The sequence below is a fragment of the Tamandua tetradactyla genome, chromosome 22 (assembly GCF_023851605.1).
Source record: "Tamandua tetradactyla isolate mTamTet1 chromosome 22, mTamTet1.pri, whole genome shotgun sequence".
Lineage (NCBI taxonomy): Eukaryota > Metazoa > Chordata > Mammalia > Pilosa > Myrmecophagidae > Tamandua > Tamandua tetradactyla.
In genome coordinates this window covers 47296270-47368358 of record NC_135348.1, presented here as the reverse complement: position 1 = coordinate 47368358, position 72089 = coordinate 47296270, and the positions used below count along the sequence as shown (strand labels likewise).

Sequence of the window (72089 nt, the reverse complement as noted above, 5' to 3'; positions counted from 1 at the left end):
AAATTCCAACAACCTACTTTGAAGATTTGGAAAAACTACCAAATTCATCTGGAAGAGAAAGAGACCCTGAGTAGCTAAAAGCATCATAAAAAGGAACAAAATGGGAGAATTCACACTCCCTAACTTTAATATCTATTATAAAACCACAGCGGTCAAAATAGCACAGTACTGACACAAAGACAGAAGCATTGACCAGTGGATTGAATCAAGAGTGCACAAATAGACCACCAAATCTATGGTCAACTGATTTTTGACAAGGCCCCCAAATCCTTTGAACTGGGACAAAATAGTCTTTTCAATAATTGGGAAAGGAAGAACTGGATATCACTAGTCAAGAGAATGAAAGAAGACCCCTATCCTACACCCTACACAAAAATTAACTCAAAGTGAATCAAACACCTAAATATAAGAATTAGCATCATAAAGCTTCTAGAAGAAAATGTAGGGAAACATCTTCAAGACCTAGTAATAGGATGTAGCTTCCTAAACTTTACACCCAAAGCACAAGCAACAAAAGAAAAAATAGATAAATGGGAACGCCTCAAAATCAAATGCTTCTGCACTTCAAAAGACTTCGTGAAAAGGTGAAGAGGCAGCCAACTCAATGGGAGAAAATACTTGGAAATCACATATTGGACCAAGATCTGGTTTCCTGTATATACAAAAAAATCATACAACTCAACAACAAAAGAACAAACAATCCAATTATACAATGGGCTAAAGATATGAATAGGCATTTTTTCTGAAGAGCAAATACAGATGGCTCAAAGCACATGAAGAGATGCTCATTTTCACTGGCTATAAGGGAAATGCAGATCAAGACTACAATGAGATACCTCCTCACACCTATTAGAATGGGTGCTATTAAACAAATAGGAAACTATGAAGTTGGAGAGGATATGGAGAAACTGGACACTATGCACTGCTGGTGGGAATGTATAATGGTGCAGCCACTATGGAAGACTGTTTGGCGGTTCCTTAGGAAATTAAATACCGAGTTGCCCTATGACCCAGCAATAGCACTGCTTGATATATACCCAGAAAAGCTGAAAGCAAGGACACAAACAGACATTTTCACATGGATGTTCATAGCAGCATTATTCACAATTGCCAAAAGATGAAAACAATCCAAATGCCCATCAACAGATGTGGATCAACAAAATGTGGTCTATACATACGATGGAATATTATGCAGCAGTAAGACAAAATGACGTCCTGAAGCACATGGCAAGATGGGTGAGCCTTGAGGACAAAATGCTGAGTGAAATTAGCCAGACACAAAAGGACAGGTACTGTGTGATTCCACTTTTAAGACCAGCATAAAGGTATAATCAGAGGCTTATAATACAGAATATAGAGGACTTAGAGATACATAGAAGGTAGAGATGGGTGAACCGTTAGTTAATGAGGTTGAACTCCAATGCAAGGGAATAGATAGGAGTGAAGGTGATTCTTTACTGGGTCTAGAAGTAAAATTACCACATTGAAGGTGAACAAGATTGATAGGGGTTGTATAGACCTACATGTCTCACTGATTCACACTAGAAATATGACTGAGTTCTTGTAAGCATTACTTCGATTCCTGTATAAAGAGTGTTTAAGTCCAGGGTACAGGATGAAAACTGCTGTGGCATGCTCTGAGCTGTGTTCAAAAGGAAACCATTAACACTACCCACAGCAACAGCAGAGGTAAATCATGGGGGGAGGGACAAGAGTTAAGAGGTTTAGATTTCCTATTTGATGAGGGTGTGTTTATTGGTTTTCCGTCTCTTCGGAACAATGAAATTATCTAAAATTGAGGATGTTGATGGACTGTGGACTTTGGGCCCTCTACATGATGCCTGATGAATGCAGGTGGCTGAAGGATGCACTGATGGGGAAGTAGATTGGGAATGATGGCATGTACTTATGAGCTAAATTGTGCTGCTAGGAAAAGGAACAATGTCGTGAGGAAGCTTGAACATGTGGGACATTTAGTGCGACAAAATAAGCCAGGAGCAAAAAAATGACAACGGTATGGTCACTTTTAGAAAATGCTTATAAGGGGCCTAGATTATAAGCTTTTAGGACAGACATATTAAGTCTGGAGTGGTGATTTTTATTTCTGGGTTTTGAGAGGCTGTTTTATATATATAACCTGATATTTAGAGATAAGAATGAAGCTGAACAGGTTGCAGTTAAAGTAATTCAGAACACAGGGGTAAGGAAGGCAGTGTCTATATTTTACAACCACACATACTCTTTGAGACCAATGGAAGAAAGGCTTATTTGATCTAGAACTGAAATTTTCTGTAGTGCATAATCTAATTCAACCTATCTGTATAGCTCATTTGAACAACTGAAACACAGAGAGCACAGAATGAGAAAGGGGTCCTTTAATCCTGAATAGATTATTGTAATGTCTGGAAACATCCTAGAGTATTTTAAGCAGACAATCAAAAAGTATTGGCAATATCCCCTGAGGATGGGAGAAAGAATATGGAACTATTCAACCTTACCATCAGGGAATCCCCTGATACTGTGTCAAATATTAGGGACACCCACATCAATAGGCTATGCCCTCGATCATGAGGCTTAATCTTGCGAAGCTTATGTAGATAGCAGAGAAGCTTAGACTACCTATAGGCATGCCTAAGAGTTACTTCTGGAGGACCTCTGTTGTTGCTCAGATGTGGCCTCAGTCTTTCTAAGCCCAACTCTGCAAGTGAAATCATTGCCCTCCCCCCTACTTGGGACATGACATCCAGGGGTGAAAGTCTCCCTGGTGACGTGGAAGAGGACTCCCAGGGATGAATCCAGACCTGGCACCATGGGATCAACAACTCCATCCTGACCAAAAGGGGGGAAAGAAGCATAATTAATAAAGTATCAGTGGCAGAGAGAGTTCAAACAGAATTGAGAGGCTACTCTGGAGGTTGCTCTTACTAAAGCTTCAGGTAGACCTTGCTACCTATCATAACCTGCCAACCCCCAACCAGCACCGTTCCAGCCAATCCTAAAGAACACCTAGGACAATTTATAAGATTCCACAAGGGTTCCAGGCACTAGAGTAACTTGCCAAAAACCTACAACCTCCAGATGGGTCTCTGGTCCAGATAAGTCCTGAAACCTAAAGGGCCCAGCCTCTCCAGAACATCAGATAGTTCCATCTCCCTACCCCATATCAGTTACAGACCCTTTCAATTGCAAAAAGTTAGAATTATCATAGCCCAAACAACCCCAAAGAGAGGTATGGAAAGATCAAAGGTGATGGTGGAATTATACATAGAAGGTAGGACTTAACAAATGAATATGAATGCTGAGTCATTAAATTGACATCTCTTTAAGTCTCCAGTATTTTAGAGCAGCTAGAAGTAGAAACCTAAAATTATAAAATTGTAACCCAAGTCAAAGTCTGAAATATGTTCTGCAACTAATTATGGTGCTGTGCTTTGAAATTTATAGCTTTTTTGTACATATGCTATTGTTCACAAAGTAGGACAAAAAAGTCAACTGTGATGATAAAAAGTATTTAAGCCCTCTAACCTCCTATATTCTGGAACAGAAGGAAAAATATGAGAGAATCATATGGTAGCCCATGACAAACTCTGGGATCTGTCCTGTAACCACTTTTTTTGAAGAGTGCTTTGAAAACTGTTGCTTTTTTATTTCTTTGCTTTGTATATATGTTGTACTATACAATAAAAAAGTTAAAAAAAATCATGTAAATTTTTCTCTTTTCTTGCTTCTCAGCAGATCCAATTAGAGTTTTGTTTTACATTTTTTTAATCACAGTAATAATCACAGCAGTATTAGACATTAGCAATTATAGTTTCAAAGTATTGCAGCTTAAGATGGAAAAAATACCCACACTAGTAAAAGTTAAAAAAAAAAAAAACAGTTGGCTTCACATTTCCATGCTACAGTATTACAAGACAGATTTTCCTATTTTTTTTGGTGCACGGTGCGGGAATGGAACCCGGGTCTCCCACATGGAAGGTGGACGTTCTACCACTGAACCACCCGCGCACCCCAAGACAGATTTTAAAAGAGGATAATAAAATAATGACCCCCAAACAGCTATAAAATGAATATTCGTCAAAGATTTTATTTATTATTAACATATGCGAGAACCAGACCAATACCATAGACTTTTTTTGGTCATAGCCTTTTAAAGTAAGCAAAGTATCATTAATTTATATGGAGTAAGAGGATATCGAAATGAATTAACAAACGGACTCAAAAGTGGTGGCTTTCTCCACCAGACAGAATTTGTTTGCTGGCCTGTATACAAGGATTATCTGCATTTCTCCCCCATGCACGATCGGCGGAGTTGTGCAATAACACAAAGATGATGGAAGGGGAGAGGCCCCTGTCGAACCAGAATCTCCCTGGAGGCTGGGTGGGCCACTGAAGGGTCACCCAGTCATCTCTGCTGCTTATTCCAGAGTCTTATTCTTTCTATACAATAGATACCTGGTAATAGACACAAAATCTGTTTTCTAAAACAGCAATTATAAAAAAGGACAGTTATTCTGAAAGGAGCATCCTATTTCTGCCAAATCATACTGTTTTGTTGTTTGGCTTCCTCTATGAAAACTATGCTAAACAAATTAGAAAGTACTTATCAGGAGCCCCTGTCTGATGCCTGTTCAGACAGCACTGTGTCAGCACCCCTGCACCCGAGTCTGTCCTGCGCTGCGGAGGCGCGTGCGGGCGCCCGGCGGTCAAGGGAGCGGCCAGGGCGGTCCAGGCCTGGGGACCCCGGGGACGGAAGACAACGGGTGTTCAAAGTCCGTATTTGTGACACTCCGGGAAGGGCGCACCGAGCAGATACGTGAGCAAGAGAAGAGTGGCGATGCCCAGAGCATTCCGGAGAACCTCCGCTTCTTAGGGCAGACGCGCTGGGGCCCGGGAAGGTGGAGGGAAGAGTGCGGCGTCACTCAGTAATTCAGCGCGTGTCCTTCTCGATCCTCTCTCCATCCATCTAGTATTCTCCCAGAGAAGGTCCCGTTCAAGGCCAGCATGTGTCCATTCTCCCCGACAGTTCTAACCTTTCTTTTCTGACCGCCACGAAGAGGGTGTCGTAGTCTTGGGCTGACAATACACAGGCATGTTATTGAGCTAAAATTTCATAATCTTGTTTTGTTTTTATGTATTTATAATCATTTACCTTCGATGTGGAACACTGTACCAGCTTTCCATTTGCGATACTGATATAAAGTAGCTATTAAATCACTTCATTTGGGTGAAAAGTGAGTGGAGGCCCCATGGCCGGGCTCGGGGATGGCCGACGGCACGCCCAGGCACTCGGTTCCCGGACGGTGGTAGCCAGCTCACCCAGCCTGGGGTCATCTCAGGGGCCCTCGCCCTGGGCCACCGCCGTCGCTCTCACAGGGGGCAGGGCTGCCCTCGCGTTACCGGGCCCTGGAGAAGCAGCGCAGCCTCGGGAGAAGCGGGAGCCTCTGCACCGGGTCCCACACCAGGGCATGCGTTAAAATCGGTGACAGCTGTGCGGCCCAGCGCCGGCATCTGGATCCTCAGAAAAGGGGACTGAAACCTCCGCCTTGCCTCTTTCCCTGTGCCCTGCGGGTGAAGTGAGAAAACACCCCAGAAGGCATTTGGAGACTTCCCATCCTAACATAAAGTTTTAATGTTGCCCTCTAGAGAGCCCCCCCCCCACCGCCCCCAGGGAAGAGTGCACAGATAGAAGGGAATCTTCTGTTTGCAGGTGAGGAGTCATCACCAGGTTCCGACTATTTGAGGTTATCCGTGGAGACCAGGGCACAGCTGAGCTGTCAAGGGCAGCACCTGCAAAAGCAGCCCCTGGCCGACCACCACCGAGTAGCAGCAGCTCACCTTGGACTCGCTGCGTTAGTGTCGGCAGGTAAGAGCGGGTAGGAGTGAGCATAAGTCCAGACACCAGGACACTCCTAGCTGGCCACTGCCGCATGTGCAAAGGGCCTGAGTCTGCAGGTAACTCCCACAATGCCTCACCAAGATGATCAACATTCAGCTTCAGAATCAGCAGCTCACAATGACAAGCTCCTACAGCTGAGAACATTGACAGAGAAGAAATTATGGTCCTGAAGTCTTCAGCCCAAGAAATTCCCAGAACCAGTGGAGGAAATACAAGGAAGCCTCTTAGAAATGACCCAACATTAGAGTTTCTAATGGAAAAAATGCCAAGTTACAGGACAGCACAGAGGGTTCAATAGGGTTGACTGGACGGGTTTGGGGATGAGGTGAAAGAGTGGTAAGAGGAGAGGGGATGGTGTGCGTGTGTGTGTGTGTGTGCGCGTGTGTGTGTGTGAGTGAGAGAGAGCACACCGTAACAGCGAGTGCTTATTAGTCTCTAGTGTCTTAGAGCAGCTAGAAGGAAATACCTGAGATTGTGGCTCTGAAAGCCATAATATACTTTGAAATTTGTTCTATAATGACATGTTAAAATGCACTTTGTAAATTATTGCTTTTTTTATATATGTTACATTTTACAATGTAACTGACTGATTATCCATGACAGGAAAAAAAAATTCCTGCTCTTTCTAGTTGCCTCACCTGGCCCTAAGTACAAAGGACACATCCATAAACCTACCCCAGAACAGGAAGGCTGTGCAAGACAGTCAAGAGCTCAGGCCTATTTTTTTAGGAGTTTCAAAAATCAAAACACATAGCTGTTCAAAATAGCACAGTGATTATATTTTATCACTTGGCTTTTTCTTTTAACAATATCTTTATTTTTATGTATTTTTCTGCCTTTGAGTAATTTTTTTTACTCAGTCTTTGTAAAATGGCAGAATTGTGGATTCATTTTTTGAAGAATAATCAACAGCACCAGCACCGTATTTGGCTGTTACAGACTCAAATGCAGCACCTGCTTCACTGTCCCTCTATTCCGAAGTGTTACTCTAAGAACCATGTTTAGCAGACATCACGGTGGCATTGCAGTAACAACCCAGTGAAGATGGAAGTTTTCTACGAGGGATTCATCTGTGTACTGGTGATAGGAAGAAAAAACATGTGGCCAAGTGAATCTGGACCATGTAATGTAGTTAGACTTTGAAAGATTTGATAAGTTTTTAGTAATTGAGGTCTTCTTTAAAAATCAACACTGGTGTATTTAATCATGAATTCTTGTTGTCTAAGAAATAAACAAAATGAACAAGTGAGTACTTCTCTAAATGCAGTTATGTAAGCAGCAGAAACAGCCAGGTCCGTCTGGGGCCAGTTCCATGTATAAATGGTCTAGAAGAGGAAAAATACAATAACTAATGTCACTTGTAGGCTTGAAGAAGACACTGAGTAAATAAGAAACTATTAAGTACCAAATAGATTACGGAGCTAAATGAATCCATGTGAGGAGGCATCTGGAGCTCAAATAAATAACAAGTACCTTTTCGATTTAGCCATTGTTCTAAATTCTAGAAAGAAGAGACAGTAGAAAATACACCATTTAATGATCTATAATTTTCACAGTTTCTGACAGTTCCAGATATAACCTCATCTTGACAAATGGTAACTATAATAGCACACTTTTAAAACATTTTTTATTGTAAAATGTAACATATATAAAAAAGCAATAATTTACAAAGTGCATTTTAACACATCATTATAGAACAAATTTCAAAGTATATTATGCCTTTCAGAGCCACAATCTCAGGTATTTCCTTCTAGCTTCTCTAAGACACTAGAGCCTAAAAAGAAATATCTATCAATTTAATGATCAATTAGGATTTGTTAAATCCTAACTTTTCTGTTACAACTCCTCCTTCTCCTTTGATCCTTCTCCCAATCTTTAGGGAAATTTGGGCAATGACCATTTTAACTTCTTCACGTTAAACGATGTGCCAATGTTTTGCAGCTGGTTGATGCTCTTGGAGAGACCAGTAACTACAGGTTTCAGGGCTGACCTGCCCTAGGAACTATCTAGAGGTTTAAGGTTTCTGAAAAATAAACTCAGTGAGTGAAACGTCTGTGGAGTCTCAGACAGAGCCCTGGTGTTCTTCAGGGTTTACAGGAATGTAGTTGGCTGGGGCTTGGCACATTGTGGCAATAGCAGTACTCACTGAAGCTTGAATACTCAGCCACTGATACCTTATTTTGTTACATTTATTTTCCTTCTTGGTCAGATATGCATTGTCGATCCCCTTATGACAGGGCCAAGCTCATCCCTGGGAGTCCTCTCCCACATTTCCAGGGAGACTTTCACCCCTGGATGTCATGTCCCATGTAGAGGAGAGGGCAATGATTTCACTTGCAGAGTTGGCTTAGAGAGACTGAGGCCACATCTAAGCAACAAACGAGGTCCTCCAGAACTAACTCTTGGGCACAATTATAGGTAGGCTCAGCTTCTCTGCTACAGAAATAAGTTTCATAAGAGCAAGTCTCAAGATCAAGGGCATAGCCTTATAATAAACACTTTTGGTAATTCAGGTTCTATATATATATATATTATATATATGTGTGTGTATATATATATAACCTGATATTTAGAGACAAGAATGAAGCCAAACAGGGTGGGGTTAAAGTAATTCAGAACACAGGGGTAAGAAAGACAGAGTCTATATTTTAGAACCACACATACTCTTTGAGACCAATGGAAGAAAGGCTTATTTGATCTAGAACTGAAATTTTCTGTAGTGCATAATCTAATTCAACCCATCTGTGTAGCTCATTTGAACAACTGAAATACAGAGAGCACAGAATGAGAAAGAGGTCCTTTAATCCTTATAGATTATTGTAATGCCTGGAAACATCTTAGAGTATGTTAAGCAGATAATCAAAAAGTATTGGCAAAGTCCCCTGAGGGTGGAAGAAAGACTATGGAACTATTAAACCTTACCATCAGGGAATTCCCTGATATTGTGTCAAACCTTAGGGACACCCAAATCAATAGGCCATGCCCTCGATCATGAGGCTTAATCTTGTGAACCTTATGTAGGGAGCGGAGAAGCTTAGACTACCTATAGGCATACCTAAGAGTTACTTCTGGAGGACCTCTGTTGTTGCTCAGATGTGGCCTCAGTCTCTGTAAGCTCAACTCTACAAGTGAAATCATTCCCGCCCACACACACACATAGGGACATTACATCCAGGGTTGAAAGTCTCCCTGGTGATGTGGGAGATGACTCCCAGGGATGAATCTAGACTTGGCACCGTGGGATCAACAATTCCATCCTGACCAAAAGGGGGAAAAGAAGTGTAATTAATAAAAGTATCAGTGGCAGAGATAATTCAAACAGAGTTGAGAGGCTACTCTGGACGTTGCTCTCATGTAAGCTTCACGTAGACCTTGCTACCTATCATAACCTGCCAACCCCCAATCAGAACCATTCCAGCCAATCCTAAAGAACACCTAGGGCAATTTATAAGATTCCACAAGGGTTCCAGGCACTAGAGTAACTTGCCAAAAACCTACAACCTCCAGATGGGTCTCTGGTCCAGATAAGTCCTAAAACCTAGCCCAGCCTCTCCAGAACATCAGATAGTTCCATCTCCCTACCCCATATCAGTTACAGACCTTTCAATTGCAAAAGTTTAGAATTACCATAGCCCAAACAACCCAAATGAGAGCTATGGAAAGATCAAAGGTGATGGTGGAATTATACACAGAAGACAGGACTTAACAAATGGATATGAATGCTGAGTCATTAAATTGGTGTCTCTTTTAGTCTCCAGTATTTTAGAATAGCTAGAAATAAAAACCTAAAATTGTGAAATTGTAACCCATGTCAAAGTCTGAAATATGTTCTGCAACTAATTGTGGTGCTGTGCTTTGAAATTTATAGGTTTTTTGTATATATGTTATTGTTCACACACAAAAAAGAAGAAGTGTATCATGATGATAAAAAGTATTTAAGCCCTCCAGTGTCCTATATTCTGGAGCAGCTAGAAGGAAAAATCTGAGAGAATTACATGGCAGTTCATGACAAACTCTGGAATCTGTCCTGTAACCACTTTTTGAAGAGTGCTTTGAAAATTTTGCTTTTTTATTTCTTTGCTTTGTACTATACAATTAAAAGTTTTTTAAAATGTAGCAGCAAAATCTAGATACCAGCATAATAGGCAATTTTCACTTGACTATCAAAACAGATGCTCAATAAATATTTGTGGAATGAAAAAAAAAGGAGGCTTTTAATTGAAATATAGACAAAGCTCGAGCACTAAGCGGTGTGATGGCATCCTGAAGTAAACAAATGCTGAAGAAGAAAGAGCTGTGAGAAGGGAAATGACAGAAGAGTATGGAGAAAATGCACAATTTACCAACTTCTACAGAACTATGAGTTGTTTCTCTCATGTTAAAGCAGGAAACATATGTGGTTACTTCTTATTTATTCTAGGCTTATGCTCTAGTTTGCTAGCCGCCAGAATGCAATATACCAGAACTGAAATGGCTTTTAAAGAGGGGAATAAGTTGCTAGTTTATAGTTCTAAAGCCAAAAAAAATCTCAATTAAAACAAGTATAAGAAATGTCCAATCAAAGGCATCCAGGGAAAGATACCTTGGTTCAAGAAGGCCCATGAAGTTCAGGGTTTCTCTCTCAAGTGGAAAGGCACATGGTGAACACAGTCCGGGTTCCTCTCTTGGCTGGAAGGGCACATAGCAAACACGACGTCATCTGCTACTTTTCTCTGCAGCTCCCGGGGAGGAGTTTTCCTTCTTCATCTCCAAAAGTCACTGGCCGATGGACTCTGCTTCATGGTGCTGCAGCATTCTCTGCTCTCTCAGAATCTCCCACTTTCTCCAAAATGTTTCCTCTTTTATATAGGACTCCATTAAACTAATCAGGACCCACCCGAATGAGTGGAGACACGTGTCCACCTAATCCAGTTTAACAACCACTCTTGATTGAGTCACATCTCCGGAGAGAGAAATCTAATTAAAGTTTCAAACATGCAGTACTGAATAGGGATTAGAAGAAATGGCTACCTTTACAAAATGGGATTAGGATTAAGACATGGCTTTTCTAGGGGACATACGTCTTTTCCAACCAGCACAGCTTAATTGCCTAGAATAGTGTAAAAACTAGAAGCCAGAATAACTAGTTTTGCATACTTGCCCAATACCATAGAAATCTGAGTGAGCTTTTTTTGTAGAGAGCAGTGAAAATATCAAGAACCACTGCTTCCCCAAAGCCACAGACCGTCCTGCCACTCGCTTGCTAAGTCAGTAGTGGGTCCCTTGAAGCTTCATCTTCCCTCAGTCTTTTCTGACTAGAGCAATCTCCTTTTTCTTTCCCAGAACAAGGGTTCCCTGAGATTGGTTTCCCTCTGCCTTCTGTGGTGTCCATCTGTGGGCTCACCCTGTCACACAACCACTACAAGGACTTAGGGGGTATACCAGTTTTCTAGGGTCGCTGCAGCCAAGCACCAAGCACTTGGTGGCTTAGGACAACAGGGATTGATTGTCTCAGCTTTGGGGCCCATAAATTGGAAATGAAGATGTTGGCAATGCTATGCTCCCTCTGCAGCCTGGAGAGGGGCATCCCCTGCCTCTTCCTAGTGCTGGTGATTTACAGAAATCTTTGGTTTGTAGCCACATATTCCAATCTCTGCCTCAATCTTCACATAGCTTTCTTCCCCTTCATCTTTCTGTCTCTGTCCCCAGATTCCCTCTGATTGAGACACCAGTCATGTTGGATGAGTGCCCATCCTCATCCCATTGGGCCTCATTTTAACTGATCACATCTTCAAAGACCCCATTTCCAAATAAGGCCACATTCATGAGACCAGGGGATTAGGACTTAAACATTTCTTCTGGTGGACACAGTTCAACCACCTCAGAGGGTAGGCTGGTTTGCAGCATGGCAAAATGTCGTGTTGTTTCAATCCATTCTCGTGGGTGTAGATCTTGCGGGTGGGACCTTCTGATTAGGTTGTTTCTGTGGAGATGTGACCCACCCAATTTAAGGTGGATCTTAGTCCTTTACTGGAGTCCTTTATGAGAGGACACTGAGAGCTCAGTGCTTGGAGGCATTTGTAGACAGAGGGAGAAAGGCCCCAGAGACACTAAGAAAGAACCCACAGATGCTCAAGAGAAGGCACTGGAATCCACAGCTGAGGCAACAGAACCAGGAGCAAAGGGCCAGCAGATGTGTTCCCTCCCAGGTGACAGAGGAACCACGATGCCAGCAACCTTCCTTCAGAGTCAAGGTATCTTCCTCTTGATGCCTTAATTTGGACACTTTCATGGCCTTAGAGCTATAAATTTGTAAACTAATAAAGCCCCCTAGTTAAAAGCAGCCCCTTTCAGGTGTGTTGCATTTTGACAGCTTTAGCAAAGAGAAGCAGAGGACAAGAGAAAGCCTTGGTGCCCTGGGTGTGTCCACCCGGATACTGGCTGCACAGGGCCAGTTTCTCTCACCTTCCAGGCATGACCTATTCTGAAGCTCCTCCTACTCTCTCCCTTGCCTTCCGTGGCATTGCACTATTTTTAGTTCTTACCTCTCTGTTCACTCCATTTCATTTTGAGGAAATTCTCTGCTCTTACCATTCTTTATAAATTATTGTCCTCAGCACTTGCCATAGGCACTTTTGCCAGTTAGGATTCGCTGCAGAAGACAGCATTTTCTCTAGCTAGCTAAGCAGAAAGGGATTTATTATAGGATGTTAAACTACCAGCAGAGTCAAGAAAGCTCAAGAAAGACCAAAAGTTAAATTTGCAGGAACATCATCAGGGACCCAAGAGGAAATGCTGACTCTCACAATCAGAATTCTATTTGTCAGGTGCACAGGTGGTTCAGTGGTAGAATGCTCACCTTCCATGTGGGAGACCCAGGTTTGATGCCCAGACTATGCAAGCCCCCCCCCAAAGAAAAAGAGGCTACTTGTCAAAGTGTGGAAGTTTCGCTCCCTCTACTAATCCTGAGACCAACTCACTCCTGCTGCCATCAGAAGCTAGAGCTAAAAATGACACCCAGTCTGGAAGCTGCCCAGTCAGAAAGTTGCCCTTCAGGGAGTATTCAAAACAGAAACCATATACACGGCAGGGGATTGCCCTCCCTTTCCTTCCAACTTTCAGATCTTGCATGAGGGCATTCAGAATCATAGCTGCAAGGGGGTGTCAGAAGCATAGCTTCAGCTTTCCAGCCTCTGAAATGAGGAAGGCATACTAGACTAGAGTGCATCAGACTGCCACCTCTTTGGCTACTCAATAGCCACACCTCCTGACATGCCCACACATAAACTTCTAAATAATACCAGCATGAGAACAACCTCCCAGCTAACACGACGGCAGCTCCTCCTCCCTCATAAAAGGGGACCCAAAGTGACATCACTCATGTATCCATCATGAGGCGATACACAGCTCTTTCCTGGTTCAACCATAACACCACCTTGAAATTCTGCACCTGCGGACAGAACTATGGAGCTGGCAACCACCAAAGCACCATGTGTTGGAGAGCTAGGGAAAGAGAAAGGAGAACTAGGGAAAGTAAGGCAAGCTATATGTTTTATATGTACCTTACTGTATATTAATAAAATACATAATAAAGCATATGAGTAGCTACCACAGGCCTTATTTCTAGAACTGTTTACATGCTTATCATTGACATTTATAAACTTCCCCACCGCCTGTCAGAAAACTGCCATGATCAGGGCCCACTGTGTTCTGGAAACTACACAAAACCTAGACTCCTGCCCTATTCCCGCCTGCCCCATCCCCCAGTGGTCATGCTTACCAATGCATCTGCCTGGGAAATTGCATCCCACACTGCAGCTACCAAGGAGAAAGTGCGGCTTCTAACTTTCCAGCTTCTGAAATCCAGGAAGGAGTTGGAGTGGGTGCTGAGTGGCAGTCCACTTTACCTACCACAGCACTCTCATTACGCCACATGCTTTTTCAGTGGCCTCGTCCATTCACAGGGCCTCAGGTATAGACTGACAAAAACTTGAGGCCAAATGGTTCAGAATTTAGATTTTATTTTTGTATTTTAGTGGTGTGTCTAAAACACACCACTTGCTGTATCTCTCTGCCTTAGTTTGCCACGGGTGCTGTGACAGACACTGTACATTGGCTGGCTTAACAAGGGGAATTGGCTATCTCATGGTTTGGGGGGTTGGAAGTCCAAAATCCAAGCCATCAGAAGGCCACCCTTTCTCTCAAGGTCTTCAGCATTCAGGCGATAACTTCCTGCAATCCTCGGGGTTTGTTGGCTAAATCTTTAACTTCCGTCACATGGCTCTCTTTCCTCCGTGGATCAGCCCCTCTGGTTTCCACTGACTTACCACTTCTTGTAGCTTTCTCTGACTTCCCATTTCCACTACTTCTGCTGCAGTGTCCCAATTTCTTCAGGCAGTGACAGAGCTTATGGCCACTCTGATTCAGCTCAGCAAACCTTACCCAAAGCCAAGATCTTCACAAATGGATTCAAACTCTTAGGGACATGGATTAAGATTAAGAACATGTCTTTCGTGGGTTCCATGATTCAACCCCTGAAAATCACACATAGAATTTGGTAGTGCCTCATAACTGAACACATTAAGACTTCAAAATGTGTAACGAATCACACTACCGGGATAAGCAAAGGTTAAAGCCAGCTTTAGTCAGTTCACATCAGGGTCTGTTAACAAATATACAGTTGAATCAAACTTAAAAACAAAACACATGTTTGGCTTTCAGAGTTTTTGAGATTTGGAACTGCGCTAAGGTTTTATGGATCTGTACCAATGTTGTTGATAATTCCCAAATGTTTTTCACAGTTCCAAGCTGCAGATCCACATATGTTTATGTCTACAAGCACCCACATGTACTTAAACCTCAACATTTTCCACACTGAATTCAAAATCTACTCTTCATGGTATTTCCTTGACTCAACAAAAAGCCATCAACACCCACCTATTGGCTCAAGCCACAAATCTATAAGTTATCTATGAAAACCTTTCTGCCTCATTCCCTCGCAGAATTAGTCACTAAATCCTGTCGCTTTTACTACCCAAATAGATCTCCAGTATACCCACTGCTTCCCAACCGCTGCTGCCTCTTCCGTTCAGACCATCATCATTTCTGCCTGCTGTGTTCTTGCTATTAGACTCGCCTCTCAGACCAAAACCCATTCTTGACACTCGAGCACAGTGACCCTGTCACTTTCCTAATTATAATACTTCCTGTCTCCCTATTGTCCTCAAGACAAAGCCCCAATCCTAAACATTGGTCACCAGGTCCTTTACTGTTTGACTTCTCACCACTCCATTCTCACAGTCCGTGCCCCCGGCGTGCTGTGGTCCTTTCTGAAGTTTGGGTTGACCATGCGGCCTCTTACCTCACATTTCCTTCTTTTCCGGGAGCCTCCTGCCTTTGCCCGGCCAACCCAACGCAACTTCTGGGTCTTCACTGAAGATGTCACCCCCATGTAGCGTGTGTCCCGAAGCCCAGAGCCCCGTCCTAAGCTTCTGTTCTTAAGGCAACTCACATGTCCCTTATCTTCACATTTGTTAAATGTGTCCACACTGGTCGTCCCTCCCTCTCACCTGGGGCTGGATGTTCTAGCACAGCAAGAAGCACACCTTCCTTACACGTGCTAGATGCTCACAAATATCTGAATATTGGTTATATGAACAAATTAGCCTCTCCTTTTTCTTTCTTTTTCTACCTGACTTAAAACTTCTCTGTCCTTTAAATATATATAAAAGTATGTGCTAGAGAGACATGAATTTAATCTCAAAAATAAAAGCAGAAATAGAACATCATTTCAAAATAAGAGTCAACCGGTTGCTGAGGTAACCAGTTTCTTCCTCCTCTGAATCCGAAGAGCCCAGAGACAAAGGCTGCAGGAAAGCTTTGGTGAGAGGAACACAACGGAAAATCTCCGCGAGAAGCAGCTGCAGAAGAAATGTTCCGATTCAAAAATAGCAGATAATACAGGACAACAGAGTGGAGGAAACCTCATGGGGAAGCATCACTTTCTAAAATTATAGTATTAAACCAAGAGCAGTCTTTGCAGGACAACCTGGAGGAACCAGAGCTTAGGGGCACCCAGAGGGCGAGGGGCCGGCTCACCGCAGCCTGGCAGCACCTCCAGCCTTTGCTCAGAAGCACCAACTTCTTCATGAGCCTGGCTGGGTTTAAGAAGAAAAAAAAATTACATATCCATAATAAAAAAAATTAAAGAAGAGAAAATATCAAAAGGAGTTTGGATGATTCATATCTTCGGGAAATATATGCTTGGAAAAATAAATGCTTGAAATAGAATTTGAAAGAAATAAAATAACGTTTGCAAAGAAATTGCTAATTCTATGCAAAAAAGTTCTGTAAATTAAAATCATGATCAAAACATGACTTAGTCCCAGAGCAGGTATTCCCTCCACAGCCCTTTACAGGTTTAACATGTTCTGCTGTGAAGGCTCTGAAAGGGCCTCTGCGTGGCACCCCAGGGAAATGAAAACATTGCTTTTAGTTCAGGATAGGATATCAGCTAATTTTTGTCTTGGATTTCCATTATTTTAAGTAACTATACACACACGTACATATATCCACACATACAGAGAGAGAGAAAGGAACATTAGCTAGCATTAATGAATCTTACTTTTCTTACAGGTAAAATGGAGGTTAGCAGAATAACAAGTTAAAGTTGAAATTTAACAAGTTTGGGTTTCTGTTGGAAAGGCATTTTATTCCTGTCACGTAGGAATCACTCATCCTCAAAGAAATTAGCATTTACTTGCTTCAGGATGGAAAGGTGGTTCAAGCTAAGCCTGTATACTGACAGCCCCCCTCTTACACCCCTCTCATATCTATCCATCATGTTTGTCTGTCTATCTGTCCATCTACCTACTTCCGTACCTATGTCTGTCTATATGTCCTTCTGTCCCTCTCTCTTTTGGCATTAGCTGATTAAATCCTGACTCCTAGGATGGAGAGATGGAGAAAAAGAAAGCTGATCCATAGGACAAAAAGAACCTGCTAGAGAGAGTAGAAGCTAACAGACTTCAGGTGACTTCATCATATTTGGGATAAACAAGTGCTCTTCGGGGAATAAATAACTAGATGTGACATAGGGTTCACTGTGGAGAGATGATGTCTCCACTTCTCTTATGGGTGGAATGAGGCTTGCAGGCAACCAGGAGCCATGCAGGAGGAGATGGCTCAGCCTTGGCCCTGAGCACCTCTGAGCTGCACCCTGGGAACGACCAGAGCAGGGGCTCAGGTGCAGGGCTGGAGCCTGGGAACGACCAGAGCAGGGGCTCAGGTGCAGGGCTGGAGCCTGGGAACGACCAGAACAGGGGCTGAGGTGCAGAGCTGGAACCCGGGAATGACCAGAGCAGGGGCTCAGGTGCAGGGCTGGAGCCTGGGAACGACCAGAGCAGGGGCTGAGGTGCAGAGCTGGAGCCCGGGAATGACCAGAGCAGGGGCTCAGGTGCAGGGCTGGAGTTCTGGGAACGACCAGAACAGGGGCTCAGGTGCAGTGCTGGAGCCCGGGAACGACCAGAGCAGGGGCTCAGGTGCAGGGCTGGAGCCTGGGAACGACCAGAACAGGGGCTGAGGTGCAGGGCTGGAACCCGGGAACGACCAGAGCAGGGGCTCAGGTGCAGGGCTGGAGTTCTGGGAAGGACCAGAGCAGGGGCTCAGGTGCAGGGCTGGAGTTCTGGGAAGGACCAGAGCAGGGTAGCGACTGAGGTACAGGGCTGGAGTCCTTGGCAGCAGACAGAAGTTAATGAGTTCAGGAAATTCAGGTTTTTAATGTGTCATCATCACTTGAGAAAGCCTGGGGACATTCTGGTTATATAAAGATAAAGAACTTAAAATAATCTGAGATCTCAGATAGCTGACATTTCACATTGAAGAAAACATGATTTTCCCACAGTAAACAACAGAATATTGCCAGTCATCCTTCTAAGTAGGAAAGTTGACATTTTATTTTACCTCAAAAATGGATGGAACTTTAACAAAAGAAAAATAAAAAACAAAATTTGTATAAAACAGCCATTACAGAGAACAATTATAATTTTACCAAACTGTGAAGAAGCAATCATTTTCCTTACACATTGAGATTGATTCTTACTTGCTGGACATGTGAAATATAGACTTACGTGTGAAGACATTATGTTCCTTTTTGTTAAAAAATTACTTCAGGGCAGTGCAACAGTGGCTCGGGGGCAGAGTTCTCGCCTGACATGCTGGAGACCCAGGTTTGCTGCTGTGAAGGCACTGAAAGGGCCTCTGCGTGGCACCCCAGGGAAATGAAAACATTGCGTTTAGTTCAGGATGGGATATCAGCTAATTTCTGTCTTGGATTTCCATTATTTTAAGTAACTTCCAAACCATCATAAAATGCAGCCACATGCCACCCATGAGATTTATTCTCTTTGCTTTTTGGGCACACTTGATGGTTTACCATGTGGCACTTTCTCTGCTTTAAGAAGGGACAGTTCTCACATGTATATAGTTACTTAAGAAGGGACAGTTCTCACATGTGTATAGTTACTTAAAATACACACATACATATATTCATACATACAGAGAGAGAGAAAAGAACATTAGCTAGCATTAATGACTCCTACTTTTCTTACAGATTTTGTCTAACTCTGACAACCATGTAAAAAAATGTTTTTTTAATTAAAAAATCACTTCATCATTCCAAAACAGAAGAGATAATCTGAACTTCAGAAACAAGTACTAATTCCTAAATAACTATTGAGGAGTAAAGCTGTAATACCTAAATTTAGCCACCTGCTATTTTATTTTCTTGTCCCAATGCCATCTGAAAAAAAACTCAGAAATAACATAGCATAACACTTAGGGCAATGCAGTAGGCAGCTTAATTAGCCTTTGTATGTCCATTCATTCAACTGTAAAATTCCATGATGGATTAGAAGATTTCTAAAATGCCTTCACTGCTTGAAGACTCCCTGCACAGACCTCATAGCGAGCTGAAAACATTCGATGCATTGACATGTCGCATAATCTACAGAGCAACTTGGCTGACAAGTCAAACAGCAGGGGGAAAACACCTTCTTCAAACTTAAGGAAACTTCCAAACCATCATAAAATGCAGCCACATGCCACCCATGAGATTTATTCTCTTTGCTTTTTGGGCACACTTGATGGTTTACCATGTGGCACTTTCTCTGCTTTAAGAAGGGACAGTTCTCACATGTGATCTTTGCTGACCCATAATGGTCTCTTTAGGATCTGTACTTTACATAACCATGAAACCAGGTAGTCCAATAAAAGGAGGACAATTTGGATTATGTGGTGGGCCTGGTGCAATCTCAGAGATCTCTAGAAGATGGAGCAGGAAGCAGAATGAGAGGCGCTGAAATGGAGATGTGACGATGTGACTCTGCGGGCTGTTACGGTGGAGGGGGTGCAGCTCAAGGAGTGCAGGCGCCACAAGAAGCCAGAAAGGCAAGAAGATGGCTTTTCCCCTAGAACATCCAGGAGAATGAGGTCCTGCCAACACCTTGGGTTTAAGCCCGTAGGACTCATCTTGAATTTCTGATATCCAGAAATGTAAGATAACCGATGTGTGTTGTTTAAGCCACTAGGTTGTGGTGATTTGTTACAGTAGCAATAGGAGACTGATACACTCTCTAATAATTTAGTATCTAGACAAATCATGCAATGAAATCTACTCTTCCCATTTCAGATGGAAAACAAGGAAGATCAGTGATACATCGGTCTCCTCTGCACAGTTACATGGATTTTTCCAAAGCTCAGTCTTAGGAATAAGTGAAACAATCATCTTTCAATTAAAGCCTCATAAAATCAGATAAACTCCGTGGAGGTGCTGGATGGTCATGATCTTCCATAAATTATGTCCTTTCATCTGGGTCCTGCTGAGAAATATCCCTCTCGAAATTCATGGTAGAGAGAAAAACGAGACCCACTGTTGACAGAAAAGGGCTATTTTTAAAGCACACCCTTTTATAATGTCATATAAAACAGACATTCCTCTCTTCAAGACACATAAAGACGACTACGGAGACAGAAGCGAATGTTCAGAAAGTCCCCGTTGCTGCTTTTTAAGTCGTATTTGTGGAATTGGCTCTGAAATGCCTTTCCTGGATAACTCAGCAAAGACGGCACTTACAATGATTATTTCATCCAGACGTGTTTTGAGGAATATTTTTCTGAAAATTCTTACCAGATGACTAGAATTCTCCATGGGAAAACTATTATCAGGTAAGTGTTCTAAAGGAAGGCACTCAGGTTTTGCGTTTCCGTGAAATGGGGATTATAATAGTGCCTATTCCAAAGGGTTATTGTGAGCCTTAAATAGGGTGGTTACTGCAGATAGTTTAGTAGACCTTGATTTCATATCAAGAGATTCCTATAAGAAAATAAAAAACAAAAATTCCACATGCATTCCAGAAAATAATATTTAGAGATATTCCATAAATTTGAAGGGAGAAGAAGGAAACCGATATTTATGCCAACTATATGCCAGGCAAGTTATATGCTGATCTCATTTAGTCCTCTTACATCTGATGAGGTAAACTTGTTAGCACTCTTATACATGAGAAAATGGAAAGATTAAATAAGTTGCCCAAAGTCCCAGAGCTGCTAAATGACGGGAAGGAAGCATCAACGCTTGTCTCTCTGACACTGAAGCATCCTATTTTCATTGAGCTGTCCCCAGCCTCATAGAAAAGTAGTCTGTCCTCTTCCAGTGAAGACAGCAAAGATTCTCCAACTGCATTCTTCCCCCAACCTATAGCCTCAAATGGTGTCACAGCAAGAAAGGAAATGCTCTTAAATAAAAGACCTTGGCTCAGCCCTCTCGGGAAGGGCAGGGTCTCCTCAGGAGGGGCTCGGTTAGATTCTGTAACAGACCCTGCTGACCAGCCCTGAGGAGGAGACAGGGAGAGGCCACGAGAAAAGGGACTGAAAGTGTTCTGCCTCATTGTGTGGACAAGCCTCTCTTTGTCATTTGGACAAAGAAACCTTTATATGTGATTACCCACGACTGTGGATTGCTTCCTACCCCACACCCTGTGAGAAAGTGCTTCCCCTGTCGTACTATGGTGTGAATGGCCTCTGGGAGGTTCTATTGGTGGGCGTGTGTCTGTGTGCAGGACAGAGAGAGGCGGAGGGAAGGAGAGTACAGTGCCCTAGAACCACCACAGGAGGCCAGAGCAGACGCGGGGACATGCGAGGACCTGCTGTTAGATGCCCCCAGCCGGCGGCACGGTGAGAAGTGGGGCCTGCAGGAGGCAGAGAACCTACCCGAACACCCGCACGTGCTTTCGGAAGAGAAGCAAGTCCTTTGGGGAATGTGCTGCAGCCCTCGCTGAGGCCCACCGAGGTCTGGAGTGAGATGAGAGGGGCAGGATGCTAGGAAACGGGCTCTGTTTAGGACAAGAAGGTTTGCTGCAGCCAAGTGAGGATTCATCCTGTGAAATGAAAAGAAGATTATCTTCCTGAATAGAGAAGAAGGAGGACCTTAGAAGCAAAAGCTGTATATGCCGAGGAGAGGACATCTGTGAAGGGCTCGCCTTTCCCTCCCTCGGCTTCGGGGAAGCACTCCCACTCAGCATAGCACCGAGGTAGTTTTTATCCCTTGACCAAGCTGCCAACACCGCTGCCCCTGCTGCCTTCTCCACCTATTAGCCCCTTCCCCACCCCAGATTAAACTAGTTGTGCTGCGGTGGGACACAGAGACAAACAGCTCACACTGTAGGGAACAAAAAACCAAAAACGGAAAAGAAGACAACTTTATGCACCAGATATTCCAAGTTACGGACCTCACCCCGTCGCTCCGCCCTCCACCTCCCCCAGCCCTGAGAAGACCCCAGGCGCCCTGATGATGGTAAAGGAAGACATCCCAAAGCCAGCCGTCCAAACTCAACCTCAGGGAGCCACCCGCCTTGCAGTGACCAGCACCACCCAGTAGCCCTCCCAGCCTCTGCCGCCCTTGGCAGGCGCGCTGTCCTTGCCCCATGGGGCGCGGCTCCCCTCTCGCCTCCACAGGGCCGCTGTTGAATGAAGCCATCTTGCCCGCGTCACTCCGTGTGCTGCAGGCTTTTTCTTCGACCTACCAAGTGTTACGTTGCTTTCCCCTCCGTTGTACTTTCCTCTCTTTAATGTTTAACAGTTTTGGTAAAGTCTGTTTCCTGTTACAGCCCTAGCTTGGGTGGTGGTGCTTGAGAAGTCAGTGGAGGGGCAGTGGTCACTGCCTGCTCAGCCTGAGCGGTGAAGTGCAGTGGGCTTCCCGCTGTCCGCAGCAGCCCACCTGCCGTGAGCAGGAGCTCATCAGGAGCCGGTGCCCGAGACTGGCAGGGGCAGGTGGCCCCAGAGAAGCACCTACAGCAGGGTCTTACCCAGGTAACAGGACAGGTGGCCCCGGAGAAGCCCCTTCAGCAGGGTCTCGTCCAGTGCAGGGGCAGGTGGCCCCGGAGAAGCCCTTACAACATGCTCTCACCCGGGTGCATTTTGGAAGCAAATACTCTTTTCCCAAAACCCTGGAAACCCGACTCTGGAAGGGTCATCTGGAAAGAAGTGGAGCCGCTGGAAGGAGCCGAAATATCCAAATCCGATACATGGAGAGGCGTCTGGTCCAGAACAGCACTCAGTGAAGGATATGTCACATGCATTCCCCTGAGGGCCCCCGTGGTATTTGGAGGTTCTCGGGAATGTGCAGACTTCCCACCCAGTCTACGGGCTGCTCTCTGTGCAGTTTCCTGAAGGAAATGATCATCCATTTCCCTCACCGCAAATCATGAGCAGCCCAATGATAAAAAATATGGTCTCTGGCATTAGATTCGTCACGCATCACCTTCAGTTTATCGATTTAATTGCTGCGTGGCCATGAGCGAGAGACATATAATGGTACCTACCCTCTAACATTTTGGAGGGGTTAAATAGGAAAATTAATATAATTTGTAGAGTGATTGGTATATTGCAAGTGCTCAGGAAGTATTATTTCTAATCATAATGATTATTATTCTTTCTAAAATGCCAGGAATCAGTGCTTTCCCCTATGTTTGGGAAGACGGTGAGAGAGGACAAAACGGACAGAGGTGTCCGGCCGCGGAACACCTGCAGGCTTTGGCTCGGCTGCTCTTAACGTGGGCTGCCCAGTAGGACGACCTGGGGCACCTAAAGACCGGGCCACTCTCAGCCCAGCTGCGTCAGAAGGTTTAGGGTTAGCGTCCGGCCATCATCACTGCTAAAGCTCTGCCGGTGATTCTGATATGCTGCCATGGTTGAGAACAACTAAGCCTAAGCCAGCCCCTTGCTTCCCAAACCGCCTGAGGGCCCAGCAGCCTTGGTATCCCTGGGGAGCTTGTGGGAAAGGGTGGGGCTCACCTTGCAGCCCCAGGTGTAAGGAATCAGTTTTTGTTTAACAAGATCCCCAGGCGATTCATTTGCACAGTAACCCTTGAGAAGCAATGCTTCAGCTGGAGGGCTGCAGCTATTCCAGGCAGTCATTTTAGCTCTGCTCTGGGCAAGCAATCCGCCACATGGAACCACTGGTCACCTTTCAGCATTCACCTGCCCCGCAGCTCCGTCAGTGTTTCCTGTTCAGCCTTTGTCTCCTCCTTAGCCCAGAAACAGCACCTACTCCTGCTTCTCTCTCAGCGATTCCTGTTGTGGGCAGTGCCACACAGCTCTTTGGAGGAATTATTTAAAATTCTGTTGCGTCTTATAAACAAAGCACACAATGTCATGTTGCTCGGTGTCCCCTCAATGTCATGTGCTCCGTGTTCCATAAGAGCAGCTGCTCGCTGGCTCCCCTGTGCTCAGGGGCAGTCCATGCTCCTAGTTCCTCTGCTCAGCCCAACGCCCCATCAGGCAGGCTCTGAGGTCAGTTTACTAGGAAGTGGACCTGGCAGGACTTTCCACTTGCCTTTCACTGCTGACCCTTCAGGGACAGAAATAAACGGGCAAACTGTGTCCTAGAAACAGGCCCCGACACCCCCGTGAGCCATGCAGGCTTGGCCACACGCAGACCTTCTGCCAGTGGCGGGAGGCGGCGGGACTCGGCCCGTCTGAGCCGCTCAGGTCCCCAGGCCACACCTGCTTCACCAACCACCAAGTCAGGGAAAGGGGCTCGCACGATTCACATTGAAACCGAGAGGCTTTTGGCTGGAAGTCATACATGTTTCTTACAATCTTATTCCATTCTCCTAGCAAGGAACAGGACTGACTCCATAAAATGAAGGGAAGCAAAGCTCTCCCACATCCCCGTGAGTAAAGAGCATGGAATATGAACAGACATATTCTTTCAGTTCCCTATTTCCTCTCTTTTTAAAAATCCTTTGTTACATTTAAAAATAAGTTCGTGTATCTACATTGCCACCGTAATAAGACAAGAAGCGTGGTTTATTCCACATCTCTTTGCCTCCCCCTCACCTCAATGCTCACTGTTGGAATTTTCTAGACTTTTCATCATTCTCCACCCCACAAAACAATGTTTCTGGTCATGGCTCCATGCTTTGCAGAAGGGACTCATTAAGTTGACTTTTTCCATCTCTGGACCTTTGGAGATGAAGTAACTGCACCAAGTTTGTTGGCCAATAATTGTATTTCTCAGCTCATAAAAAAGTCCAGGCTTTTTATGGTGCACTGATTTTACTCTAGAGGACCAGAGTGTGATTCACTACGGATATGGGGAAAGGTACTGTAGCCCCATGTTAAAGGCAGGGGAGAAACACAAGCAAAGCTCTAACAATCCTTCTCCTGTTTTGTGCTTCTAAAGCCCCAGCTGGTTGCCTCCCATTTCCCAACCCACTCCCAACCCCCCAGTTAAGTTCCACTCCTCCAATACCAGAAGGACTTCTCAGTTTTCTGTGTTTCCTACTTTCCCTGTTCCTGTTTTCCTTCACAGTTCCACTTCAGGGTACGAGGGAGTTAGCAGTCCTGCTGATTCAGCATCTTGGGTCAAATCAGACATTAAAAGATATTTATGTATTAGTTTTAATATCTATTTTTCTGTATAGAGTCTCCAACCTCATAATTTTCCATTCTGAATATTAATAGTGATCTGGGACTCTATCAATATAGAGATGAGGATTAAGACAATAAAATTATTTTTTCAATAGTTTTTCAAAACTATTGCTCCAAAACAACCAATATTTACATAATTGTTTCTTCCAACAACCAGACTTTACCACAATAAACTAAAATGGAAAATAATAAACCATGCAAAGAGACATAGCAGACAGAAAAATACTTTATAGAATAAATTTTTGCTATGCAAATGAAAACCAGCTTCTGTAGGAAACAAATGAAAACTTTAATTTAAAAAGTGCTTTTTAAAGAACATAGCACTTAGAATTTAGGCACTGAATAAATAACTATAGATCTGGATTACAACCTAAAGAATGAAATAATTATTCATGAGTCATGCTCATATAAACAAGTAACTGAAAAATAAATTAATGAGGAGGAAGAGGCAAATCTTCCTTGCAGAAGAATTCTAGCAAATAAATGAAGAATAAATTAAGGCAATAGAAAATCACTCTTAGATAGCACAGCAAAACTGCTATAGGCAAGATCCTCTCATGGATGCTAAAATTAGTGGGTGAAAATTTATGGAGATAGAGGATATTTTCATAGTATCAAAGTGTTTCCTTCAAAACATGTTTGAGTGATAAAGGGAAAATTAATAACTTTACTTAGAGAAAACTGGCAGATACCACCATAACCGAATGGTAAAGATCGATATCATCAGTAATAAAAGACACCAGCATCACGTAACTCTTGAGACGATCTATTGAGAAGGTTGTATCAGCTCCAAGATAGTCTTCAGTCTACGCAGAAGAAAACATCAAAGGTAAATAGAGCACATCTTCGCATTGTCTACACCATAAAAACAAAAAAAACCAAGAGAAGACTTAGGAAGTGTCAGAGACTGGAGGACACCAAGGAGACATGACCACTAAATGCAGGATAAGACCTTACATTGGATCCTGGAATGTAAAGAGGACATTAATGGAGAACTTCTGAACTTCTGATATCTGAATAGATTCCATACTTTAATTAATAATATCATACTGTTTTAGTTCATTAAACCTGATGGAATGCAATATGCCCAAACAGAACAGCTTTAAAATAGGGAATTTATTAAGTTGAAAGTTTACAGTTCTGAGGCTGTGAAAATGTTCAAATTAATGCACCAACAAGAGGCTACCTTCTCGAAGGAAAGGCCGATGTGGGAACCCCTCTGTCAGCCGGGAGGCACAGGGCCATGTCTGCTAGCTTTCTCTCCTCGGTTCAGAAGCTTCCCTGAGGGCAGTTTCCTTCTGCATCTCCAAAGGTCTTGACTGTGTGGGCTCTTCAGCACGGAAGCTCTTTCCTCAGTGGTTCCCAAAACTGGTTTCGATGTTGATGGCGACACACACATCAAAGGAGCCTGAAACATTTAGACTCGCCATAGAGTATTTTCTGGGTAGAGCAGGACCACCCGGGCTGGTCCGAAATGGCTTGAGTGAAGGGGAGCAAGTCACATGGAGGGATGGAGTGAGGATTGCCTTCTGTGGACTGGGGCTGGTGCAGGTTTAAACTTCCCGTCAGTGACAAAGAAGGGAGCACCCAGGCTTTTTTAACAGCTTTCCCAGATGTGAATCACTGAAAGGGAAAGGGGATGAGTGGGCTTGAAAACTGAGAGCTCAGACATTAAAAATGGAGTTGGGGCGGGCCACGGTGGCTCAGTGGCAGAGTTCTCATCTGCCATGCCAGAGACCCGGGTTCATTTCCTGGTGCTTGTCCATGCCAAAAAAAAAAAAAAAAAAAATGGAGTCAGACTCTTTATTACACCAAATTCATTTAACAGTGTTGATAATTGTATTATGGTTATGTAAGATGTTAACATTTAATGTGAAAAATAAACAGAAACTTTCTCACCATATTTGAAACTCTTCCATAAATCTAAAATTATCTCAAAATAAAAAATTATATAAATAGGCAGTTCAGTTCAAGGAGTTTCTATTTCTTGCAATATGGGCTAGATATATTTTTAAAAACACTTTCCACTATAAACTCTGAACACTAAGAAATGCTGAATTGACTAAAATAAACACCATCTCCAGGGGTAGAAAACAACAAAAAAAAGCAATTAGCCATTTCTTAGCATTTGCTAATCTTCATGTACTAATTCTTTGCTGTTGCTATAACAAATTGCCACAAACTTGGTAGCATAGACCAGCATAAATCTGTTATTTTGCAGCTTTAATAGGTCGAAGTCTGACATGGGTATCACTGAGCGAAAATTAAAGTTTTCTTCATGACCGTGTTCCCTCCTGGAGGCTCCAGGGAAGAATCTAACTTTGTACCTTTTCCAGTTTCTAGAAATTACCTGCATTTCTTGACTCAAGGCCCATTTCCTTCATCTTCAAAGCCAGCATCTGACTCTTTTCCTCATCACGTTTCTCCCTCTTCCACTTTTAAGAATGCTAGTAAGTGTATTGGGCCCCCTGGGTAATCTAGAATAATCTCTTTATTTTAAAGTGAGCTAATGACCACCTTAAGTCTATCCACAACCTTAATTCCCCTCTGCATATCACATAACATATTCACAAGGAATAGTGATTAGGATGTGAATATCTTTGGGGTTCCTTTGTCTGCCTGCTACACTTCATAATTAAACATAAGTTTTAATGTCTGTGAAGGAGCTATAAAGCCTTCAGCCCTGTTTTAGATTCCCTGGCAGCTCAAGCAATAGCATGCAATGGGTCACTTTCAAATAATGGGAATTTATTAGCTCACAGTTTTGAGGCTAAAAGAATTCCAAATCAATTTGTCATCAAGGCCATACTTTTTTTCCCTGAAAACTGGCATGCTGGGGCCAGCTGCCAGCAAACCTTGGTCCTTGGCCAATCCATCACATGTCAGGCACATGGCAGCCTTCCTTGGCCTCTCCTTTCTCTTCTGGGTTCTTTTGAATTTCAGCTTCTGGATGCTCCTTGTGGCTTTTTCTCTTTCCGACCAAATTTCATTCCACTTGAGACTCCGGTAATAGGATTATCACTCACTTGATTAAGATGGGTATATTAGTTTGCTAAAGCTGTCAGAATGCAAAATACCAGAAATGGAATGACTTTTAAAGGGGGGAATTTATTAAATTGCAAGTTTAGAGTTCTAAGACGATAGAAGTGTTCAAACTAAGGCATCAAGAGATAATCCAATCAGTGGCTTATAAGGGAGAAGAGAGACTTTCACAGCTTCTTCAGCAGCTCGTCTCTCCTGCAGAGTAGTCCAGGCTCCTTCATTTGGAGCCACCAGCTTCACAGCCTATCCTACAAAGTTTGGACTCTCATCCCCACAGTTGCATGATATGCCTTTGTAAATCTCATTTTATAGTCTTTCCTACTGGTTCTGTTTTCTAGAGAACCCTGATTAACACATCAGTTTCAAACTGGCACATTCCATGCTCTGAACCCCAAAAAGACATGTTCTTTCTATATAGAAAACACATTCATTACATTGCAATATCACAAGTCCTTAAACCATATCAGTGACAAAGTTAAAACCAGTACAAAACCTCATCGAGATCAATTACAGCCATGGTTTCTCCTAAGGCAATGAATTCTACTCTGGCTCTGGACCTGTGAAACTCAGAACAAGTTATCTGTTGTCAGTATACAAAGGAGGGACAATCATAGGACGCATGTTTCCATTGCAATAGGGAGAAATTGAAATGGAATCAGGGGGTCACTGGACCCAAACAGTTCCAAAAATATGCAGGGCAAACTCCATTAGATTTCAAATTCTGAGAGTCACTCATTGGCAGGGCTTTAGAATTGGCAGCCCCAGCCTTTCCAAGGCCCTACGCAGTGGCCCTGCTCTCTCCAAACGCTGGGGTGAGGGTTCCAACATTGGGGGGGTCACCTTTTTCTCAGTTCCATCCTCTCCAAACATCGAGGCAGCACCCAGATCTCTGCCATCCCTGGGGCACATGCTCAACCCCTCCAGAATATCGGGGTGGCCTCTCTGAGCCCTTCCTGAGTGATGAAGCAGAAGGCTGACCCACTGCTTCCAGGGCAGATTCACCCTCTTCACATGTACAGGTGGGTCCACTCTCCTGGCCCAGGATTGCCCAGCTCCAGACCTTGACTTCCATGGGTCTGCCTCTGAAGTCATTTCCCTTCAATTTGTCCCTTTTAGTCCAGACTAGCAGTGGCTCTGTTTATACAGATCCCACAATGCTCTTGTTGGTTTTCTATGAGGTAAGCAAGGATCATAACCATTAGATAATAGGACTTTCCACAAATCCTTTCTGGATAACTCCATCTTCAATCCTTGTTTGTCCTGTAATGGCTGACTGCTTTCCATGTTTCATTAAATTCTCACATGGGCTTCTATTCTTTAGGGTCTCCCTTTCTGGAAGCCCAGAATTTTCCAGACCATCAATTTCAGGTTTCTTTCTCAGCTTGTCTCTTTCCTGTCACATTTTACTGCAAGCTGCAAGGAGCAGCCAGGCTGCATTTTCCACATTTAGTTCAGAGATTTCCTCAATTAAGTATTCTGGGTTGGCGCCTTTAAATTCTGACTTCCATCCAACAGCAGTACACAATTTTGCCAAATTCTGTGCCACTTTAAAACAATGGTCACCTTCCTTCCAGTTTGCAATATCACATTCCTCACTTCTGTCAAAAGCCTCATCTAAGGTATCTTCAGAGTCCACATTTCTATCAACACTCTCTTCAGAACAATTCAGGCCTTCTCTATCAAAATCTTCACAACTCTTCCAGAATCTTCCCTTCATCCATTTAGAAAGCTGTTCTAACATATTTGTTATTTTCAAATCATAGTAGCACCCTACTTCTTGGTACCAAAATCTGTATTAGTTTGCTCAAGCTGTTTGAATGCAATATACCAGAAATGGAATGGCTTTTAAAGGGGGAATTTATTCAGTTGCAAGTTTAGAGTTCTAAGGCCATAGAAATGTCCAAACTAAGGCACCCAGAGAACAATACTTTAACTCCAAACAAAGGCCAGTGTCTGTCCCATGGGAAGGCACGTGACTGGCACCTGCTGGTCCTTGTTTCCAGCTCTACTGCTTCCAGCTTCTGATGCCAGTGGTTTCCTCTCTAAGTGCCTGTGAGCCTTCATTTAGCTCCTCCAGGAAACAACTTTGGGTTCTGGCTGCCTTAGCATCTCATGGGAATACATTTGGTGATGGCTGCTGGGCTCTGCCTGTGTCTAGGCATCTGCTCTCTCTGTCAGCACTCGAAGCTTCTCCAAACATCTATGACCAGTCAGCTCTGAAGCAACTGTTCTCCAATCATCTGCATCTGAAGTTTCCCCAAAATGTTTCCCCTCTTAAAGGACTCTAGTAAACTAATCAAGCCCTGCTTAGAGTGGATAGAGTCACATCTCCATCTAATTAAAAGGCCACATCCACAATTTGGCGTGCCAGGTTTCCATGGAAATAAACTTGATGGAAATAATCAATCAAAAGGGTTTCCACCCTTTGATATTGAATGAGGATTAAAGAACATGGCTTTTCTGGGGGTACACAACATTTCAAACCAGCACAGTGTGTAGCATCTGAACTGAAGTAACCTCATCAAAAGGTCCCCCTTACAGTGGTTTCATGCCCACAGGATTGAATTAAGCTTAGGAATATGTTTTTCTGGGGTACATACAGCACCATACCACCATAAACCACACAAGTGGGAGTTGGAACTGACCCTTTACATAAGGCAGGACCTTGAAGCACTAGTAGCAAATTTGAAGTAGTAAATGTGTGGATTAGAACAATGTCTGATGCCTGACCCTGGTATTTAGACAATTTTTCTACTAATTGTTTATATTTTGACATAAATTCAGACTTACAAAAAAGTTGGAAGATAAATACAAAAATTCTAATATTCTGCTATTTTTCACAAAAAAAAAGAAAGAAAAAAGTCAATTGTGATGATAAAAAAGTATTTAAGCCCTCTAGCCTCCTATATTCTGAAGCAGCTAGAAGGAAAAATCTGAGATGATGGTATAGTAGCTCATGACAAACTCTGGAATCTGTCCTGTAACCACTTGTTCAAGAGTGCTTTGAAACTATTGCTTTTTTTATTTCTTTGCTTTGTATATATGTTATATTATACAATTAAAAAGTTAAAAACATTCTCATATTCTCTTTACCCAGATTCCCCAATGTTTAACATTTGACCACATCTACATTTGCATTATCTCTTTATCTATGTGTACAAATTATTTTTTTCAGAAATGTATGAAAGTGTGTTACAGACACAATGCTCCTTTTATAGTAAAGTACTTTTAGTGCATAAATCAAAAAATAAACTCTTACTAAAAATAGTAAAATTATAAAACCAGGAAGATGATATTGATGCAATTCTTGAATCTATAGATCTCATTAAAATTTCACCAACTGTTCTGTGCTGTCTTGAAAAGGTTTATGTACCCTAGAAAAGCCATGTCTTAATCCTGAGCCACCCTGTGGGAACAGAGGTTTTCTCTAATCCTTATTCAGTACTATAGGTTGGAAATTTGATTAAGTTATCTCCACAGAGATGTGACTCAATCAACTATGGGTTTTAAGCTTGATTAATGGAGATGTGTCTCCACCCATTCTATATGAGTCTTGATTAGTTTACTGGGATCCTGTAAAAGAAGAGACATGTTTTGAGAGAAAGCCTTTTGAGAGGGACGAGAAAGCCACAGCAGAGCCGAGCAGAGTCACAACACGGAGAGAACCGCGGAGTCCACCACCCAGCGACCTGTGGAGATGAAGGAGAACGCTCCTGGGGAACTTCATGAAGTGGGAGGCCTGGAGAGAAAGCCAGTAGAGATCGCCCTGTTCACCACGTGCCTTTCCAGTCGAGAGAGGAACCCTGAACTTCATCAGCCTTCTCGAACCAAGGTATCTTCTCCAGGATGCCTTAGATCAGATATTTCTATAGATTTGCTTTTGGACATTTCCATTGCCTTAGAACTATAAGCTAGCAACTTATTAAATTCCTCTTTTTAAAAGCCATTCCAGTTTCTGGTATATCACATTCCAGCAACCATTAAACTAGAACATGCTCCAATAATGTCCTTATGGAAATTCTGGATTACACACAGTTTTCACACGTTTAATCTTTCAGTCTTTTGTCATTCATGATATTTACATTTTTGAAGAGCACAGGACTTTAGTTTGAAGAATGAACCTCAATATGGATTTGTCTGTTTCCTCATGATTTGATTCAGGTTATGAATTTTTTTGGTAGAACTAGCACAAAAGCAATGTTATGTTCTGCTCAATGTGTCACATCAAGAGGCACATGATGCTGATTTGTTCCATTATTGATAATGTTAACTTTATCATGTGGTTAAGATGGTGACTGTCAGGATTCTCCATTGTATAGTTACTGTTTACTATTTGAAATTAATAAATATTTTGTGTGGAGATACTTTGAGACTATGTAAATTCAGATTTATTCCTTAAACTTTCACTCACTCATTTTAGTATCCATTAATGATCTTTGTCTGAATTATTTATTATTATGATTACCAAGTGGTGATTTTCAAATTCCTTTTTCACTAAATTATGTCATTATTAATTAATGAATGCCAGTATGAGTTCACGAATTCTTAGATTCAATGGAATATAACCCATTACTATCATTGTTTCTTCTGTTGCTAAATTACCCCGTATTTGGGTAGTGAGGTTCGTTCAAAGCTGGCTCCTGTGTTGAAGAGATATTTTTTAGGGTTTAAATATAAAATTCAAACAGTAAAAATTATACGACTATAAGTACAATTCAGGAACAGAAATAGGCTGTCATAACTCATACCAGAAACTCATGAACTAGAAAGAAAAATACAAACAAATTTTATTATGCATAAAAGAACAAATATTTGTACACATATGGCAGCAAAGAGTTAATATCTACATTATACAACATGTTTATCCTTCTAAATTGACATACAACCCCTCAAGAACAAAACAGAAAAAATTAGGACAATGGGTACAGAAGAATAGATTAAACGGCCCGTGTGTAGGTGTGTGGATGCACACGTATGAAAAATGCTTAGGGAAGATGGCAGAGCAGAAGCTACAGTACCCACTTCTCCAAAGCAGCTAGTAGATATGCAGAAACGATCTGAAACAGCTGACTGGGGCTCTGAAGGCCAGGAGAGCATTGGACAGCTCCAGGGAAGGGCAGGACGAAGAGGCTGAGACACTGCAGTAAAGAACTGTGAGTAAAGACCTCAGCAGCAACTGCTGGCACACAGCCCTAAACCTGAGGCTAGCCATGTCAGAGCCAGTTCCTGGCTGGCTGCTACCGATGGAGAAGGATATGGAAACCCTCTTCCCCAAGAAGAGGGTGGGGCATCACCAAGTACTGATTACTGCTTTTGATCAGGAAATTGTGATCCCTGGGTCCTGGCTTTGAGCCATGGTTTTAACCCATCCCAGTCAGGGAATGGTTTGGCCATGATTTCTACTGTGCCTCCAACAGGGGTGAAGGCAGTGAAATTTCAAAGAGGCAGAGTCTCCTTTGGGCTGCAAGAAAATGGTTGCTGAAGAGTACATCTGCTAGACAGGACAGGAAAGCAGAGCTTTGGGGAGTCACTCAAAAGAGTTTTGGGCACCTTTCCTGACCCTCTCCCCAAGGTTCTATGGAACAGATAATGCTTCCTTTACGGGTTCCTGGACCTGATCTGGTTGGGAAATACTGACTAAGAAAGTCCTCTATGAGGTGACCCTTCTCCCAAAATTTGTCCTCCAGGTGAAAGCAGTGCTCATGGATGATTCTCCAAGAAAGCCCACATTTTAGATTAAAAAAAACGAGTCTCAATAAATTTTAAAAGACTGAAATTATACCAAGCATCTCCTTTGACCATAATGGAATGAAGCTGGAAATTAATAACAGGCAGAGAACTGCAAAATTCACAAATATATGATTTTGGCAACATGATAAAGGGCATATACAAAAACCTACAAGTAACATTGTACTCAGTGATGCAAGACCCTAAGATCTGAAACAAAGCAAGATGTCCACAGTCACCACTGTTACTCAACACTGTGCTAGAAGTTCTAGCCAGCGCATTTAAGCCATAAAAAGAAATAAAAGCCACATAAATTGGAAAGGAGGGAGTAAAACTTTCAATATTTGCTCATGAAATGATTCTATAAATGGAATGTCCCCAAAAACCTACAACAAAGCTACAAGAGCTTAAATGATTTCAGTAAAGTGGTGGGTTACAAGCTCGACATGCAGACGTTGGTGGTAGTGTCTTAAATACCAGTAAAGAAAGTCTTCCTTCTGATCTGAGGAAGAAGTCAAGAAAAAAAATTCCATTTACAAAAGCAACTAAGAGCCAAAAATATCTTCAAAAAGAAGAATAAAGTTGGAAAATTCACTCTTCCTGACTTTAAAGCATATTACAAAGCTATAGTGATCAAAACAGCTTAGTATTAGCAAAAGGAGAAGTATATTGACCAATGGAATCAGAGTACAGAAATACATCTCAGATCTATGGCCAACTGACATTTGATAAGTTGTGGGCTGAAAGAACTAGATTTCCATAAGCAAAAGAAGGAGACAGGACCCTACCTCACACCTTATATACAATTTAACTCAAAATGGATCAAAGACTTAACTATAAGAACCAGTACCATAAAACTCCTAGAAGAAAATGTAGGGAAGTATCTTCAAAATCTTGTGGTAGGCAACCTTACATCCAAAGCACAAACAAAGAAAGAAGAAATAGACAAATGGGGCCTTCTCAAAATTAAAAACATTTCAAGTGCTCATGGATCATTCTCAAAGATAGACCATATGCTGGGTCACAAAGCAAGTCTCAACAAATTTAAAAAGATTGAAATCATACACAACACTTTCTCGGATCATAAAGGAATGAAGTTGGAAATCAATAATAGGCAGAGTGCCAGAAAATTCACAAATATGTGGAGGCTCAACAACACACTCTTCAACAACCAGTGGGTCAAGGAAGAAATTACAAGAGAAATTAGTAAATATCTCGAGGTGAATGAAAATGAAAACACAACATATCAAAACCTATGGGACGCAGCAAAGGCAGTGCTAAGAGGGAAATTTATTGCCCTAAATGCCTATATCAGAAAAGAAGAAAGGGCAAAAATTCGGGAATTAACTGTCCACTTGGAAGAACTGGAGAAAGAACAGCAAACTAACTCCAAAGCAAACAAAAGGAAAGAAATAACAAAGATTAGAGCAGAAATTAATGAAATTGAGAACATGAAAACAATAGAGAAAATCAATAAGACCAGAAGTTGGTTCTATGAGAAGATCAACAAGATTGATGGGCCCTTAGCAAGATTGACAAAAAGAAGAAGAGATAGGATGCAAATAAATAAGATCAGAAATGGAAGAGGAGAAATAACCACTGACCTCACAGAAATAAAGGAGGTAATAACAGGATACTATGAACAACTTTACGCTAATAAATACAACAATGTAGATGAAATGGAAAAGTTCCTAGAAAGGCATGAACAACCAACTTTGACTCAAGAAGAAATAGATGACCTTAATAAACCAATCACAAGAAAAGAAATTGAATCAGTCATTCAAAAGCTTCCCAAAAAGAAAAGTCCAGGACCAGACGGCTTCACATGTGAATTCTACCAAACATTCCAGAAAGAATTAGTACCAACTCTGCTCAAACTCTTCAAAAAAATTGAAGTGGAGGGAAAGCTACCTAATTCATTCTATGAAGCCAACATCACCCTCATACCAAAACCAGGCAAAGATATTACAAAAAAAGAAAACTACAGACCAATCTCTCTAATGAATATAGATGCAAAAATCCTCAAAAAAACTCTAGCAAATTGAATCCAGCAACACATTAAAAGAATTATACATCATGACCAAGTAGGATTCATCCCAGGTATGCAAGGATGGTTCAACATAAGAAAATCAATTAATATAATATACCATATCAACAAATCAAAGCAGAAAAATCACATGATCATCTCAATTGATGCAGAGAAGGCATTTGACAAGATTCAACATCCTTTCCTGTAGAAAACACTTCAAAGGATAGGAATAGAAGGGAACTTCCTTAAAATGATAGAGGGAATATATGAAAAACCCACAGCTAATATCATCCTCAATGGGGAAAAATTGAAAACTTTCTCCCTAAGATCAGGAACAAGACAAGGATGTCCATTATCACCACTATTATTCAACATCATGTTGGAGGTTCTAGCCAGAGCAATTAGACAAGAAAAAGAAATACAAGGCATCAAAATTGGAAAAGAAGAAGTAAAACTATCACTGTTTGCAGATGGTATGATACTATACGTTGAAAACCCAGAAAAATCCACAACAAAACTACTAGAGCTAATAAATGAGTACAGCAAAGTAGCAGGTTACAAGATCAACATTCAAAAATCTGTAGCATTTCTATACACTAGCAATGAACAAACTGAGGGGGAAATCAAGAAACGAATTCCATTTGCAATTGCAACTAAAAGAATAAAATACTTAGGAATAAATTTAACTAAAGAGACAAAAGACCTATACAAAGAAAACTACAAAAAACTGTTAAAAGAAATCACAGAAGACCTAAATAGATGGAAGGGCATACCGTGTTCATGGATTGGAAGACTAAATATAGTTAAGATGTCAATCCTACCTAAATTGATTTACAGATTCAATGCAATACCAATCAAAATCCCAACAACTTATTTTTCAGAAATAGAAAAACCCATAAGCAAATTTATCTGGAAGGGCAGGGTGCCCCGAATTGCTAAAAGTATCTTGAGGGAAAAAAACGAAGCTGGAGGTCTCACGCTGCTGGACTTGAAGGCATATTATGAAGCCACAGTGGTCAAAACAGCATGGTACTGGCATAAAGATAGATATATCGACCAATGGAATCGAATAGAGTGCTCAGATATAGACCTCTCATCTATGGACAATTGATCTTTGATAAGGCAGTCAAGCCAACTCACCTGGGACAGAACAGTCTCTTCAATAAATGGTGCCTAGAGAACTGGATATCCATATGCAAAAGAATGAAAGAGGACCCGTATCTCACACCCTATACAAAAGTTAACTCAAAATGGATCAAAGATCTAAACATTAGGTCTAAGACCATAAAACAGTTAGAAGAAAATGTAGGGAGATATCTTATGAATCTTACAATTAGAGGCGGTTTTATGGACCTTAAACCTAAAGCAAGAGCACTGAAGAAAGAAAGAAAGAAATGGGAGCTCCTCAAAATTAAACACTTTTGTGCATCAAAGAACTTCATCAAGAAAGTAGAAAGACAGCCTACACAATGGGAGACAATATTTGGAAACGACATATCAGATAAAGGTCTAGTATCCAGAATTTATAGAGATTGTTCAGCTCAACAACAAAAAGACAGCCAACCCGCTTACAAAATGGGAAAAAGACTTGAACAGACACCTCTCAGAAGAGGAAATACAAATGGCCAAAAGACACATGAAGAGATGCTCAATGTCCCTGGCCATTAGAGAAATGCAAATCAAAACCACAATGAGATATCATCTCACACCCACCAGAATGGCCATTATCAACAAAACAAAAAATGACAAGTGCTGGAGAGGATGTGGAGAAAGAGGCACACTTATCCACTGTTGGTGGGAATGTCAAATGGTGCAACCACTGTGGAAGGCAGTTTGGCGGTTCCTCAAAAAGCTGAATATAAAATTGACATATGACCCACAATACCATTGCTAGGTATCTACTCAGAGGACTTAAGGGCAAAGACACAAACGGACATTTGCACACCAATGTTTATAGCAGCATTATTTACAATTGCAAAGAGATGGAAACAGCCAAAATGTCCATCAACAGACAAGTGGCTAAACAAACTGTGGTATATACATACGATGGAATACTATGCAGCTTTAAGACAGGATAAACTTATGAAGCATGTAATAACATGGATGGACCTAGAGAACATTATGCTGAGTGAGACTAGCCAAAAACTAAAGGACAAATACTGTATGGTCCCACTGATGTGAACCGACATTCGAGAATAAACTTGGAATATGTCATTGGTAACAGAGACCATCAAGAGTTAGAAATAGGGTAAGATAATTGGTAACTGGAGCTGAAGGGATACAGACTGTGCAACAGGACTGAATACAAAAACTCAAAAATGGACAGCACAATACTACCTAATTGTAATGTAATTATGTTAAAACACTGAATGAAGCTGCATCTGAGCTATAGTTTTTTTAATATATTTTTTGTATTTTTTTCTCTATATTATCATTTTATTTCTTTTTCTGTTGTCTTGCTATTTCTTTTTCTAAACCGATGAAAATGTACTAAGAAATGATGATCATACATCTATGTGATGATATTAAGAATCACTGATTGCATATGTAGAATGGAATGATTTCTAAATGTTGCATTAGTTAATTTTTTTAATAAATAAAAAAAATTAAAAACATTTGTGCTTCAAAGGATTTTGTGAAAGAAGTGAAAAGGCAACCTACTCAACAGGAGAAAATATTTGGGAACCACATATCCAATAAGGATTTAATAACCAGAATATATAAAGACACCCTACAACTCAACAATTAAAAGACAAACAACCCAATCAGAAAATGAGCAAAAGATTTGACTAGACATTTTTCAAAAAAGGAAATACAAATGATTAAAAAGCACATGAAAAGATGCTCAACATCACTACTAGGGAAATGCAAATCAAAACCACAATGAGATATCTTTTCACACCTATTAGAATAACCATCATTAAAAAAAACAGACAGAAAAATGCAAGTGTGGAAATGATATGGTGAAACAAGAAGACTCATTCACTTTTGGTGGGAATGTAAAATGGTGCAGCTAGTGTGTAAGACAGTTTGGTGGTTCTTCAGAAAACTAAACACAGAATTGCCATATGATATGACAATCCCAGGGCTAGGCATATACCCAGAATAACAGAAAACAGGGATCCGAACAGACATTAGCACACCAATGTTCATAGCGGAATTACTACAATTGCCAAAAGTTGGGAACAACCCTAGTATCCATCAACTGATGAATGGATAAACACATGTGGTCTACACATACGGTGGAGTACTATTCAAGTGTAGGAAGGAAGGAAGTCCTGAGGCACCAACATGGATGAGGCTGGAGGACATTATGTTGAGTGAAATAAGCCAAACACAGCTTATTTCCAGGCACAAAAGAATAGATATTGTGTGATCTCACTGATATGAACTAATTATACTAAGCAATCCATAGAGTTAGAATCTAGAATACAGGTTGCCGGAGGAGAGAACAGCAGTAGAGAAAGGGGAGCTGATGCTTAATTTGTGCAGAATCTCTATGAAGGTTGTTTCTACGTGTTTAGAAAGGGATAGTGGTGACTGGTAGCACATTACTGGGAGTGTAATTAACAGCACTGAATTATGTTGATGAATGTGGTTGAAAGGGGTAGTTTTGATTTGATAACAGAAATAAAGTTAGAGCATAAGACATGGGATTAGGGCAGTGCGACCCTGGCTCAGTGTCAGAATTCTTGCCTGCCATGCCAGAAACCCAACATGCAAAAACTACACCAAAAACATGGGATTATATGACACAGCGAGCCTTATTGTGGATGATGGACTAGGGCTAATGATACAAATTTAAGAATGCTCTTTCATGAATTATAACATATGTATGACACTATTACAAGGGATAAAGTAATAAAATATACAGTTACCAGTAGTATTTTAATATTTTTTTCATTAATTGCTACAAAACTACCACGCAAACGCAAAGTGTGGATAATAGGAGGGTATATGGTAATGTTTCATTATTTATGACTTTTCTGTAAACATACAACCTCTCTAATCAAATAATGATAATAATAATAAGTACTATAGTAAGTGAAAGAAACCAGACACGAAATAGTACATATTTGTCCTAGAGGCTGCCTACTAAGGGGCCCACCAGTGGACCAAGCAGTCGGGAGTTGTACCTGTGCCTTCTATCATGAGCATTTCAACAGCAGCTCCAGGTAAAGTGACTTTAGCTGTTGAATCTTCTATACGGGACTCGGGTCTGAGACTCTCGCGCATTTCTGTGCTCCGGAGGGCTGGTGTTGAAAGGGTGCACTGTGCAGACTGGTTTTCCATTCGTGTGCTCAGCTGGACACAGCCAGAGTGTGGTTTAGAAGCTGGCTGGTTATCAGCCCCGAACAGGGATGGTGTTTCCGAGGCGGCTGGGCATCTTTGAGTCAGTCCTGGAACTGACAGGAAGGTTAATAAGGTATAGGATTCCAACTCAAATTAACACTGTCTTTTTGGTTCTTCTTTATTTTGTCACTTTCAAAAAGGATAGAAAATGGGTTTTTTACCATGTCATAGACGATTAGGAAATTAAACTGCCTAACAGCCACAACATAATTAGGGTAACATAAAGTTATGAAAAATGCACATGGTAAAATACAAAGCTCAGAGATGCCAAGGATGAGATGAAAATGACTCATCTCTCTAGCGAAGGATTTAGTAGAAATGTTTAAAACATTTATATTGTCATATAAATCCATAATAAAAAGTATATTTTGTTTATTTCATCTACCTTTTTTTTTTTAGGTGCATGGTCCGGGAATCAAACCCGGGTCTCCCGCGTGGAAGGCAAGTGTCCCACCACTAAACCACCCGGCACTCTATTCTGTTTATTTTGAAAAGAATTTTACCCCCTTCTTTTTACTACCTATTGCCCACTTCATTCTTAATTGTTCCTGGTTTTATAATCACAGCTATGCTTTCCTTTCAGCACAGACCTTCCTGATGTTTGCATTGTTAGAGCATCACTTTAGTTTATTATCACTAATCTCCCACTGCTAGTATACCCCTTCAGCTGCAGCCTGTTTTTCACAGAAAACCACACCAGCCGTGCAGCCGTTGGCATGGTAAATTATTTGCACCCATTCCCATGAAATAACAGCTTCTTCTCTCACTGATTTTTCTATCCATTATACACCGACGAAATAAATTCTCAGAAATCAGAGAAATCATAGCTATATGAAAAGACATTTTACGAGTCTAGCTTTCAACTACTAGACCACCCTCATTTTATGAAGTCTATAATGACAGGGTGAGATTGTGGGAAGACGTCAGAGGAAGATGCTCCAAAAACCAGTCCCTCCACCGAAACAATGAACGAACTGGCAGGAACTAAGTCAACTACTCTGCAATTCTGGAGTCAGTGAAACCCTGCGCAGCCCCCAGAGAGGAACGTGAAGAGGCTGGAAAATTGCGATAAAGACAAATGAGCTTCCCCTTCCCTGCAGCGAATCCTCTCTGCCTTTCCCCAGCTTCCTGGCAGGCAGCACTGGGAACTGGAGCTCAGGCCCCCGGCACAGGTTGCTGCTGCCAGGGTGAGACATAAAGACCCTGTTTCCCAAATCCCAGGGGTGTGTGGTCTGACCAGCTACTTTAGGTCACTGGGGCCAGCTTCAAGGACAACCTTCATTCCAGACCCCCTTAGGCAAAGTAGGCAAAGGAAACTTGAAGACACACACCTTCCTCAAAACATCAGGAAGCAAAGTCTGCATTTCTTGGGCAACTGTTGAATCTAGAAAACACAGCCTTAGACACCTTAGAGTGCCTGTGGCACCTCCTCAGCTGTCCACAGCACAGGGCAGACCCGGCTGGCACTCTACTGTCACCCCTGGCCCTGCTTCCGGGGGAGCAGAGGGTCCTGTGTGCACCCTGGGTGCAGGACGTCGGGGCTAATCCATCAGCTGGAGTCCAGAGCTGAACCGGGCAAGTGTTGTGGACTTACCCGCCCACAGTGGGTCCCGAGGGCAGAAAAGCCCCTTGCAGACAGGTGGGAAAGTGTGAAAAACAATTATGTTCAGGCAAAGGACTATCTGCATTAATTCACTTGGGAACACCCAGGAAAAGGAGGAGGTGTCTCAAAGGACTAGACAGGATTCACTCACACTCCTGTGAACAAAGGTTTCTAGCAAGCACAATCTCAGAAAGAGAAGAAAGTTCTGTGGCTCCAGCTCTAATAAGCATGGATAAGACAGAGGGGACTGCATTTCCATCTGCCTGAGGATGATCTTCTCAATAGGAAAGCTGTAAAGGAAACCAGCCAAAGCACAGCCAATTTGCAAAGACAGTGAAAGGCGCTTTCTGCTTTGATTTGTTTTGATTAGCTCCTGTCATTGAAGAAAATCTCTGTCAGATCACAAGCTGAATACAAATTTAAGGAACAGACAGTTCAGGGACTAAATCCCAGAGTTGACACTTTAAAAAATTGAAGTGTGCAACGCATGATTACAAAACAAAGAAACAGAAAATAAATAAAATCAGAAATGAAAAACTGTATGTTACTACTGACTCAATAGAAAGAAAAAGGATTACAAGAGGAAACTATGAAGAATCATATGCCAAAAAATTGGATAACCAAGACAAAATGGACAAATTCATAGAAACACACGAACTATCTACATGGAGTCAAGCAGAAATAGAAGCTCTCAACAAACCAATAACTAGTAAAAAGATTGAATCAGTAATGAAAACCTTCCCAAAAAACAAAGGCCCAGGACCAGATGGCTTCAAAGGTGACTCTTACCAAACATTCCGAGAAGAGCTAACACCAGCCCTGCTCAAACTCTCCCACAAAATTGAAGGGCAGGGAGTACTGTTGTTTCAGTTTGCTGAAGCTGCTGGAATGCAGTATACCAGAAGTGGGCTGGCCTTTGTAAAGAAAATTTATTAAGCTATAAGTTTACAGTTCTAAGGCCAAAAAAATGTCAAAACTAAGACATCCAGGGAAAGACACCTTGACTCTAGAAAAGCCAGTGGGTTCAGAACTCCTCTGTCAGCTGGGAAGGCATGTGGCTAGCATCTGCTAGTCCTTTGGCCTTTGGTTTCAAACAGCTTCCCCAGGGCCATTTTGTTTCTGCACCTGTGTCAGCTCTGAATCTTTTCCAAAATGGTTCCCTTTTAAAGGACTCCAGTAAGTGATCCACCTGGAATTGGTAGAGACACATCTCCATGAAAACCACCTAACCAAGGGGCCCCACCCACAACTGGGTGGGTCACATCTCCATGGAAACAACTTAATCAAAATGATTGCACCCAACAACATTGAATGAGGGTTAAAGAACATGGCTTTTCTTGGGTACAGAACAGTTTCAAACCAGCACAACTCCCTGACTCATTCCATGATGCCAACATCGCACTGATACCAAAGCCAGATAAAGATACCACAACAAAACTACAAACCAATATCCTTTATACATATAGATGCAAAAATACTCAACAAAATACTAGCAAGCCAAATCCAACAGCACATGAGAAAAATTATACACCGTGACTGAGTGTATACCCAGCTATACAAGGGTAGGTCAACACAAGAAAATCTATTATGTAATGTTCTATATTAACAACACCTACAGCTAATGTCATAATCAATAGTAAAGGACTGAGAGCTCTTCCTCTAAGATCAAGAGCAAGACAGGGATATCTTCTGACACTACTGCTATTCTTTTACTGGAAGTTCTAGTTAGAGCAATTAGTCAAGAGAAAGAAATAAAAGGCATCCAAGTTGGAAAGAAAGAAATGAAATGTTCCCTAATTGCAGATGACACGATCCTGAGGCAGGAAAGAAGGGAGGCAAAAGTGGCCCTAAGAGCCATAACAAAATTCCTCACTGAGGTTGGCACCCAAAATAACCAATGAAAAGTGCAGCCCATCAATCCCTATTGGCATAACCAGAGTGGGAAGGGCCCTTCCAAGTGCTTATAATGCAGGAATCCCAACTTCAGAGCACTTCTCTTTTGGAAAACACCTACTCATCGCCTCAAGGCATGTACTTTTGCTCTGTATTAAACATTTTAGCTGTACATACTGACTATTCCTTGAATTCTTTCCACAGCTGAGTCAAGACCCTTCACATTACCAGCCACTTGTTGAGGTCTGGACTTCTCCAAGGACTCCCGGAGCTCTCCAGCATCCAGCAAAGGACTCCTGGGGCTCTACAGCATCAACAAGCTTATTAAACTTTTGGCTGTTCACACTGACTAGCCCTTGATTTCTTTCCTGCAACTGAGTCAAGAACCCTGGTTGTACCAGCCCTGGTTGAGGTTTCAACCCCTAAGAACTCCTGGGGCTCTCTGGCATCAGCTTGGCAACCAAGACGGGACCTGACGGTGCTGCTCGCACAGGTAAGGGCATTGCTCTTTGTCACTGTTCCCCTTCTCTTTTCTCTGGCTGCAGAACAGAATCTCAGTCCGCTCACTCGACTGTGGCTTCCCTCCCCATGGAAGGTGCTGGAGGACAAGCTCCTTGCACTGTGCAGATTCAAGGGTTAAACAAGTAGCAGTTGACTCTGTTCTTTTGGGTTTGACTGGAGGAGGTCTGAGTCGTGCAGGAGTTCACTGGCTTGTCTATGTGCTATGCCTGAGTCTCTCTTTACCACCTTCACCCTCTGTGTTAAATTAGTACTCCTGGAGTCCCAGAAGGGGAAAAGAAAACCTCTAAGCAGCAGGATTCAAAGCCTTGATTTTTGCAATTATTATAAATAAACCTGGACAATAAAACAAAATCTCCCCTGGAATTTCCTTTCAGCTGCTAGAGGACTGGAAAAAGGCAAAAACCTTTTCTAATTGTTTGGGTCAAGGCTTTAAGTGAAATATAGCTAATAATTGGAAACAACTAAAAGGGTGTAAGAACTCTCAAGTCCCACTATCCTGATTTAAAACTTTTAAAACCAAGTAACAGACCAGGATTCATTCTTTGTGTCTCGTCTATCCCTGCCCTCAGGGCTTCTTAAACCCTTGGCCAAATATGAATGAACCAGAAAAAGGGGGAGAGTTTGGAGCAGAAAGGTGGGGTAGGTGTAGCATGTGTCACATTCACAAGGCTTAGATGACGCTTTCATAACAGTTGGATCTTTCTTTAGGCATCTCCTACTTTGCCACTGGAATCTCCAGTCCTGTCAGGAATCTAATTTATAATTCACATTCACATGACATCAGACTTCCACCCCTCACAAGGCACAGTCCCCCCATGACCGTCTACACTGCCTGGAGAGTTACCCAAATCCTTTAGAGACGCCTTTCAGGGACATGTTCACTCCTTATGTTGAGGACTTTCCTGTCCTCGGCTCATCTACTTACAAGCCCCAGGGATGCCTAGACAAGGGTGGAGCTCTGGGGACACCAGGCATTGCATTACTTGGTTGGTCAAGTTGACCCAGAATGCTGGGTCTAGGAACGGCCCAAGGCTTGAGTCTCTCCTAGAGGCTCAATTGGGAGCCTTCCATGAAGATGCCCACTTCTGCTGAATTCTCCCTCAATTGCTATCTTTCTTTCCCTCCCTCTCACAGGCAGAGACACTACATGCAGAACAGCAAAGCATGGGTAATTCTTCTGCTGTCCCTATCGACTCTCTCTTTAGATGCTTCCTGAAACACTCGGACACATTCCAACCAGATGGCCTAAAGAGAAAAGAAAATGGTCTTCTTCTGCAATGTGGCCTGGTCCCAATATAGACTGGTCTCTATAACTGATTTAACCCAATGTAAACAGAAGCTAAGGCATTCTTCAGAAGACCCAGGTAATTTTGCCAAAGAATTTCATTCCCTCCCGTCTTTTGACCTCACCTGGGGGAACACCCATATCATTACACCCACCTGCTGCAGCTCAGAGGAAAAATCCCATATGTGAGTAGAAGCCCAGGCCCATGCAGGTTACCTAACAGCCTGGCCAAACCAGTACCCAGCAGGAACTACCGCAGTCCCTAGTGATGAACCTACCAAGGAGGGCAGGCAAATTTAAGATGCAGAGACCATATTTTGCCTATCTTACAGCAGGAATGAAAAAAAATGCACCATTAAATCATTAAATTATAATAAATGTAGAGGGGTAATCCAAGAGAAAGATGAGAACCCTGCTTTATTCAAGGGTTGCTTAGTAGAAGTCTTAAAGAAGTCTATATACCAACCTAGACTCTAACTCCTGGGAAGGGCAAGTTTTATTAACAACTCATTTAATTAGTGAACCACATCCAGATATTCAGAAGAAACTGCAGCAAAATGGCTGTTGGACCACAGATCCCCTTTAATCCAATGCTAGAAACCACCTTCAGCATCTTCAGTAACTGAGATAAAGCTGAAGAACTGGAAAGCGCCCAGAAGGGCTGGCGACAGGATAAATGGCAGGCTCACTTGATGGTGGTCTCTGCAAACAGTCCTGCACCCTCAGGACCACCCTATTGGTTGGACGGCATGGAAAGCAGCTGCTTTAGATGTAAGAGACCAGGACATTGGAAGAGAGAATGTCCTGGCTTGGAGGGACCACAGAGAACTTGCCCTTGGTTGAAACAAGATGGTCACTGGAAAGGGACTGTCCTCAGCTCGAAAAGGAAAAGGCAAGAGATCCTATACCAGTGGTGACTTTGAATAAAGACTGAGGAGGCCTGAAGTCCTACATGGCTCCCAACTCCCAGCTGGCCATCACCATGGACGAGCCCTGGGTGACCCTTGATGCACATGTAAGAACATTAACTTGTTAACTGACACAGGAGCCACGTACTCTATACTTAGTCATGGCTCTGGTGCTCTATCCTCAAAGACTTTCACTGTGGTAGGTAGATGGAAAGCCAGGACCCGTCGCTTCATGCCACCCTCAGGTTGTAGACTAGGGGACGTTCTCATCAGTGATGAGTTCCTAGTGGTCCCTCAGCGCCCAACCCCTCTACTAAGCAAGGATCTCTTATGAGCCTTAAGCTTTATATACATCCTCTATCTTCCTTTCACTCACGTGCAGAATCATATAGCATTGTCCAGCATGCAGTTAATCTCTTATCTATCCTCCTGCTAGATATGTGTCCCTCATTGTGGATACTCTGAGGTGTGGCCAACTTATATGAAATTCTGGGCCCCTGCCCACCTATTTAGACTGCAACGACACCTTTTAGATCACTGAGGACCCCACCCCTGCCACTATCATCAACATATATGACAAGAGACACATACTCATCATCTCTAACTTCCCTAGGAAAACTACACTCCTAGGGAAAACTGTCACTCATTCTGCTCTGCTGGGGACAGATGTAAATCCTCTGTCTTATCTCAGGCTTTGTGTCCAATGTGTGCATTAAATTCTATGACCACCTGATAGGAAAGCCAAAAATGGTCTGAGATAAAAACTGGGTGTCATGATCTATTCTAATGACGACTCCGTTGAGCGCGGTCTTTCAGCATGCAGTGGAGCATGGATCACTCACAAGCAAACTGAACTCTGGTTGGCATATCAGCTGTGAGTGGTGCATCATCTGACCAGTAGACAGCCTAATATGCGCTGCCTCTCTAGGCTCCAGTCAGACAGTATTCTTCCTTTGTGGGCATAAAACCTATCTTAGCATACCCCCATGGTTGTCAGAGACATGCATTTTAGTACATGTGGTCCTAGTGCCCAAGTGTAAAAGTAAAAATGAGCCTTTTCCACTCCCCACTTCCCAAACTGTCTTCCCAAACCGAGTAGAAGGTCAGTCCCATTCCTTCTGCCACTCCTAGGTACCATCAGGATTGGAGCTATCACTCCTGGAGCTGCAGGAATAGCCCATGCAGGGTACAGCCACCTTAATCTCTCCCTTGAATTACCCACTAGCATTGAGCAGCCTCTACTTTGACCCTTCTGCAATTCCAGGTAAATTCATTAGTGTTTGTCATCCTCCAAAACCAGTGAGCCCTCGATGCTCTTATAGTGGCCCATGGAGGAACATGTGCATTCTGGGAGAGGATTGTTGTTTTATGTTAGTCAGAGCTCAAAGAAAACACAAGATATTAACTCCCTTACAGACCAGGTGTAGGAGTTAAGTTCAGGTGTCAAGTTGGCCAGATAATGTCCAGTTCTACCGCTGTGGACTCAAATAATCAGCATGTGAAATTCATCCTGGTTGATTACATGTGTGGTCAGCTAAGGAGAGTGCCTTAGACAGAAAGTAACATTTAATTTAATTGCTGGCGGCTTAAAAGAGAGAGGTCAGAAGAGCACTCAGCAGTGCTCAGCAGCTCAGCACACCTTAGCTCAACCCACAGAGCTAACATAGAGCCATATATTTGGAGATCAGAAAGGAAACACCCCAGGGAAAGCCAGTTGAACCAAGAAGCCAGGAGAAAAGGCCAGCAGATGTTGCTGTGTGCCTTCCCATGTGAGAGAGAAACCCAGATGAAAGCAAGCTGCCTTTCCTTTGAAGAGCAGTAAATTTGTAAGTAAATAAATCCCTTTTATCAAAGCTGATCCACTTCTGATGTATTGCATTATAGCAGCTTCAACAAACTAAAGCACCAGGTTACTTGATTGCTTAACCAGTCCAAGACCTTCCCTTTGATTTATTCGAGTTTCTGCCACCCAGGATAGCATGCCATTCTTTGTTCCATCCTTTTCTGTTTAATGGGGCTGTTCACCCTATTTGTCCTCAGCTCTGTGGATTTTCCTCCCTCTCTGTTGGAACACTGCACCTTGACACTGACAGCATGAGTCACGGTAAAGACCAGATGCCCTTAAAGACATCAATAGATAATCAACAGGTTACACCAGAGCAAGAAAGATACAAAAACCCCCAGACCCTCCCAGAAGAAGCATTAGATATGATAGCCAGAGAATTCTGCTCCCATTACAGGCAGGGGCAATGCCTGTAGGGCAATGTCAGCAGGAAGCAGCTACAAAAGACTGGCCTCCCGCCTTAAGCACTCCTTAAGATTAAGGTGATGGAATTCTCTGAGACGGAAATGAGGCAGGTTAGATAGTGGAGGAGAGCAGGGCAAGTGGCCCTAAGAACCATTACAAACTTCCTCACTCAGGTCAGCACTCAAAAAGAACCAATGAAAAGTACAGCTCATCAATCCCTTATTAGCATAACCAAAGGAGGAAGGCCACTCAGAGCATTCCTCTTCCTTTGAAGAAAACCCGGCTTCGTTGCCTTCGAGCATGTACTTTTGCTACGTATTAAACATTTTGGCTGTACACACTGAACTATTCCTTGAATTCTTTCCACAGCTGAGTCAAGACCCTTCACAATGTCAGCCCCTGGTTGAGGTCTGGACTCCTCCAAGCGCTCCTGGGGCTCTCCGGCATCCCGCGGAGGACTCCCGGGGGTCTCCAGAATCCAGTTAAGAATTATGGTGACCTCTTGTTGGTGCCTTAATTTGGGTATTTTCATTGCCTTAGAGCTGTAAAGTTGTAACTTATTAAATTATCCTTTTGTAAAATCTGTTCCGGTTCTGTTATATCACATTTGTCAGGTTCTGAACTAACACAGATTTGGTACCGGGGTGGGATGTTGCTCTGGTTTGCAGATACCAAAATGTTGGAACAGCTTTTTAAGTGAATAAAGGGGAGATTCTGGAAGTGTTGTGAGGATTTTGATGAGAAAGCCTGAACTGCACTGAAAAGACAGTTGGTAGAAATGTGGACTCTAAAGATAGCTCCGATGAGGCTTTAGACAGAAATGAGGAATGTGTCATTCCAAACCGGAAGAAAGGCATTCTTTGAGATAGAAGGCAGAATCTGAGAGTGATGAACTTGGATATTTAGCAGAGGAAATTTCCAAACCAAATGGGAAAAACGCAGTCTGGTTGCTCCTTGAAGCTTGTAGGATTTGAGATGGAGTTATCGGGGAAGGATTTGTGGAAACTCTTTTTGTCTGATGGGCATGATCCAAGGCTACTGCATAGAAAGCCAACAAGAGTGTTGTCGGATCTACGTAAACAGAATCACTGCTAGTCTGGACTAAAATGAAAGGAAAGGGACAAAGTGAAGGAAAAATGTCATCAGAGGTAGAACCATGGAGGCTAAAGTCTGGGGCCAGGAGGCCTTGGGCCAGGAGAGCAGATGGACGCATACACATGGAAAGGGTGAGTCTGCCGCAGAAGCAGAGAATGAGCCTTCCACTTTGTGGTTCAGGAAGGGTTGTGCCACCTCAGGCCTCAGAGAAGGTGGAGCACATAAATGGGGGGTTCCAGGGAACCTGGCTGCCACCCATTGTTCTGGAGGGGTTGGGTGCATGGTTTGGGGATGGCAGAGAGTCTGGGTACAATCCCGATGTATGGAGAGAGTGGAGCCAAGAAAAAGGTGACCCCCCCCCCCCCAATGAGCCCCACTGTTGCAACTCATCCCACATTTGGAGAGAAAGCAAGGCCTTTGGAAAGGGTGGGACTGCCACTTTCTTAAGACCCAGGGATAAGTGACTCCCAGACTTTGAAATCTAATGGCATATGCCCTGCGGGTTTCCAGAATTGTTTGGGTCTGGTGACCCCTGTGTTCCTTCCAATTTTTCCTTGTGGAAATGGAATTTGTATCCTGTGACTGTCCCTCCTTTGTATATAGGCAGCAGATAAGTTGTTCTAAGCTTCCAGGTCCAGAGAGAAGAAAATGTTTGCCTTAGAACAGATCACATCTATAACAGACTCTAATGAAGTTTTGTACTGGTTTTAACCTTGTATTGCATTTGTATTGTTATTGAAGTGTTTTAAGGCTTTTGTGATATTGTAATGGAATGAATGTACTTTGTATATGAAAATAAACATGTCTTTTGGGGGGGTCCAGAGGTTGGAATGTGCTAGTTTGAATGTGTTAATGTACCCCAGAAAAGCCATGTTTTTATCCGGAGTCAATCCTGTGGAGGCAGCCATTTCTTTTAATCCTGATTTAATAATGTAGGATGGGGTATATTTTATTAGATTATCTCCATGGAGATGTAACACATCCAATTGTGGGTACTAGCTTTTGATTAGGTGGAGATGTGACTCCACCAATACCAGGTGAGTCTTGATTAAATTCCTAGAGTCTTCAATAGGGGAAATAGTTTGGAGAAATGGCAGCACCTAGAGAAACGACAGCAACTTCAGAGCTGACAGAAACTCCATAGCAGAGCTGACACAGATGTGAACATGTGGAGAACAGAGATGCAGATGTTTGCAGGTGCTGGGAGCCCAGCAGATGTCACCATGAGATGTTAAACAAGCCTGAACCTAAAGAGGCAGAAGCCAGCCATGTGACTACTCAGTTGACAAAAGTTCCTAACCATGAACCTTCCTTGAATTAAGGTTGGTGCCTTAATTTGGGCATTTTCATTGTCTTAGAGCTGTGAACTTATAACTAATTAAATTTCCCTTTTGTAACAGCTGTTCCAGTTCTGTTATATCACGTTCTGGCAGCTTCCAAACTAACACATCCCCTGAAAGATGTCCCCTAAAAATCAGCTGATAAAGGGCAAATTCCTCTTGCGTGGTACTCAGAAGGAGGATAGAGATTGCAGAGGGACTCCACAAATACTGAATCAAAAAACAAAAGAACAGTAAATATCCAAGATCGGGTAGAAGATTTTCCTCACTGATGTGCCAGTCTGGCCCTCCCCTCACTCAGTCCCATGCAGCTGAGCCACACAGAGCAGCACAGACTGGATTCTTCCACCATGGATGATGACTGCAGGGCAACTCACAGCAGTGAGTCAGAACCCACACGTACCCAGGCATAGGAACCCAAGCCCACAGAGAACCAGAACATAGCACAGAGAGCTGAGGAGAGCCACATGCAAAAGGACCTCCAGGGAAAAGAAAGTGACAGAGAGAGAGAGACCACGGCAGGACAGTTGGCAAGAAATACCTACACGCAATCCAGTGTTTGTTTACTGGACCACTTAAATGCAAAATGAACTTTTCTGATTAACCCAGCATCTGGGTTTCTGTACAGCATACCCTAATGGAGAAGAAGCTGGAGGCAGAGAAGCCTCACAGAAAAAAAAACAACAGGGGAGGGTGTGGGTAGGGAGAACTAAACAATGGTAAGACAGGATGGGTCCCAGAACTGAAACGTGTAAAGAAAAGGTGCCAATGGGTGAGGGACAGAATTTAAACAAATAATAGGAACTGGGGAGAAGATTCTGCACAAAAACAAACAGAACAGAACAAAATTTCCAGAGAAGGAACAGAGGAAAGGTAGGTCACTTTATCCTAGAGGCAAAACAGCTGCATAAAAGTGCAATTTTAAAATGTGTACTGCATATCCAGGGCAAGAATCAGATGATGAATTGCTGAGAAAATCTGAACAGTTAAACAGAAGCTAAAGTTACAGATAAGTTAGGCCAAGTGTCAAAGAAAAGTCTTAACACAAAGTCAACCAACAATGAAACCCTAGGCAAGAGGGGGAAACAGACTTCCAAGTTAACTCATCAAGATAATCAGAGCTCAGACATCAACAAAAAATTACAAGCTATAATAAGAAACAAGAGGTTATGGCTCAGGGGAGTGCAAATCAAAACCACAATGAGATCTCATTTCATATGCACTAGAATGACTACTATTTAAAAAAGAAGAAAATTCCAAGTGTTGCAGAAGACATGAAGAAATTGGAACATTCATTCATTGTTGATAAGAATGTAAAATGGTGCAGCCATGTGGGAAAACAATTTGGCAATTCCTCAGAAAGCTAAGTATAGAATTACCATATAATCCAGCAATCCCACTTCTAGGTATATACCAACAATAATTGAAGGCAGAACTCAGACAGATATTTGCACACCAAAGTTCATAGTGGCATTATTCACAATTGTCAAAAGATGGAAGCAACCAAGTGTCCATCAGCTGATGAAGGGATAAATAAAACATATGTATACATACAATGGAATATTATTCAGTCATATAACAGAATGAGTTCTGATACATGCCGCAGCAGGGATGAACCTTCACGACCTCCTGTTGAGTAAAATAAGCCAGATATAAAAGGACAAACTGTATAGGATCTCACTGATATTCACAGAGTCAGAAATGACAATACAGGTTACTATGGGGCCAGGGAAGGGATAAGGAATGGGGATTCAATACTTAAATTTTATAGTTTATTTAGGTCATTAGAAAATTTTTGGTGCTGGATGGTGGTGAGGGCAGCGCAACATTGTAAATGTAATTAACACACTGAACTATATATATTCAAATGTGGTTAAAAGGGAGAGTTGGGGTTGTATATATGTTACTAGAATAATTTTTTAAATTCTATGACTACAGATGAAAAAAAGTGAATAAAGAACAAATAAAAACCACCCAGTAATCACAGGAAAATCCTGCTGCTAGTCAGTGCTTCAAAATATAACAGAAATGTGAGATGGTGAATGAATATATATATTATGCTTCACTTAAACAAAAAAAATCTAATATTTAATCCTAGTTTCATCTATTAGACTTTCACAGATGCAAATTTATTTATTTACTCATTTGATTGATTAATTTTATTAACATTTTTAGGTATTATTCTATTTTGTCTTCTTTTACAGCTAACTGTCTCTATATTTTGGAAGATGATTTGTCTTGAGCATCAAAATGCCATCAATTACTAGTGAAATTTACATTCCAGGGTAACACTGATGAGTGTGATGCAATTAAAAAAAGTTCCCACGAATAGACAAGAGTACACCTACTAATTCATTCATTCCTTCTTCAAGCAACATCTACAGGAAAGCTGATGCAGGCAGAGCTTCAAACTGATCACAAATGCAGGAACCTGTTGGAACTCTTTAACAGAAAAAAGATTATGTAGCCAAGCTCCAAAGAAAGAAGTAAAAAATGCTCAGAGGGAAGAAAGAAAGGGAACTCAAGCCAGAATGTGAACTGAAAATGATCCAGCAGAGAGATTTGAAGCTGAGAATTGGGGAAAGTAGTCAGGTTTCAATGCCAGTAATAAATTTGAAAAACAACCATATACAATAATTATACATGAAAAAATATGTTCACTAAGACTTTAAAATTAAGTGGGTAAGTTGAACAGAAGGTTAGATACATTTGAAGAAAGAATTTGAATCTGGAAAAAAGTTCTAAAGAAGCCCCACAGAATGCATAGAGAAAGAAAGAATATGAAACATTATTAATATTCTCATCAAATATTGTCTTTCCTGCATCCACTTTCTATATCAAATGTTCCATATGTTTAGTGTATGTGTATGTTATGTGTCCATACATATGTACACACACATACACATGCACATATATTGTACGAATTTCTAGAATTGAAGGAAAGTATGAATCTTCTGCTTGAAAGAAGCATCCTAAAACAGGAGCAAGGTTATTACGAATCTATACCTGGACTCATTGCAGTGAAAAGGCAAAAACTTTAACCTGAGGAAATTTTTAAAACACTTATAGAGAAAACTGGATTGCCTACAAAAGCAAGATAACAAACAAAAGAATATCAGACTATCAAAAAAACGGCTGTCATCAATAGATGTAAAAAAAGAAAAAAACAATGGGGATATGGATGGACTGTATGTGTGTGGAGATTTCACAATAAAAATATTAAAAAAAAAAACAATGGGGGGAACAATGAGATAAGGTCTTTAAATTGCTGAGAACTAATCGCCACCCATCTAGAATTCTATGCATAAATAAGCAAACAACCAAAGCAATTGCAAAGCCATTGAAAGGCAAAGATTGAGGTTATTCATAGTCACCCAATCTCAGCACATTAAATAATAGAATATTTTTGTAGTAGAAAAAGAACTCCTCACCAAAATGAATAATTCATGTTTTTTTTTAGTAAAAATGCAACTGAAAAAAAAAGTAACTGAACTCAGAGGAAGTGACATTCCGGAAGCAGTAGGATCGATGACATTGGCAGCATGTCACTAACCTGAATGGGCCTTCACTGCAGAGGGGAAGGCAATAGTGACTCCAGTGGCATCACAAACAAGGAGAGTGTACATGCTGTGCTACAGTGCTAGACAGAAGAGGGAATTGGAAAGAAATATTTCTAATATCCTTGAATTATTTCTAATATCCTTCAATCAATATAGATGTATATTGATTTTTTTAAACTTTTTTATTGTATAATATAACATATATACAAAGCAAAGACAGAAAAAAGCAATAGTTTTCAAAGCACTCTTCAACAAGCAGTTACAGCACAGATCCCAGAGTTTGTCACGGGTACCATACAGTCCTCTGTCATTTTTCCTTCTAGCTCCTCCAGAACATTGGAGGCTAGAAGGAATAAATGTTTTTTTGTCATCACAATCGACTTTTTTTTCTTTTTGTGAAAAAAATAACATATATACAAAAAAGCAATAGATTTCAAAGCACAACACAACAATTAGTTGTAGAACAGATTTCAGAGTTTGTATGGGTCACAATTCCACAATTTTAGGTATTTACTTCTAGCTGCTCTAAGATACTGGAGACTAAAAGAAATATCAATATAATGATTCAACAATCATACTTGTTTGTTAAACCCTAACTTCTCTGTATAACTCCACCATAACCTTTGATCACTCTTCCACTTTTTAGGGTATTTGGGCTATGGCCATTCTAACATTTTCATGTTGGAAGGGGCTGTCAATAATATGGGGTAGTGAGATGGAACTAGCTGATATTCTGGAGAGGCTGGGCCCTCTAGGTTTCAGGACTTATCTGGTCCAGGGACCCATCTGGAGGTTGGAGGTTTCTGGAAAGTTACCTTCTAGTGCATGGAACCTTTGTAGAATCTTTTCTACTGCCCTAGATGTTCTTTAGGATTGGCTGGAAAAGTTTTGGTTGAGGTTTGGCAGGTTATGATAGGTAGTAATGTCTAATTGAAGCTTGCATAAGAGCAACCTCCAGAGGAGCCTCTCGACTCTATTTGAACTCTCTCTGCCACTGATACTTTATTAATTACATTTCTTTTCCCCCTTTTGGTCAGGATGGAATTGTTGATCCCACAGTGATCAAGTGAATCCAGGTCTGGATTCATCCCTGGGAGTCATCTCCCACGTGGCCAGGGAGACTTTCACCCCTGGATGTCAATGATTTCACTTGCAGGGTTGGACTTAGAGAGACAGAGAGGCCACATCTGAGCAACAACAGAGGTCCTTCAGAAGTAACTCTTAGGCACACCTAAAGGTAGGCTAAGCTTCTCCTCTATATACATAACCTTCACAAGAACAAGCCTCAAGATCAAGGGCTTGGCCTCTTGATTTGGGTGTCCTTAATGTTTGGCACAGTATCAGGGGATTCCCTGATGATAAAGTTTAATAGTTCCATGTTTTTTCTCCCATCCCTCAAGGGAGTTTGCCACTACTTTTTCATTATCTGCTTAATATATTCTAGGGTATATCCAGGCATTACATTAAGTTATATAGGATTAAAGGCCCTCATTCTTATTCTGAGCTCCCTGTGTTTCAATTGCTTAAATGAGCTACCCAGACAGGTTGAGTTAGATTATGTGTTACAGAAAATTTAGGTTCTAGACAAAAAAAAACTTTCTTCCTTTGATTTCAAAGAGTAAGTAAGGTTGTAAAATATAGACAATGTCTTCCTTACCCCTGTATTTTGAATTACTTAATCCCGATCTGATCAGCTTCATTCTTGTCTCTAAATGTTAGGTTATACATATATAAAGGAGTCTCTCAAAATCCAGAAATAATAATTACCACTCTGGACTCAATGTCTGCTCTAAGTGTTTGCAATCTAGGCTGGTTTTCTTATAAACATTTTCTACTAGAGACCATAGATGATGCTGAAAATGCCTTCAACAATATTCAGCATCATTTTCTGATTAAAACACTTTGAAAGGCAGGAGTTGAAGGAAACTTCCTCAGTATGATAAAAAGCAGGTATGACAAACCTACAGTCCAGCATCATTCTCAACAGCAATAGACTGAAAGCCTTCCCATAAGATCAGGAATGAGACGAAGACACTACTATTCAACCTTGTGCTAGAAGTTGAGATGGGTAAGTTTATTCCTAGGTGCTTGATCCTTTTAGCTACTATTGTGAATGGAGTTTTTTCTTAACTGCCTCCTCAGTTCATTCTTAGTTAAAGAAACACGACTGATTTTGGGGTGTTGATCTTGTATCCCACCACTTTACTCAATTTGCTTATTAGCTCAACTAGCTCTGTTGTAGATTTCTCAGGATTTTCCAAATATAGGATCATGTCCACAATTAATGAGAGTATTACTTCTTTTCCAATTTAGATTACTTTTGTGCTAGTTTTAAACTGTTGTATACCTCAGAAAAGGCATGTTCTTTAATCCTGATTCAATATTGCTAAGTGGGATCTTTCTTATTAAGTTGTTTCCATGGAGATGTGTCTCCACCCATTCAAGGTGGGTCACTTACTGGAGTCCTTTAAGAGGGAATCAGTTTAGAAAAAGCTTCAGAGCTGACACAGACAGAGACCTTTGGAACTGCAGAAAGAAAATGCCCCTGGGGAAGCTGTTTGAAACCAAAAGCCAAAGGACCTGGAGATGCCAGCCACATGCCTTCCCAGAGGAGCCTTTCTTGAGTCAAGGCTTTTTTTTCTGGATGCCTTAGCTTGGACATTTTTATGGCCTTAGAACTGTAAACTTGTAACATAATGAATTCCCTTTATAAAAACCAACTTGTTTCTCATATATTGCACTTCTGGCAGCTTTAACAAACTAAAATACCTTTTATTTCTTTTTCTTGCTAATTCCTTTCTCAAGAACTTCTAATACAATGTTGAATAACAGTGGTGACAGTGAACATCCTTGCCTTGATCCCAACTTCAGAGAGAAGGCTATCAGTCTCTCTGCATTGACTAAGATGCTGACTGTGGGGTTATCATATATGCCCTTTATCATATTAAAGAAGTTTCCTTCAATTTCTAACTTTTGGAGTGTTTTTATCAAGAAAAGATGCTGAATTTTTTTCAAAGACCTTTTTAGCATGAATTGAGATGATCATGTGAACTTCCCTTCCATTTGTTTATGTGGTATATTACATTATTTTCTTGTGTTGAACCACCCCTGCATACCTGGAATAATATATACCCACTTGGCCATATTATTTTAATGTGCTGTTGGATTCAATCTGCAAGTACTTCATTGAGAATTTTTGCATATATGTTCATTAGGGAGATTGGCCTGTAGTTTTCCTTTCTTGTTGTGTCTTCATTACGTTTTGGTATTACAGTGATATTAGTTTTTATAGAAGCTAATGAGTTTGGTAGTTGTCTCTTTTCTTCAATTTTTTGGAAGAGTTTGAGCAGAAATGGTGTTAATTCCTCTTGAAATGTTTGATAAAATCCCCCTGCGAGAGTTGAGAGGCTATCCTTGAGATTATTCTTATGCATTATATAGATATCCCCTTTTTTAGTTTAAGGTATATTGGAGTGGCTAGAGGGAAGTATCTGAAACTATAGAGTTGTGTTCCAGGAGCCTTGTTTCTTGGAGATGATTATATAATCATATAGCTTTTGCGGTGTGACTGTGGATTGTGAAAACTTTGTGCCTGATGCTCCTTTTATTTAGCATATGGACAGATGAGTAAAAGATACGGATAAATAAAGATTAAAATAAATTGAGTAGATTGAAATAGTGGTGGTCAATGAGAGGGAGGGTTAAGGGGTATGGTATGTATGTTTTTTTCTTTTTACTTTATTTTGCTACAGTGATGCAAATGTTCAAAAAATGATTATGGTGATGAATACATAACTATGTAATGATATTGTGAGCCACTGATTGTGTACCATGTACAGAATATTTGTATGTCAAGAACGTGTGTAAGTTTGTTTAAGGTTTTACAATAAAATTTTTAAAAATACCCCTGTCAAGCCATTTGGCTCTGGGTTTTTATTTGTAGAGAAGTTTTTCATGACTGAGTGACTCTTCTTACTTGTGATTCATTTGTTGAAGTCTTCTATTTCTTCTCAAGTCAGTGTAGGATCCATGTGTTTCTAAGAACTAGTGACCCAAACATCATGGTATTGGTGCAAAGACGGACTTACTGATCAGTGTAACTGAATTGAGTGTTCAGAAATAGATCCTCAAATCTGCAGTCATTTGATTTTTGACAAAATCCCCAAATCACTAAACTAGGACAGGATAGCATCTTCAATAAATAGTGCTGTGAACTGGAAATCCATATCCAGTTGAATAAAAGAGGACTCTTACTTTATGCCCTATACAAAAATTAACTCAAAGTGGATCAAAGACCTAGATACAAGCTTAAGCCAGTACCAGAAAACTCCAGGAATAAAATATAAGGAAACATCTGTAAGACTTAGTGACAGGAGATAGCTTCTTAGACCATATACCCAAAGTCCAAGCAATAAAAGAAAAAAAGAGATAAATGGGAACTCTCTAAGAAAGAACACTTCTGCGCTTCAAAGGAGTTTTTCAAAGAGGTGAAAAGGCAGCCAACTCAGTGGGAGTAAATAGTTGGCAACTGTATATCTGATAAGTGTTTGATATTCAGTATATAGAAAGAAATCCTACAAATCAACAAATAATAAAACAAACAACCCATATATAAAATGGGCAGAAGATATGAAAATATATTTTTCCAAAAAGGAAATACAATAGCTAAAAAGCATATGAGAAGATGCTCATCTTCATTAGCTATTACAGAAATGCAAATGTAAACCACGAGACAGGCCTGCAGGCCTGCTGCCCATCACTGCTGTCCCCTGCCCACAGCCTTATGACAACCCCACCGCATTGTTCAACATCGCCAATGATGGTGAGCCCGGGGGCCGCGTCTCCTTTGAGCTGTTTGCAGACCAAGTTCCTAAGACAGTAGAACATTTTCATGCTCTGACCCCTGGGGGGAAAAGATTTAGTTATAAGGGTTCCTGCTTTCACAGAGTTATTCTGGGTTGATGTGCCAGGCTGGCAACTTCACACGCCATAACAGTACTGGTGGCAAATCCACCTATGGGGTGAGGTTTGAAGATGAGAAACTTTACCCTGCAGCATGGAGTCCTGGCACCTTATCCATGGCCAAGGCTGGACCGAACACAAACGGTTCCCAGCTTTTCATCTGTACTAAAAAGACTAACTGGCATGTCGGATGGCAGCTTGTGGTCTTTGGTGAGGTGAGAGGGGACATGGACACTGCGGAGGTGATGGGGCACTTCGGGGCAAGGAACGGCAAAATCAACAAGAAGATCAAACTGCTGACTGTGAACAAATCTAATAAATTTGATTTGTGTTTTGTCTTTTAAAAAAAACCATGAGATATCATCTCACACCTATGAGAATGGCTACTATGAAACAATTTAAGAAACTTCAAGTGTTGGAGAACATGTGGAGAAATAGGAACGCTTATTCACTGTTGGTGGAGAGTATAAAACGCTACAGCTGCTGTGGAGGGCAGTTTGGCATTTCTTTAGAAATCTAAATATTGAGTTGCCCTATGACCCAGAAATTCCACTACTCGGTATATACCCAGAAGATCTGAAAATAGGAACATGAACAGATATTTGCACCCCAATGTTCACAGCAGCATTGTTCACAATTGCCAAAAAATGGAAACAACCCAAGCGCCCATCAACAGATGAATGGATAAACAAAATGTGGTCTATACATATGATGGAATATTAGGTGCCAGTAAAAAGAAATAAGGTCCTGAAGCATATGTCATGGATGAATCTTGAGGACATAAGGCTGAGTGAAATAAGTCAGACACAAAAGGATAGACATTGAATGATTTCACTAATATGATCTAACAATACGTAAACTCAGAGTCTTAAAATGTAGAATATAGGGCACCTAGAATAGACATAATTTAGAGAAGAGGAAGTAGTAAATTAATATGTTCAGAATATATAGCAAGGTTGAACTTAAATGTTTGATAATAGATAAGGGGTGAGGATAGCTCGTAAGTGGAAATGTAAGGAATAGTGTCGTACTGTAGGTGAGCTTGGTTAAAAGGGGTTGTCTACAGCCATGTATAAGAGAGTAACACTACAAATTCAAACAAAAACTTGTATGAACTAGTACAAATATAACTCACTGGGATGGAGAGTTAATAATAATGTGTGGGGAAAAATACCTGTTGCAAACTATGGACCATTGTTAACAGTAATACCCAAATTCCTCCATCAGTAGTAACGGGTGCACCATACTAATACCAGGCGCAGTAGTAACGGGTGCGCCATACTCATACCAGGCGCGGTAGTAACGGGTGCGCCATACTCATACCAGGCGCGGTAGTAACGGGTGCGCCATACTCATACCAGGCGCGGTAGTAACGGGTGCGCCATACTCATACCAGGCGCGGTAGTAACGGGTGCGCCATACTCATACCAGGCGCGGTAGTAACGGGTGCGCCATACTCATACCAGGCGCGGTAGTAACGGGTGCGCCATACTCATACCAGGCGCGGTAGTAACGGGTGCGCCATACTCATACCAGGCGCGGTAGTAACGGGTGCGCCATACTCATACCAGGCGCGGTAGTAACGGGTGCGCCATACTCATACCAGGCGCGGTAGTAACGGGTGCGCCATACTAATACCAGGCGCGGTAGTAACGGGTGCGCCACACTAATACCAGGCGCGGTAGTAACGGGTGCGCCACACTAATACCAGGCGCAGTAGTAACGGGTGCGCCACACTAATACCAGGCGCAGTAGTAACGGGTGCACCATACTAATACCAGGTGCAATAATAGGGAGAGAGAAGGGATATGAGGTGTTTGGGATTTTCTTTCTCAGCATCTAGCTGATAATTTTCTATTTGGAGTGATGAAAATGGTCTAAAAGGGATTTTGATGATTGTGCAACCAAGTGACGATACCATGAGATACCGATTGCATAATTTGGATGGAATATATGATAAATGAATACATGTCAGTAAAATCTGCAAAAAAAAAAGTAAATGGGCAACATCAGGCTTCAGTGAGGATGCAGAGTAACCGGACCCCTCATGCGCTTCTGGGGGGGGGCGTTGGGCGCAGACCTTAGTTCTACTGCTCTGGAAATGGCACTATCTTTTGAAGCTGAACATATACCCTGGGCTCCAGCAGTTCTTTCCTAAATATATACCCCAGAAATAATTGTATGTCTTCAGCAAAAGATGTGAGCAAGAACGTTCACAGCAGCTTTAAACATAATATCCCCAAACTAGAAATAACCCAGAGAGCCGTCAGTAGTTGAATGAACGGGCAGATGTAGGCCATGTGTGCATAACATGGCTTATTACACAGTAGTGAGCAAAAGCGAATTGTTGTTTCACACAATAGCACGCCTGACTCTCACTGACACTATGTTATGCAGAAAGAGCCAGACACCAAGAATCACTTATTGAGTAACTCGGCGACTATGAAGGTCAAAGGCAAGCAAAGCTAATTTCTGGTAACAGCAGTTGGGATAATATTTCCTTTAATGGTTACTCACTGGGAGAGACCAAGAAAACCTTCAGGAATGTTCTGCATCCTGGTCTGAATCTGTGAAAACTCTTCAGGATGCAGCCTTAAAATTTGTATATTTCACTGTACATATATGTCAATAGAACTTTTTGCAAAATCTATCAAAGGAAAAAAACTAAGCTAAACAAAATGTTAACAGTACAGTTGATTTTTATTTTCTTCTAAATTTTCCATTAGGGATATATTTATTGTGCCTTAATAAAACAAATGGTTCTTACAATAACAAAAGTGAGGTCAGCCTCTTATCAGGAGACTGTAAGAAGTTTGAAAGTAATTTGGCAGTAAACCCAATATATAAAGTTGAATGTCAAAGCTCTGACATGAACTTTATAGTATGATCATTTTTAGATCACATGATTACTTGATGTACTTGCCCACAGATAAGAGGTGGTCCATTCTCCTGGGTCAACAGGAAGATAACTGATGCTTTAGGATGTCTGTCTCACAATGAACTTTTATTCTATCTTTGAGTTCTGCTTTTTCACACAATTGTTATGCAGGTCTTTTTGCTGCCAGGATCTTATTAGTTTAGTAATTAAGTTTGGAGACTCCTGAGTCAGACTGCCAGCAATCAGCTTCTCCACCCACCAGTTACTAAGCAGGACCTTAGGGAAATTATTTGACATTTCTGTTGTTCAGTTTCATGGTAAATTAAAACATAATGATCTTTTTGTTAATGAAAGAATAATACCTTCCCCATTAAATGAGTTGATACATGTAAAGTGGGTAAATAGCACTAAGCACATATAAGCACTCAGAAAAGGCTAGCTGTGATTGCTTCTGCCCAGGGCTTCTGAATTCACAGCCATGTCTTGGCCATGTACAGCTGCTCTAACTGAAGCTTTGCAGTTTGTCATGCAGTGTCATTTCACTCTGAATGGAATTTTCAGTCAGAAGGATGCCTTGGGCGTTTGAAATGTTTTCAGCTAATCCTAATAACTGCTCACATTTCAGTCACCCGCCTCCTCTCTGCAACACAGGCTCAAGCTAACTTCCCCATGGTTTTTTTTTGTTGTTGTTGTTTTGACGTTAATAACTACACAGGGTTTGTTTCCCAGAACACCTGCGGTTTTGTAAATAGCCACATCTGCGCTTTCAATTAAAATGAGACACTCTTGAACTGCTGCTTTGTCACAGCTTCTGTTTTATATGACACAAAGTAAAATGTGAATTAAGTGGAAGCGTGAGGATACTTCATTCAAATGTTTAATGTATGGAGCTCTTATTATAAAAGAGTGCCCACTCAGCCTGGGCACAGAGCTCCCTCCACTCGGGAGTCAGTACTCAGCCTGGGCACAGGCTCCCTCCACTCAGGAGTTAGCACTCAGTGTGGGCATCGAGCTCCCTCCACTCAGAAGCACTCAGCCTGGGCACCGAGCTCCCTCCACTCAGGAGTCAGTACTCAGCCTGGGCACCGAGCTCCCTCCCACTCAGGAATCAGCACTCAGTGTGGGCACCGAGCTCCCTCCACTTGGGAGTCGGCACTCAGCCTGGGCACAGAGCTCCCTCCACTCAGGAGTCAGCACTCAGCCTGGGCACAGAGCTCCCTTCACTCAGGAGTCAGCACTCAGTGTGGGCACCGAGCTCCCTCCACTCAGGAGTCAGCACTCAGCCTGGGCACTGAGCTCCCTCCACTCAGGAGTCAGCACTCAGTGTGGGCATCGAGCTCCCTCCACTCAGAAGCACTCAGCCTGAGCACCAAGCTCCCTCCCACTCAGGAGTCAGCACTCAGTGTGGGCACCGAGCTCCCTCATACTCAGGAGTCAGCACGCAGTGTGGGCACTGAGCTCCCTCCACTCAGGAGTCAGCACTCAGTGTGGGCACCGAGCTCCCTCCACTCAGGAGTCAGCACTCAGCCTGGGCACAGAGCTCCCTCCACTCAGAAGTCAGCACTCAGTGTGGGCACCGAGCTCCCTCCACTCAGGAGTTGGCACTCAGCCTGAGCACCGAGCTCCCTTCACTCAGGAGTCAGCACCCAACCTGGGCACTGAGCTCCCTCCACTCAGGAGTCAGTAATCAGCCTGGGCACCGAGCTCCCTCCCACTCGGGAGTCAGCACTCAGCCTGGGCACCGAGCTCCCTCCACTCAGGAGTCAGCACTCAACCTGGGCATAGAGCTCCCTCCACTCGGGAGTCAGCACTCAGCACTGGGCACAGTGCAACCCACACTCTTATGACCGAGGCTGGTCAGGCCCCAGGAAAATGCTTCTTCACGTCTCTTTCCCCACGTCCTCAAAACTAGAAGTGGTCTTGTCAGAGACGGGAAAGGTTTGGTTGCTAGAGACTGACACTGCCTCTAAGTGCAGGAGGAACTCAAGCAGCAGAGGGCATTCCTACAGAAGACGGTAAATTACCTTGTCAAGTTCTTCCCCTCTGAGACCTTAAAGCAACGGGCCCTTCCATAACGCAGTATAGAAGGAGTACCAAATGGCCGTCCTCTTGCTTCTCTTCCTACCCCAGTTCCTGGTTCTGGGGTTAACTGGGCACAAAAGTCACACACATATTAACTGAGGAACATTTTGCAATACTAAACTAATCATTCTTCTCTTAAATGTGCACCTGTGTAGACCTAGACTTAACATGTGAAATGTGATAACAATTTTTTACAGCTAAGTGGATATGAATGCTAGCATTGAATAGATTTACTTTTCTAAAGAAAATCATCATTTAAGTTAAAAATGTTTATGGCTAAATCAAAATTTCATCTTATAATTTTATTTTAATGCATTAATATTCATTAATTGTGATTTACATTCTGCCTTTTAATTTTTAAAAGTAATTTTGAATATTTTTTAGAAGACAAACATTTGAGAAACAAAAAATAGTTTTATATTTTAAATTTTCCATTGTTAGGTTTTTCATTCAAATATTGTATACTTTGGACACAACTACTCTCTATTTTTCAGTCTTTCAGACAAAAGGGGTCGACAAACTATGGTGCACTAGATAGGCATGCTCGTCTCCTGTGTCTGTTCAGCACAGTGTGACTGGCGCACACCCAAACCCGCTAACTTACCTGGTATCCATGTAGTTCCACTCGACAACGGCAAGGCTGAGTAGCGTCAGCAGAGACCACATTGTGCTCGAAACCTAAACTGCTTACTTTATACATCTTTACAGAGAAAGTCCACCTGCCCCCGCATTAGATTGTTGAGAAAGGAAAACTGGTCTGCCATCCATTTCCATCATCTTCTTCATAATAATTTTATATTACTTGTCCCATTTTATTTCGTATTTCCTCAACGATGCCTTCAATGAATCTCACTTTATTTAAAGCACTTTCATTTTTGTAATTATTTCTCTGTTTTTCTCTACCTGAGTTTGCAGAGATCACTTTACATTTCCTTCTGTGGTTTTATAATCTCCAGTCTGTCTCTTAAAACTCTTCCTGCTACTATTATTATTTACTATGTTTTCCCTAATTAAGAAGAAAAATTACAGACAACTATTTTGAAAGACTCTGTTTCCTTAGATTGTTACTTTTGCAAAATGTACGCATATATTCTTCATCTGCATTTTTCTTGTTCTCTCCACCCAAACTGTGTCCAGGGCCCATGCCTGGGCTTCACGTTTTGCGGATGTGTCACTAACAGTAATTGGCTCGGTACTGGGGACTTTGCATGGGCTTCGACAGAGCTTTGTATTTAGCAGCCACAGCTCAAAACTATGAACTCAAACCCCCTCTCACCAAATCTCTTCTTTTCTTGCTCAATCACCACATGCCAAGTTTGCATTTTTCCAGTTCCCTGCAGTTCAGGGTAAAGTCTGGTTCAAGGATGTCCATGTTACTTACTATTACTTCCTCCTTTTCATCTTCAATCTAACACTCCCTGCTTAGCAGGCCAGGTCCCAAATAATAGAAAATCAATGTTTAAAATCTCTGCATTGTAAACATGTTTTCACTGTTGTCCATCGCTAGTATTGCTGCTTCCAAACTTTCTCCAAACTGTGCCCAAGGTGATACATCCAAATTTAAATATGCCTGGCTTAGAGCTCTCAGACACGCAGTCGTGGAGACACGGAGGTTTTCTGGGGTAGGATTACGGTGCCCACACTAGCTTGAGAGGCTCCTTAGTGCTCTCAGGAGTTTGGTGAGCCTCGAGGAAAGAACAGAACAAATGAGCCAGAAAAAAGATATTCAAAGATAAAATATGATTTTGTTTTATTGAATAAATAATACCATTGCCATTAAGACTTTCCTGATGATGTCATTACATTCCAGGAGTAAACAAAAACTTGTATGATCATTTGGTCAAAAAAAGGGAAGGCATGTATGGGTCAGTGTTTTGTTTTGCTAAAGCTGATGGAATGCAATGTGCTGAAATAAACCAACTTTTAAGGAGAAATTTATTACAAGTTTTCAGCTCTAAGGCCATAAAATGTCCAACCTAAGGCATCCAGGAAAAGATACTTTAGTCAAGAAAGGCCAGTGGGTCCAGAGCCCTCCATCAGCTGGGAAGGCACGTGGCTGGCATCTGCTGGTCTTGTTCCCAGTTCCACTGCTTCCAGCTTGGAGGGTCAGGGGCTCCCTCCATAAGCGTCTGTGAGCCCTCACTTAGCTCTGGGTTTCATCTCTTAGTTCGACATCCCCCATGGCCGGAGATTTCTACTCTTTGCTCAGTACCCTGGCTTTCTCTGCCTCGATCTCTAAGCATTTGTGTCTGTGTCAGTTCTGAGCTCTTTCTTTCTCTGTGACAAAGTCTGTAAAGACTCCAGTAAGCTAATTAAGACCCCCCTTGAATGGACGGAGTCACATCTCCATCTAATCAAAGGTCACACCCACCACTGAGCGCTTCACATCTTCACGGAACAGCCTCATCAAAACGTAATACCCTACACTGTCGGGTTAGGATCAAAAGAGCATGGTTCTGCCCTGTAACTACTTGCTGAAGAGTACTTTGAAAACTGCTGCTTTTTTATTTCTTTGCTTTGTATATATGTTATACTATATAATAACAAAGTTTAGAAAAAGAACATGGATTTTCTCGGGTACATAACAATTTCAAACCAGTACAATGGGAATCAGATTCACCTCAGTTCTTACCATGCAGAGGGTAGTGTAATAGTGACAGTGTTTTAAGAAAAAGAGAGTCAACCCAGTAATTTAATCCAACCAATTGTTCTTCAAGATTGAATGTGACTAGCAATCTCAAGCAATCAAAATATTGTAGAGAATTCAGCCAACCAGGAGATAAATAAAGAAAAGAGATACGAACTTGAGAAATCACAGTAAAGGGCTGATGATGAGTATTTGATTGACTCACATGTAAAGCTACTATGTGAGTATTATGTGATGTTAGGCAAATTGCAAATATTACACACTCTGACAGTGTAGACATAATTTAATAAAAATCAGAAGGGTGAGACAGGAGTTAAAAGGAAGGACAAATGTAATAATTTCTTCAACTTTTAAAGCACGATCAACAGATGCAACCCAGAGTTGAATAAAGAAGTTAAAAAAGAAGTGCTCAAGTCTCAGTTTTCCCTATTAATTATTTTTGTTTTAACATTAGGTTGTTTCAATAACCACAATCATTTGTGATGAGAAACTGTTTAGTAGAATGACTTTACACTATAAATTCCAACTTTTTCTTAAACTAGCACCTGTGTTCACATGTGGGTATACACACCAGCCCCTCACAGATGTGTGCAATGATAACCATCAAACTTTTCTTTTGTATATAAGTTGGCCAAATTTAGGAATCATCGTTTTACACTCATCTCCATACTTTTCTGTATTGCTTATTTTTAACTTCCTTCTTTGTTCCTTATTCCTCACTTATAAAATCACTTTTAGAAAATAAAAGGAAGGAGGAGGGGGAACAGCAGGAACAGTTAAGGGGAGAAAGAATGGAATTGTCAGAAGTTATAAAGTGCTGCCAAGAAATAAATGAATTAAGTTAATAATATAAAGGCATTCATCAGATTTAATAATAGAAATCCATTTTTTGGAGAAGTTTGAAATCATGTTGCATTACTGAATTGTTAGACGACCGTGGCATTATACTTGGAGACAAAAAAACACTGAGAAGTACAAGGTAGATGATGTTAGACAATCATCAAAACTTTCAGATCCTCAACTGCCTTATCTACAAAATGAATGACTACTCGGTCAGCCTATTTAGTGCAGCAACTAAAAACTCCTCCAGGTATTTTAAGCAGAAAGAATCTAATCATGGGAATTAGTCACTTACAAAATGGTTGGACGAGCAAGCTCTGGGTTCTGCGCCCAAGCTTCCAGAAATTACTCCTCAAACACCACAGAAATGATGCACGTGTGGAACTGCCCCCTCTGCCGCTGGCGGGCGGGTAAGCGATGAGGAGGCTGCTGGTAGAATAAATGAGTTCAGAAATGCATCTCCATGGCTGTGACCCAGGAGGACAGCAGCCAGAGCAGGCAGCCATCAGTGCTCCAGTTGCACATGTCTCTTGCGCCCCACCCAGCTGCTCGTGGGCTTGAGTCCTGCTGCAGAAACCCTCATTCCTGTAACTGTGCTTGCCAACAGAGAAGCCGTTAAACACAAAGCAAAACTAAACAGCAAGAGGATACCTTTGGCTATTCTTTCATCTCCCAAATCACACTCAAGTGCATTTCATTTGAAACTTGACTTCTATCACAAACCCTGGATTTTAAAGTCTGTAAAATGTGGCCTTTAGCTTTCCAGTCTCTTCATTACAGGAAGTCCCACTCGAAGCTCACGAGAGATCAGATGCTAAGTTATACACTGACAACTGCAAGGCAGTCAGCTTAGCTGCTGCTGAGCCCTCCCTTTAGCTGCAGCTTCAGGGAAAGCTGAACAGCCAAAGCCTCTTGAGAAGAAGCAGCAAACAAAGCTTAACAACTTCAACCTGTTCAGGCAGCTAGCTCAGAAACCAGCATACGTGGAAGGTCAGGGAAAGTGACCAATAGGAGTGCTTCTATGCTTCTCAAACATAATTAGGCCTGATCACTCATCTCCAAAAGCACATAATTATGGCTGCAACTTCAAGAAATTCCCAGTGAAGTGTTATACAACACATTCCCCTTAGTTTATTTTTTATAATAATATGCAAAATAATGTTTGACTGTCCAGTTCCCTACCTTGGTTTTACTCTTTCCCTAAGCTCCATCATCCCTGATGTGTCTCCTCATCTCTACCTTCTCAGCTTTATTGCTTGTTAAAATGTTTGCTTCAGTATGAGTGGTGCCACCATTATGGAGAACGTCTGCAAACATTGGTGCCAAAGGCATAATGCAGAGTGGTTTGGGGGAAGTAACACGAGACCCCTAATGAAGCCAGCCTCGTAATTTCATCTCAGAGATCATGGAGCATCACTAACTTGCCTTTGGCTCTTGCTGCTGTTCAGTAAACTCAAGTCTGTTGTTCAATCCAGCCTGCCATACTTGTGAACACCCTGTAGACTGAGCAGCTTTACCTCGTGCCTCTTCCCTTCAGGTATCCTGCCACGCAGTGAGCAACATTTTCCATATTGTGTGGCTTTTTACATATGTTCCATTTTCTTTTTGTATTTGTCGAGCCTGAGTGTGGATGGCCATTGTTTCAGTTTGCAAAAGCTGCCAAAATGCAGATACCATGAAATGAGTTGGCTGGTACAATGGGGATTTATTAACTTACAAGTTTACAGTTCTGAGGCCATGAAAATGTCCAAATCAAGGTACCAGCAGGGGATGATTTATCCCTGACGACTGGCCCCTGTGATCCCGGGCACCCTGTCAATGGCAAGGCACACGGCGTCATCTGCGGGACTCCCCCTTCTCTGCTGGGCTTCGCTGCTTTCAGCTTCTTGCTTCAGCGGCTCCCTCTGTTTTTCTGTGGCCTTGTCTCTCAATGTTTGTGTCCTTCTCCCTGTGTCTTCTGTCTCTGAATGTCATCCTTTTATAAAATATTCCAGTAAGAGAGTTAAGACCCACCTGGGGTACACCTCAACAGAAATCACATAATGAAAAAGTTCTACCCACGATCGGTTTATGTGCATGGGAGCGAATTAGCTTTAAGGACATGGCATTTCCTGGGCTCGGTTCAGCTTCACGTTTCCGTAGCCATATTTCCCCACATTGCTTTAGCAAATAGTACATATGCATTCTAAGTGGTTTGGCCCAAAATATCAGAGGTCCTTGCCTTTGAGAGGTTTTTGCATTGCCCTTATGAATTAATGTAATCGATGGCCACCACAGAGTCTCCTTCAGGGGGCTGTGAAGTAGCTTCATCTATTGCAACTTTAAAAAAATATTGAATACAAATACTTATTAAATTTTTAAAGAGTAAATGAAATGGTTTTGATATCTATTTCCCCCATTTCACCGAGTTGAATTATCGTATAAGCAATAAAATAACATTAACTTTTTAAAGAAAATTAGCAAAACATATTGAATGTTCTAGAATCCAACTTTCAGGGGGTCTGAAGTCATAGGGGTTTTGTTAGGGAAGGGAAGTAACATTATTCGAGTTGAGTCTGCTGAGCCACAATTGCTCTGGTATTCCACATCTTGTCATCACTTTTTAAAAATAACAGCTTTATTGCAATATAATTCACATACCATAAAATTCACTCTTTTATGTATACTTTTCAGTTTTTTTTCTTAATATACTCAGAGTTTTCCAACCATCATCACTATCTAATTTCAGAACATTTTCATCATTTCCAAAAAAAAAAAAAAACTCCTAACCTATTAGCAGTCCCTTTCCATAGCCCACCCCACTCCTGGAAACCACTAACCTATTTTGCATCTCTATAGATTGCCTTTTCTGGGCATTTCATATAAATGGAATCATACAACATGTGGTCTTTTGTGAATGATTTGTTTCACTTAACATAATATTTTCTAGCTTAATCTGTACTGTAGCATATATTATAGTTTGTTCTTTTTTATTGCTAAATAGTATTCTGTTGTATGGAATACACACTGTTATTTACCCATTCGTCCATTGATGAACATTTGACTTATTTCCATTTGGTGATTGTTATAAATGTTGCTACCGTGAACATTCAATTTTGTGTAGGCATATGTTTCCAAATCTTTTGTGTATATATGTGCAAGGATGGAATTGCCATATCATATGCTGTGGAGTTAGATTCAGTTGTCAACTTGGCCAGGTGAGCATACCTAGTTTTGTTGCTGCGGACTTGAGGCCAATGGTACGTGAACCTCATCTGTTGCTGATTTACATCTGCAGTTGGCTAGGAGGTGTGTCTGCTGCAACGAGTGACGTTTGACTTAATTGGCTGGTGCTTAAATGAGAGAGCGTAACGTAGCACAGCCAAGCAGCTCGGCATTCCTCATCTCAGCACTCGCAGCTTAGTCCAGGCCTTTGGAGATGCAGAAGGAAGTCACCCCAGGGAAAGTTGTTGGAACCCAGGGACCTGGAGAGAAGGTCAGCAGAGACCATCCTGTGCCTTCCCACGTAAGAAAGAATCTCAGTGGAGAGTCAGCTGCCTTTCCTCTGAAGAACTAACAAAATAAATCCCCTTTTATTAAAAGCCAATCCGTCTCTGGTGTGTTGCATTCTGGCAGCTAGCAAACTAGAACATATGCTAACTATATTTTTGCTATTTTAAGGAACTATGAAACTGTCTTCTAAAGTGGCTGCATTGTTTTATAATCATCCAGGAAAAGTAGAAGTTCCAATTTCTCCACCTCCTTGCTAACACTTTCTATTGACTTTTTTTTAGCCATTCACATAGGTGTGGTTTCTGTTGTTGTGATTTAATAAAACCAACTCCCCTCTAAACTTCGGTGTTTGGGGGAGTACTAAGGGCATATATGAGTCAAGCCCCCTAGATGGTTGGTTCAAATATTGTTGAAACAAAAGTTTCCAGGCAGCAATCGCACAGGAAGGGATGCTTGGAGGAGAGACTGAAACTCCATTTATCACTGTGCAGTTGCCCTGAGCTAAGGAAGAGTCAGCAAAAGAGAAAAAAGAAGAAGTAAGAAATATGATGCCCCCTGAGTGAGATGACACAGTTGCTTCCAGTGCCACTACAAAGCTACTGCCTAAGATGAACTGGGTATTTGACCTAAAGAATACTTTCTCTTTCTTCAAGACACAGTTGATACGTTACTTTTAGCCCCCAAATGAATATAGTCATAGAAATTGCTTGTTTAT

General features: G+C 41.8%; 1 long non-coding RNA gene across 1 annotated transcript; it reads left to right on the top strand.

Annotated features, from left to right (window-relative positions):
- Positions 1-43818: 43818 nt before the first annotated feature.
- Positions 43819-48969, top strand: LOC143666164 (uncharacterized). Its single transcript, XR_013167430.1, has 3 exons — positions 43819-44008; positions 45172-45401; positions 48848-48969. It is a non-coding gene; the product is annotated as an uncharacterized LOC143666164 (long non-coding RNA).
- The last annotated feature ends 23120 nt before the right edge of the window (positions 48970-72089 follow it).